This window comes from Cyanistes caeruleus, chromosome 1, assembly GCF_971803275.1.
Source record: "Cyanistes caeruleus chromosome 1, bCyaCae1.hap1.1, whole genome shotgun sequence".
Classification (NCBI taxonomy): Eukaryota; Metazoa; Chordata; class Aves; order Passeriformes; family Paridae; genus Cyanistes; species Cyanistes caeruleus.
This window is the reverse complement of record NC_141701.1, coordinates 67,908,709-67,980,797: the sequence shown is the minus strand read 5'-3', so window position 1 is coordinate 67,980,797 and position 72,089 is coordinate 67,908,709. Positions and strand designations below refer to the sequence as shown.

General features: G+C 35.2%; 1 long non-coding RNA gene across 8 annotated transcripts; it reads left to right on the top strand.

Moving 5' to 3' along the window:
* Nucleotides 1-26,403: 26,403 nt before the first annotated feature.
* On the top strand, nt 26,404-70,035 carry LOC147655562 (uncharacterized). 8 transcript variants are annotated; one of them, XR_015289103.1, is made up of 11 exons: nt 26,404-27,375; nt 29,123-29,243; nt 33,615-33,699; nt 38,794-38,908; nt 54,686-54,781; nt 55,393-55,462; nt 64,385-64,464; nt 65,164-65,292; nt 67,162-67,217; nt 69,018-69,056; nt 69,855-70,035. It is a non-coding gene; the product is annotated as an uncharacterized LOC147655562 (long non-coding RNA). The 8 variants fall into 8 exon arrangements; XR_015289105.1 differs by having other exon boundaries at nt 26,404-27,521; XR_015289104.1 differs by lacking the exon at nt 38,794-38,908.
* Nucleotides 70,036-72,089: the final 2,054 nt, after the last annotated feature.

Genomic DNA, 72,089 nt, shown 5'->3' with positions numbered 1-72,089 from the left:
TTCAGTTCCAGCTCTTCTTTAGATATCCTAGTAGAGAATAAAATTATAGAAAACATCACACAGAAGAAGTAGCCAGCTCTTTCAAAAAGTAGAGGTATGAAAAAATCTGTAATGTCAAAATAGCCCACTTGTGTTTATCTAACATTTCTTGCTGGGATAACATTAACAGGGTATTTTTAATAGATTAAAGTATTTAAAAATATCAGTAATAAGAGATGGACTCTGCTCATAGACAGTGTTATTGTGGTATAGAACCCGAATTTCTGTGGATGGCATTCTTGATTTATCTGCAATACTGTGTTATACCTTAATTATTTTAAAACCTTTGCCTGTGACAGCTTAATCTCTTTGGAATGGGTTTTATGGAGTCACCTTTTCCATAGATCTCCCTGCTTTTACTTGAGAATGAGTTTATTACCAAGTAACATTTTTTGGGGTTCATACTTGCAATAATGATAAGTTTTTCCTGTTTAAACTTAGGCTTTAAAGCTTAGAAAAAAATATTTTATGATTTTGGGGGATGAGTGTAATAAAACATCACCTCTTCTAGGCCTAGTGTCTTTGATTTAATTGTGATAATGTTCTATAAATAGAAGAATTATTTCTAGTGAATAACACCTAAACTACTGGTAAAGTGCCAATGAAGTTTCAGGGTTCCAACTTTGACAAATGGAGAGTAAACCTGCTGATAAATAAATTATATCATATATAAAACATGGACTTTACTTTAGCCATGAGTAATACCACTGAAGTAACTGGGGATTACTTCTTGAAAATCATTACCTGATATGCACTTCCAAGATTAATTTGGAAATAGCATTGCAGTAACAGTCAGTTCTGTTGTCCAGCAGCCTGTCATATTTCCAAAGTGTCTCATCTTTAGCATCTCTTTTCTGAGTGACAATCCAATCCTTATTTAATTAAATGGGTTTAATTCACATAACACAAATGTACAGGTACTTTAAAGAGTTTTACAGTTTGACTGTTTGAAAGCTTATTTTGAAAGCTTCTAGCATTTATCTGGTTCAAACTCTCAGCACTCCCAATAGCAAAAGGCTGAAAAAACCATATGGCATAACCATATCTTCTGCTTGGTATCTTCAGTTTTTCTACACACTTCCCAGCTGGTTTGAGTTGAAATTGTGGCCATCAAGACAGTTGTAAGATCAAAGTCAAAGCCTTGGGAACACAGCCTAGAGATAAAAAAGCAAGAGGTAATAAAATTTACTTGTATGACTCTCAGTAAGGCAACCTCTTTACCAAGGTACTAAGCTAGCCCCGCAGCTCACTGGCTTGTGGAAATGCTCCAAGGTAGCTGTAGGTTTGCTAAAGCCTCATGGTTGTTCTGCAACCAGTTCAGATTAACATGAATGCCTTAACATTGATCAGGTTCCCTGGTTTTCCTGACTTACTCCTACTAGCCAGTCCATTAGCCAATGGACTGTAAACTCAGATAGCCTCTGACACGGTCTCCCCTGGAAATAAGGGTTAGTTCTTTCTATCTGTTCTCCCACTGACATCTACTGTACTGAAAAACAGCTTTAGCTTGAGTCCATATTCTTTCTGTCTGCGATCTGAACTCCTATGGAAAGCTTGATTGTTTGTCTGTATTTTTTTCCTATTCCTGATGATTTCAGAATACCTAGCAGAGCAAGCAGGTGTTTCAGAAAGAAACGTCATGTGAAAACAGGTGTTCATAAAGGAAAGAAAACAGTGCAGAGTTCCTAATGATTTGTGATTAATGACTTGAATTTTTCATCTTCATAAACAACTCCTACATTTAAGACTAAGAGCTAAAATACCCTGTGGTTATGCTTGTCATTACAAATCCTAAAATAATAACATTCAGGAGGATTTTTATTTTATTTTATTTTAATTTTATTTTTTAACTTTTTATTTTACTTGAGTAGATTTACTAAAACCCCAGGTTTTGTACATGGTCTGGATTCAGATGCCCAGTGAGGAGACTTTGGCAGTGAGGAGCTACAGCTCAAGGCTCTGTGAGGAGAAGCTAGGACTGCCCTGTGCTGAGCACAGCTAATTCCAGACACCTCTGTAATAGACCCAGTGCACAGCATTACTGAGACATCAGCTCCAGGTGTGGTACCTTGGGGAAAACATAAGTAAGAAAGGGAAGAAAATGCCACATGGTGAGAGTAGGAGAGAATGTGGGGAGAGGGAAAACAGGGAGATAACACCCTGCAAAGCCCAAGGTCAGAGAAGGAGGGACTCCAGGAGACAAAGCAAAAATTGCTTTCCAGTGTTTGGAAAGGACCCCATGATGGGTCCAGTGAACATTTCCAGTTCCCTGAGGAAGGACGGGCACCAGAACAGGAAAAATGAGTGAGTAGGTGTGCCACAGAGAAACTGTTATGAAATGACTGCAGTTCCCTGTGCTTTTCCAGGGCCAGAATGGGCAGCAGGGGTAGGAAGAGAAGGTTGAGAGTGAAGGCATCACCAAAAATCTGGAAGATAGGGAAGAAAGACATTTTGTTTGTTATCTTTGATTCTTACCATTCCCTAACTCTTTTATTTGGCATTAAATTTATTTTCCCCAAGTCAAATCGGCTTTGCCTCTGACAGTAACTAATAAGCCATCACTCTGATTTTATTTTAACCCACAAGATTTTCATCATACTTTCTCCTCCTTTCCTGTTGAGGAGGGAAGATGGGTGGCCAGATGGGAGTTTGATATTTAATCAAGGTTAACCCAGAAAGAACTTGGACTAAATTCCATTTTAGGAAACAGGAAACTAAATATTTTTTTCTAATTGAAGTTTTCAACCACAAGATATGTTCTAGACTCATCTTGCTAAAAAACTGTCCAAACAAATTTTTCTTGCTTTTTGTCAAGAAACAAATTAACAAAGATTATCAGTTCTGTCCCATAAGTACAAGAAATCTGATAGCATTTTTTGTCTGTTTCTGAATCTAAGATAAATGGATTATTTTAGTTTCATTGAATCTAAAATGTATAACCAAAGTTTCTTTGAACTGTATGTGGGGTGTTTTTCTCAATATTGCCTAAAGTTACTTTAGAAAAAAAAGTGTTTGAAGTTCTATATGATTGGATCCAGAGGGTGCTGTCTTTTAATGAGAGAACATTCTTTACCAGCATATATTACCTTACTGAATACTTATTTCTGACATTTTGCAGGAGTTATGATAATGTTTTCTAGCAATTCAAAAATAAAAATTGTCTTGTTCTCTAGATTTATAGAGCTTAAAACATATATCATTAAAGAAAGTATAACTGTAAATATGCAATACTGATTTCTGTTACAAATCATCTGTCACATTTTGTCAAGACCTGAGACCTGCTATCTGAAGTATTCTATTTGACAGACTATGTCCCTGATTAGTAGTTAAATAAGCTTTTCTTTTAAAGGTCTCCAGTTTCATTTGATTATTCACACAACATAGTTTTCACTTCCCTTGATAAGTCTATTAAATCTTAAAATGAAAATCTCAGTTAATGCTTATATTCACTGAACAAGTTTACCATGGATTACACTATGTCATTTTTACAATGTAATTTAACAATGAAAATGATAAAATGAGTTTTTATATACGTAGCTCCCTCTATTTTATTCCTTAAAGGTTTTTTTCATCTTAGGAGCTGGCTTATTTTGTCAGACACTTGTATTTTCTTGGTTCTAGTTAAGAGGTGAATACACAAGAATCTTTTCTGACAATTCAGATATCTAGCCACTAGGATAATATAAACATGTATTTAAGGAAAAGAAAAAGTACTGCAGTAAAAGTTACCATTTTAACAGTGGGAGATGTACAAAAAGTGTTTTAAATCCTTAGTAATAACTATGTGCCTTCCAGCTACAGAAAATAATGATGCTGTTAAGTCTAGAATATAGATACAATTTTTTTGTCAAGTGGAATTCCTTTCAAGACCACCTGGAGCCCTAATAGAGACTAGAAGAGTTCCAGTCCTTAGACTGTTCTGGCCATTACCGTAGAAGAACTTAATGAGTAACGTACATATTTGTCAACATTTGAAAGGTAAACATGCATGCCTGTTTTGGAAATATAACCTGGTTCAGAAGGAAAACACAAGTTTGACAGCTTCTACATCTTAATTCCAGCTTCAATTTTATTAAATGAGATTTAGATTCTACATTACTTACACATTTCAGTTGCCTAAATCTTCCTTCATGCAATTGCTTTATATCATATTTTTATTTGGTTATTTTTCAATAACTATGATGAAAAAGGATATCAGTACATATAGTACTGTATCTTTATTTTTCTAATGGATAAAGCTTTAAAAAAAACAGTTAAAGTGAATCATTCAGTCTTGTGAAGTTACTTAGGATAGGTCTCATTTTTAACTCCATAAGCTTCAATCAAGTTCATTGAAGCTGTCTAGAAATGATTGATGATGAAAGAAATTAAGATTTTGGAAATCCATACCTGAGAGAATAATCTATAAGGCACATTTCCAGGGGCTTAACTAGCAGGAGATCTAAACAAATGGTGAGGCTAGAAAAGTGGTGAAAGGATATCTAGACTTATCTATGGCAATGTCAGCAAAAGCTGCATCACACAGCTATTTAATGTTCAGGCTACAGAGGCCCAAATATTTAGTGTTCCATCATCTTGTGGATACTCAAATCAAGCTAAAGAACAAATACTACACACAACATGAAAAAGCTTAATAACAGAGAAGATGTAATGGGTCCAATCTTATGTATGGTCTTATACAATCTTATGTATTGGGTCCAATCTTATAGTATCATCACATCATTGAATTCTTTTGTTATCTGTATTTAAGTTGAATTTTCTTACATAAATGACTCGCTGTCATTCAGTGTTTCAAAACCTCCGTTCTTTCTCATAATACCTCCAGCCCAATAACTGGTAATTTATACCATTTTGTTCCAACAGCTTTTTTGTTTAAATAGGTATTTTGGATCTTCAGTATTAGACTCTTTCAGCACAGGTTTACAGAAATCACTCAACTTTTCTTTTAGTCAGTGTTTCGATAGCTCTTCAGTCTTTAAATCCACCATTGCTTAAATCTTCATGAGCAGCCTGTCTCTCTGCCTTTTTGTAGCTACTGCCTCCCCACTCCAGAAAAGATGGTCTGACTTGTTCAAGTGGAGTCTGATCACTGCCTTGCACAGTATTTTTCCTTATAAAAAAACCCCAAAACAATAAAAAAGGTGTTATTTCTAGAAACACGAAGATCTTCTTTCCACATGTTTGCAGCTGTCTCTTTATAACAGGAAATTTACTCATCCCTCTGTATTTCAAATACTGTTGTGTTTCATGTCATTCAGTTCTTCCAATATCATATTCTGAAGGTCTCAGTAATGACAGTACTACCAAGCTATTTTCTATGGACCAACATCTGCTTCTCTTGCTCTGGAATGAGACCAATCTATGTAAACTAACTGCTTGCATTTCTTCTTTACAATGCTTTTTAAAAGACTGACACACATAGAAGAATGTCCAGCTTCTGGAGGATTAAAACAACGCAGCACAGTATGAGTTCTGAATATAAGCTCTTGCTCCAAGCCTTTTGAAGGAGGACTCAAAACATATCTTGAAATGGTATCAAGCCTTTATCTCATATCTTAGGAAGGTAAGACTTTTTGATCACTTTTCTTTAATTAGCTAGAATGTCAATACTGCTTTCTCCTCCATACTAAAAATACTTTGTCAGTGGTAGTCTAGATCCTTGGTTTTTTTGTAACAAAAAGGAAATATTACATTGGATAAGTCTCTGTGAAAATACTTATTCTGGTTTGATGGTTTAATTTCCAGATTTAATCAGTATCTTTGCCTAGTGCTCACTGAATCATGTACATTAACCAGCTTGGGCCAGTAATAACTTAATTATCTCTATAGTGTATTCCATCATGAAGTAAAGACACATCCAAACAGTTTCTAGAATTAAACCCATATTCCATTTAAATCAGTTCTCAATTGGAGAAACTACATGTTTAGTACAACTGACAAATTTCAAAGGTTTCTTCAAAAATTGATATTTCAATTTTTTTTCAATATTCTGATATTTCAAAAATATCAGCGTCTTTTAATTTTGCATGATCTTTCTATTTTGATATCAGTCAACTTCTAAATTCTATGGGCTTTTAAACATTACAATGACAGAAAGTTGTGTGGTTTTACTCCTAATTCCTCATATTCCTTCTGTGATTTTGATTTATTATGTTTTTTGATTAGTTTCCTATATGCTTTCATAACACTTTCATACAGTACTTAAAAAAACCCAAACAAAACAGCAAAGCTCCCTCAAAACAAAGTTAAATAAATGCAGTCAACATGCAACAGCTATCTAATATTTTTATACTTTAATAAAAGAATTGAACATCCATCTGAGGGCATGCTCATCTAACTGCCCTTCTACTTATCCACCTTACTTTGTAAAAAGACAGCAGAAACTATACAGTCAGACTTTTAGTTATCAGGGTACACGAGTTTGCTTTTGTTTTGTTTCACCAGTCAAGTGAGATGAATTAGAAAAACAAAATCAAAGTGACTATCTCCAGCATGATGAAAAAACCCATATTCTGAAAATTCAGTTCTTCCCATCTGACTCTCACTGATAAGAAAACACCAAAAAAAAATTTAATTAAGACCAAGAATATATAGAGTTGATAATGCTATTACTAAATAAACAGACTCCAATTTTTACAGTCCCAGAGCAAAAAGCAAAAAATACAGTGGCACCTTCATTGCATTCTTATAATCAGCTTTCAAAATATGAAATTCAATGTCTGAGTTCTTTATAGTGATTAACGCATTCACACTGATTTTCTGCTTCTTCCCTGCAGATACACTGCAGCAATGAGTCTATTATTGTTCATGTGACTAACTACACATCCAGCTATTACAGATCACTTTGAAGCTTTCATAAAGTGTGAGAGAGAACATTCTTCTAAAGTACTTTCAGTACCTGCCAATTTGATAAATACATGCATTTACTGTCATAAATACAGGCAAGACTTAGAAAATGAGGGATATTATAAAATGTGTTGCTACTTTTTCACAATCTTTTTGACAGTTTTACTCAAGGTATATGTGTCAGTGTGACTGAGGTGTTTTACACAGATAATGAGTGTTCCTAGAAAAACAGGCTTCCTTTATTAACCTCAAATATTCTCAAAAAAATACAAGTCCATGCTTTTAAGAAAGAGATGGAATGTTTGTTTGTTTTCTGTAGAATAAAAGTTGATTATACTACTTGGATTTTCTCTAGTTTAAAAGCAGATGGTATCCTCATTTGCATCTACTTTATCTCAACTTCGAACTGTCCATTATATTAATGTGCTTGCTAATTTTTTTCCCAAATCACCTTTAGTCCTTTTTCATTCCTTAGTCATACTTGCATCTTGATATTCAATATGCAGTACAAGGCCAATTTCAACTCCTTAGTTCTAAAGGGAGAAAATTACTTGTGTTACACTCGTATTTTCTCAATAAGACTGTTTGCTTTTACCTTTACACTACTTGAACCGTTGAGGTTTTTTGTCAGTTTATTTTTTTCTTTTTCATTTTTCTGGCTTTCTATTTTGCACAAAGGGAAAACTAGTTTCTACCAATTGGCATCTGTGTCTAGAATATATTTTCTATCGATTTGAATTTTTTTTTCCTGCTATGAGAGGCACACTGATGAAGTGTAAAGCAAAAAGTTTAAAACAAATTTGTTATAATATTATTCCACTTAAAAGATAAACAAACTTTTTTAAAAGTAAGCAATTATTATTTCTACAATTGAGGAGCAGACCTCATTTTTTAAAACTCAGTGACATATTTTCATTACCTTTTGCTGGAAAGATATTTTTTTTCTCTCTTGCAGATTAGACTGGTCTGAGGACAGTAATTTCAAAATGTCCTAGTGCTCCAGTTGAAAGACTCAAGACCTTTTGTTGCATTTCTCATCTGAAAATTCTGCATGAAAAGTAAATTCCTTATGGGTGGTACAAATCCTCTCTTATTGGCAAGAATTTGACATCTCCTTGGCTCCTAGTACTCTACTGAGAAAATAGTTTCTAGCTTTTTTCCTTTTATTTTCATATTTCCATAAAAAAATTACAGAGACAAATTTTCTTCCTTTGCTTCCTTAACTGTATTTACATGACAAAAAGTCCTTTATGTTCTACTGGGTAAACTGTGAAATTTCATGACTATTCAAATGTATAGTTAATTACAGAAAACAATGGTTTAAAAGTTTCCTTAATTCACAGCTCGAACAATTCCTTCATGCATATTTTATTTACATATACTACATGCAAATAAGAAATAAACATATTTTTTAAATAGATAAATAAGATCAGGTCTATACCTAAAATTTACAAAAGCCTAGTAATTGTAGTGTCATGTTATCAGCCTGGTCCATAGCCCACATGTGGTGTTTTGATGTTAAAGTGCATGAAGTGAACATATTAGGAGAAAGATTTCTGTTTAGAGAGTCCTGAAAATATCTTTTACTGGTAGAAAAGTGAGGAACAAAGTGTTCCTCTTCAGAACAACTTGTCTTGATTTAGTATTTTAAAGTGTGAGATTTAATTAAAAGAAAAGAATCTTCAATGACTAATTGCTATTGACATCTAAATATATTCTTACTTAGTAAATAACTGGCTAAAACCAACTTTTAAAAAACACCTATTTCTTGCAACATTCCAAGGCATTGAATATATCTCCCAGCAGGAGTTGATGTTTTAATGATATAATACTGTACTTCCTATAGAAAAGAATAATGTCAGGAAACATTGTAGGAAAAAATAATTTATCAAGACTTGAAAAACACTGTACCAATAGATTCAGATAAATCTGACTTCCACTTAGGTTTTAAAGGCAAGATTTACTTTCTTTCAGATCAATTGAGCCTCTCTTAATCACTTTTTTGAGCAAGACAAAATTAGAAGCAACCTTTTAAAGATACTGTGATGTTAGTTCCATTACTGTGTTCAGGTAATACAGAATACACCCCCATCAAGATTTGTAAATAAAGTGAAAGTGCCTTTAGTTATTTATTTTACATTTATATATAAATATATAAGTGTGTGTATATATATATATATGTGTTATAAGTTTATATATAAGTATATAAGTATATTTATGACTGTCCAGATACAATGGAATCTTCTTTGATAATTCTTTCAATTTCACTTCATCTCACAGCAGCCAGTGGACATCTTTCTTTATTAAGAAGTTCAAATACTTTTAAAAAACAGTATGCCTATATTTACAATGAACATGCTCCTGGGCAATAATAATGTGGAGGCTGCACGCTGTTCTTCTATTCTGCTCTGTATATTTGCTATCCAATACTGTATGTTAACATCATAGTTGTAATCAATAAACCCCACAATTATTAGTTATCCCACTTTTTGAACATAACAGTATTCGAGTGACCCTTGCCTTTAACTAACAATATTTTTTAGTCATCTTTACAAATCTTTTAATGTGCAAAATTAAAATTCCATGCAGTCTGAGGATGAAAACAGGTAAGTAGTTTTCTCTCAGGAAGAAACTATTTTGGTAGATTAAAAGCAGCACAGATATGTGTGTATATATGAAACAGCAAATCTACACAAGCTAATAGCCCTTTTTAATAGGCATATATACAGAGAGAGCAAGAATCAGGGGAAGAAGATGGAGAGACAGTCAACATTGTTTAAAAATTGCAATCCATTTGCAGTGCATTTCCTGTGCAGACTCAACAACACAAAGCAAAGGAGGGCTCCTCATCAGCATGTGTTGCTTCTTCTGCTTTAGGGTAACGTTCAATTTGCCTTACTCACAAGTATTAAACAAGCTTGGTGTGCTGGTTGTGGCTGGGATAGAGTTAATTTTCTTCACAGTGACTGCTAAGGGGCTGTGTTTTGGATTTGTTCTGAACACAGTTCTGATAATATAAAGATGTTTTTGTTCTTTGTGTTAGCTGGCAAGACTTATGCAGAGCCAAGGCCTCTGCTCTTCATATCGCCATGCTGGCAAGGAAGTTGGGTGTGGGAGGAAACACAGCCTGGACAACTGACCCTAGATGATCAAAAGGATACTCCATTCCATTTGACAGCATTCTCAATACATAAATGGGGGAAAAAGAAAGAAGTGAGGGAATGTTTGGAGTGATGGCATTTGTCTTCCCTAGTAACCATTACATGTGATGGGGCCCTGTTCTCCTGGAGATGACTGAACATCTGCCTACCTGGGAAGCTGCAAATTTATTCCTTGTTTTACCTTGCCTGTGTGCACAGCTTTCACTTTCTCTATTAAACTGTTTTTATCTGAATCCATGAGTTTTCCATCTTTTACCCTCCCAATTTTCTCCCCAGACCTACTGGCGGGGGAGTGAACAAGCAATTGTGTGGAGCTTGGTTGCTGGCTGGGGTGAAACCACAACACTTGGGTATCTGTCAGCCAGCAACCCTGCTGTCATTTCCATCAGTCCATGACAGCCTGTGAAGGCTCAGCCAGTTTAGACTAGCAGATGATAGTAGAGCTCTTATGAAGGCTTCCCACTAGTAATACATCAGTTTTTCCCCTGCTTCAGTGTGGGGTCCCTTGTTGATGGCTGGTCCGGAGTTCTGTCCGACCCCCGGCAATGCCACTGACTCTCACAGATAGGGGTCCCGTGAGGAACGGCTGTCCAGGGCTCTCAGGCAGTTTCCAGCCAGGGGTAACCCTTGTGAGCACAGTCTGAGGCTTCAAGTGATCAGCTCTTTTAGATGTGATTTCAGCTCTGTGATCAGCTCAGCTCAGCTCACTCATGGGTTACCCCAGCCAACACACAGACAAGAGACAGGAGGCCATGTAGCATTCCACAGAGTCCTTTATTGGCAGGCTTCAGCACAGGGGGCCAGTGACAGTCAAATGCCCTGAACTGGGAAAAAGCTGGGGTTTTTATAGGGAAGGGGAGAGTTGGGAAAAGGACCAATGGTTTAAGACTGGGGTAAAATGACCAATAGCTTACAAGGAGATAACATGGGGTTCCGAAGCAGGAAGGAGTCCACAGCTTAGTCACCATGACTAAGTAGTTTTGTCTTACCTTAGGGGACAGATCTCCAAGGAGATCTTCTGTTGGAGGACTGGGCTTCCTCCACAGTTCATCCCATGGGACATGGTCCCACAGGAACTTCTCCAATGCGAGTCCCACCCACAAGAAACAATTCTCCACAAGATGCTGCAATGTGGGTCACTCTTCTATGGAGTCCAGTCCTTCACGAACAGTCTGCTCCAGCATGGGAGCCCCACATGGTCACAAGTCCTACCAGGAAACCTGCTACAATGTGGGATCCTTTCTAAATGGGTCTGCAGGTCCCTGCCAGGACCCTTCCCAGCTCTGGTCTCCCACAGGGTCACAGCCTCCTCTCAGGCATCTGCCTGCTCTGGTGTGGTATCCTCCCCAGGCTGCAGGTGCATCTCTGTATCCCCATGGACCTCCGTGGGCTGCAGGGGCACAGCTGCCACACCATGGTCTGCACCACGGGCTGCAGGGGAATCTCAGCTCTGGTGCCTGAATCACTCCCTCCCCTTCCTTCTTCGTTGACATGAGCTGTTCCTCTCACATATTCTCATTTCACTCTTCCCTGACTACAATTACATCTGCACAGTAACTTTTATATTTTCTTTCTTAAATATGTTATCACAGAGGCGTTACCACCATATCTGGTTGGCCCAGACTTGGCCAGCAGCATGATTGTCTAGGAATCACCTGGCCTTGGCTATACCAGACAAGGAGGAGGCTTCTGGCAGCTTCTCACAGAAGCCACTCCTGTATCCCCTCCAAAACTGGGCCTTGCAAACCCAACAAAGAGGTGCATAAGAAGGGACATGGTATGCTGAAAAGATAAAACCTTCTTTTTTCACTTACCAGAAGAGGATTAAGACACACCACTTTTTTCCCATTGTCCATAGCATTTAGCTGACAGTTACCTGGCAGAATTAATATAGACAGCATTCAAATATTCTTGTATTTCTTAAAAGAATCTTAAAATAAACATGTACACAGAATCATTTTAATAATGAGCTCTTCTGTTAAGCAGACTCCACTGCTCTAAACTGTGACCTAGGGAAATGGCCTAAAACTGATTATTTTATACACAGACACTGATATAGCTCATTTCTGAAATACAGTGTAATATAAATAACAATTACATTACCTAGCAAGCTTCTCTAATTGTACCAGCAATCTTTTTTCCACATTCTCTTTCCAAGCTTTTCTAGTGTTTGCTTGATCATGACACTGTTGTCAGCATAACAGCAAACAAAGTTGAGCTCTTTTCAGAATGCAAATTGTTGTGTTCTTTGGGTTTTTTTTTTCTGTGAAAGCCTTTGTTTGCTGGCACAAAAAAAATCAAGTTTTCATAAGCAAAATTTCCCTAGTTAGCTATGTTTTGATTTAAGAAACACCACTATGCGCCTTCTTTCTCATAAATTTTGTACAGACATGTATTTCTAAAAATACCCACAAAAATGTAAAGAAAATTCTAAATACATATGAAAGCATGCAAAATTTCACAGTGAAAAGCTATGATTTTAAGGAATATCCATAATTTTATGTTCAATTTAAAACTACAATGAATCCATTATTAAGATAATCCATGCAATTATAACAAGAGCTTGGTTAATATAAAAAATTTTGGAGATTGCATCTTATCAGACAGTACAAGTTAAACCATTTAGAATGCCTGTTTCCTACAAAAATACAGGTTGAAATGGGACTTCTTTTAAAAAAATAAATGTATATAAACAGGTTAACTTTAAATATTTGTCATATAGTTTTTAAAAATTAATTTGCATTTTGAACACACTGAACTTTCTTGCTACTCAAAGAAAATTTTCCTCATGTTTACATTTTTGAAGCTCTCACAACTTATCAGAAGACAAATTTAGAGTAAAATAACCTAAAGCTTTAGACATCTTGGCAGTTTATAGAGACAGCACAGATGACAGAGTAATGAGCTTTTAAGAATTTAATCTGAAGCAGGGGGAAGATTCATCATTTATCTTAGGCTTTTGAGAGTGATTCTTCACTGATATCTCTTCTGATTAAAAAAATTCCACTGCTAAAGAGTAAGAAAAAGTTATGTGTCCTTTTTTCTCTTTTTATTTTTTTGTTGGTTTTGTGGGTTTTGGTTTTTTGTTTGTTTGTTTTTCTTTTTGCTTTAAGACATTGATTCATTGATTACATTGGAAAAAAACTTGCTCAAGGCACCCAGCAGCTTTTACATTTCCCACTCTGACACATAAATTACATTAAAGCTGTTCTCACAGCTACTTAAGTTTGGCCCCATTTCCTATACAGTATCTCAGAATTGCTTTATTGAGAAGAAACAGGAGATGAAGCTCAAGAGATTTGTTTACAAGGCAAACTGATGAGTTTTCCTCCAGAAGCAAGGAAGAATTGGGCTCACTAAGAAGTCAAGGCAAGCAGCAGCAGTGGTCCTCTGCTATAAGAAAGCCCAGTGACACTAGAATTACAACAGTGCTCCAAGACTCCCATCCTGTTTGATGCCATATAACATTGCAAAGGTCATTACCCTGCTCTACAATAATTTAAAAACAGAATAACAATGTCTGTTTTGATGATTCAGATGTCACTGACTCACAAGAAACTGAGGAAGAACTGAGAAAGATCAGAGGGAAGTTTCTCAGGAAGTAAGAGATTTAGATTATGAAATACTGCAGAAACTGTCAAAAATTGAATAAAAGAGGAAAAATATCTTTTTTTATATCTTAGATTTTATTTCTTCAATATTTTCTTTAAAAAGAAACTGTAGTGGAGATTAGGGAACTAAATGGGAAATTTGACTGATATGAGAGACAAATAAGATCTAGACAAGGCAGTTTGGAAAGCATGGCAATTACCAGGAAAAAAGTTATGCTGGCTATAACTGTGTTTGAGTTATATTGTTTTATTTCTCCACTAGAAAGACCACCTACCTTGAGGGCACACCTGATGCTATATTTCACTTTAACTAGGCAAGTTTTAATCACATGTATTAGTTTCTTATTTTTGTGGTTGACAAGAAAGTTATTTACAATACTATTATACACTGAAACTTCTCAGGCCATACAGAAGCAGCAAGGGAATACACCCCGTACACTAACAGCTAAATAACTAACCATGACCCAAAAGGATGCAGACACAGAGCTTTGACTTCTTGCTGCAAGAAACTTATAAATTCAATAGAATTTTTTCAAAATAAGATAGCTGTAGGTAAAAGACAGGAAAAACAACACAAAAAAAAAAAGACATTATTTGCATCTTATTAAAATTAAGGGGTAGATTCAGTATGCAATATAGCTTGCTTTTCTGCTACACCTTTATTTCAAGGTATGGCATGAAAAGAAAGACAAACCCTCTTCTTTAAATAGTAAAGGTATACAATGTGTTCTACCATTATTTTTGTTTCTTTCTTTTCCATAATTCTATGAAAATTTGAGTTCAAATACTGGTAAAAAAGTTGTCCTCTGAAACAAAACAAATAAAAGGAAAGAGAAATTGTTGTAGGTTTAATATACATTATATAAAACATGAATTACTTTAGAAGTTAGTTGTTGAATTTACAATATTTGTGTTTTTATTTTGAATAAACAGATGTCTCTGTTAACTGTCACTATTCTGACAAAAGCAGACAGAAATACTGAAAGTTAAAGACTTGGTGTACATGAGAGAAAATTAAAATACATATATAATATGTATAATATAATAGGAACAGAGATTTGCACCATGTAGCTCTTGCAATGCACTGGCAGAGTTACAAGGAATAAAGTGAATCTGTATTTTTGCCTAATTGTCTTCAACAAAAGTTTATAGTATTTGAAAAAAGAGGATGACTCCAATCTGCTTGTAGAATAAAGCTCACAATATAACAATCTGTTAATTTTGTATTCATCAGCTCCCTTTCACTACACGTTAATCAATTGTGCAATATCTTTCTGGCTTCTGTAGTATGGATTTTGGACGTATAAGTATTATTTGCTACATTGTGATACATTTTGAAAAACTGCCTGAGCAGGTGTATGGTTGCTTGGGTCCCTGTGTGACCACAGCAGAGAGGAGCAGTAAATAGCACAGAACTTTCTGAAATACTCTGCCTGAAATCTTCTTTAGAGAGCCAATAGCGAAAATAAAGGAGAACAGAAAAGCCATAATAATGATGGCATGTGAGGCATCTATGTTTCTTGAAGACACAAATAAAAGGACTGAAAATTAATGTTAGCAACCTCAGTTTGGAGACTAAAATAATGCAATAAGCTGAGCCATGGCCTGGCATCTCAAATTAAGACTCCATACCACAGCTTGGAAAACATATACAAGGAGATCTTATAGTTCTTTATCTATCCTAGAAATCCAATTTCTTGTTAAAAACAGAATTCTTTTTAATCTTCTTTAAATGCAAATCTGTATCAAATGTATTTTATGTTCTCAAACTCTCATGTGGATTAAATCTTACTTCTTTTCCTCATAACTATAAGCTTATCTAATTTTTTGTAATATTTACCATTTTTGTGTCATTCAACTCCATCTGTTGCTATCTTGCCTCTCACAATTTACCAGGTACCTGTTTCAGAAGACAATACATATATTTAATGACTAGCCACTAACATGTCCAGTCCAAGATAAAATTTTCTCTCAGTGGTTTAAGTTGCCAATAGAATTCTCATTTAAACAAATGAAAGACGGTAATACAGAATAATATAGAATAAAATTATATAGAATAATAAATACTTCACAGTTCATCAGAATTACAAATTGCTTTACCAAGGCATATAATAAGTTTCAGCAAACTGTCCATAAAATTAAGTTGTGCTTCACTTAAAAATACTCTGCAACCTGACAGGAACAAAATTCATATTGTCTATTGTCTACCTGTTCCTGCCTGTCAGCTTAGGGCATAAAGCACAAATCCAAGTAGCATGAGATAGTCAACACCAGGAAGAAGCATCTGGCAGCCGTGAATATCTGGCATATAAAAGAATTTTTCAGATCAAAAGATAGTCGTTTTCTAAAGTCTTAGTTAAGGCTAGAAAAATTTCTCATGGATTATACATCTTGAAGTTGGATTTCTCCCTTTTCAAATATATGAAAATGTAGCTTTTTGTTCTTGATAGTCCATTTCCAGGCTTGGGATACTTCTTCTTTGTTGACCTTCAAGAAGACAGAAATAACTCACACTTTCAGGGCACCTTAGTTCTGAACTACATTCCTGGGCCAAATGATCTATGCAACTCTCTTACTTAAGGAAACATTATATTAACTGCACATTGACAGTGCAGTATTCCAAGTTCTCTCTCCATGTATACGATTTTGGGTATACACGGGCTTGCAGAAATACACACTGATAATAATTATCTGTTTCTGTATTCGTTAGGATAGAATTATTATAGAAGTTAGTTGGATAGAATAGTCACAACTGCTGACAGATTGAAGTCAGCTATTTATCTCTACTGATCTCAATCTGATATCTATCAATGCCCTCTACTTTCCACATATCTCCTGGAGAAATAGTTGTGATGAGCTACTTTATTTTAGCTCTCGAATTTTGCTACTATTCTCATCAATTAATAAACATCCTTAATTTTCCACAGAAACTTAGGCTTTTAGGTTTCTTGATTTCACTTGATGAAATTACTCTGCAAATCAGATAAATGTTCTGTCTGAATACTGCGGTTAATCATGTTTACACATTGTGACACAAAAAAAGCACTATGGTTAAAGGGAGCTTGAAAAAAACTTCAGTACCTTTATTTCAGTGCAATGAAACTGGCCATCCTTTAAACCTACACATACCTGAAGGATATGTCATGAGGCAGTAACCGCTATATCTTGACATTGTTCTCTGACTAAATAAAATAGCAATAAACAGAGGGACATCAGAACTGGTACTCATTAAAATTCTAGTTAAGGCAAAGACTAGTGAAAGCTTAAACATCACACAGTATTAACAGTCATATTTTCTGTATTATATTACAAAACCAATATCAATGGAAAGCTCAGGCAAATTAATTAAGACTTGTTACTGACTTATGGCCAAGTACGAGATCAGCCATATAACGTGCACAACCCAAACATGTCTTTCATAATGAGTGGTCTATATAAAATAGAAATTCAGAGAGTTCAGGGTGATAGTTTAGTTTAGGAGGAAATTCCATTCATAATACAAAGACAAAAATCTATTGTTGCAAATGTACTATTTCGATAAAGAATGTGCATATTAGTGTCTGAAGTGAGAATTAGTGAGATTTTTCGCTATTAAAAATAATTCTGAAGAAGGTCCATGACTGCACAGTAAACACACAAATAGTTCAAGAGATGTGATGAATGCAATTATATTATGACTTTGATTTATCATAAAATAGTATCACAGCATACATGATAATACTGATGTCCTCTCAACAGACAAGAAGTCAGCTGTAAGATCACATGATGGACTCTATTTGCTTTGGCATTGTAGTAATTGACAATACAAACTTCTGTATCTACTCAACTCACACTCTTGCCCTCCACGGCAATCTGATGCTGTCTTAATCCAGTAAAACATCCTGTAGTCTTCTCCAAAATATCCTGCAGTTTTTTCCTACATCACACATTCTCTACTCTGTCTCCAGCCATCAGCCTTCATACATAAACAGCACAGCACATCCGTTCACATTTCCAGTACCATTCGCTCACTGTCAGATAACTGAACAGTCAAAATTTTACTGTTAATTTTGTACTTGTCCAGTCTTAGAGTAGCCCTCAGAAACTGGACCCAAGAGAATCATTCTTCATTTAAGGCAAGTGAAGCATAATCATTTCATGCTGCTTTTAAGTACACATTTGGATGTTTCTAGATACCATTGAAACAATGCCACTGTCCTGGAGACTAAGATGACCACTGGTTCAGGGATGAATTCTGTTTGGTTTCTATCTTATAAAGTCAATTCTAGGGTGAAACCTGCAATTGTTGAAAGACAGAAGATTTATCATCTAACTGTGTAGGAGCCATAATTCATAATCATGAACAATTATTGTTAAATAGTCATGTTTTAGGCAGCTTTAAAATAAAACTTAGAAGAAAAAAAACAACAGCAAAATTACCAAAAACACATTCACCCGTTTTTTGTTTGTTTTTGTTTTGTTTTTTCTGTTTGTATTTTTGTTTGTTTGTTTGTCTCTATTTTTCAGTAGCCATTTCAGATTTGCATATCTCCAGAAGAAGACTAATAGGTGACGGTATTTCCCTGGCCTGGGTCATTCACTATGTAGCATATTTAGCAGAGCTGGAATAACAGAATAGGGTTGTTATTATTAAATTGACTTCCTAGCCAATCCTCAAACCCTTTCTCTTGTCCAGGTCACAAGATTTTGTAAATGGCAGGTTTGAATCCAGTGTGGCCCTTGTTTTAAATAGAAATTACTAGTTTCTACGTAAATCCTAACATCACAGATTCTTTGTGCCATTTGTATAACAGTTGTGAATCCCATGACACAGCTGTATAATAAACTTGTGTGTATTTTAATTCTCATTATAACAGATTTTTGCAGCATCATCTGCCCTTTTCTCCCCTCTGCTTCTCAGTGTTTTGCTACCACTCTCTAGCACAGAATCCAAATGAAGTAACATCTCTCGATTCTGAATCTCACCCTACAACACATACACTACCATCAATATTCAGCCAATAAAATAGTTTTGCATAGAAAATTATGCACCATTTAATCTAATTCTGTCATTGTTTATATTGCTTAAAAGCTATTCTTTATGCATTCAGGAGAAGAAACACCATCTTTAGGAACTAATTTAGTTTGCCAATAATGTAGCAACACAGCAGTATAGAAACTCTTATGGGTAAGGTTGCAAAACAGAAGTAAAATAACTAATTTCCAGAAGGCTTTACAACAGACTTATTTCTGTAGGGACATTTGTTTGTTCTGACTGAGTATGAATTAACCTTTGATTTGTGATAGCATATAAGGAAAAAATTAAACTATTAATCCCATAGCCCAAACTAATTAGAGGTAATATTCAGTCAGGGAAGCATCCTATCACTAATTAACATAAAAATAAATATTTTAGCTTATTTTTGGTTCTCTAGGCACATCTCAATTCTAGTATATTTCAGTGAAACTCTTTTCCTTCACCCTTCAGACCTATATTGTGAGCTAATTTCTTTGGCATTTTCAATGCTAGACAAGAAATCACCGCAGTTAGTTTTAAGAAAGATGGAATAAAAGAAAAGATAAATGGTTCTAGACAGCCATACTGCTTTGTGAAGTACTGAACTGTGCTATAGGTTGACATATCCTTAAAACTGCTGCTAAATCATGAAGGCTCAAAAGTCAGAACAGATTATTGAAATGTTCTTAAGTGGATTTTTGACATCATTTTTACTTGAGCTATGAGGATATACTACAGCATAAGATGACATTCAGAAGTGTTTTTTGACATGACATACATTACCACTTGTCAGAGTTTGCAATGGAGATCATAGTAGGTATAGACTTTGCATATATTGCATGATAGATAATGGATTCTTTGAAAGCTTTTTATGATGTAGTACATTAACATATAAAGTAAAATATGACAGTGCATTTTTTAAGTTATTACATGCTTCATTTATATTTTATTAAATGCTTTGAACTATTGAGATGATACATGTAGATTTCTATCTAATTTTCTAATAATATGGCTCATAATTTCTTTGTTTTACTGATTAAATGACCTCCAAGTAGCTGAAAAATATTGTTTTCTTTCTTTCCATTCCTCTCTTCCTGAATTTTCAGTAAATACTCTATATTCTACTTTGTGGCCTGTGCATATGTGTTTCAAAGTTTACTTAAATAATTATCATATAAGCCAGCCCTGGTCCTTATCCTAACATGCAATGCCCTGAGACACTGCAACACTTCAAAAAAAGATCACATTTTCCTTCCAGTTAGAAGGAAGATGATGTTAGACTAAGCACTCCATTCTCATTTCTCCAGAGTGGGTTGTAGATAGTTTTCTAACCTGGTGGGAGGAGACAGGCCACTGCACATCCCTGATCTTCTTCCCTTTGATTCTATATATCATCAATAGCAGAAGTCTACAGAGATTAAAATCCAAACTAAACTTCTGTTTAATCATTTAAGCTACATTAACAAATGTCCACAATCACACAATCAACAGGCATAAAATCTAAATGTAGGAGAAAGCTTTCTTGAGCAGCCAAACTGAATCTTTAGAGGCTTCAGAGACTTTTGAAAAGTAATTTGCTACTAGCTAAATCTTTTCAAGGCACTTCTTACTAGCACTAATTGAAATCTGAGCCACTAAAATGATTACTTTTAAGAGATGTGGATATTCTTTTCTTCTTAACTACAGTTTTTTTAAATAGAGGAAATTAATTTCCTTGAGATTGCTGATCAGCAAACATGACTTTTTTATTAAAAAATATATATACACATTACTTTAAAAAGTTGTTGCATTAACATACCAAAAACTTCTGTTTCTGCTGAAGTCATATTGCAATTCCTTTTGATTTACACAATACATGTCAAATTTCTTTTCAATAAAGTTTAACTTCATATCACAGCTTCATTTATTTAGTTCGTGCTGGTGTGATCTCTACTAAGTAATATTTTCCTCTGGGAAAATGTGCTTCCATATAATATATGTAACATACTAGAATTTATAAACACATTATAATTAACAAAAGAAGGACACAACTGTAACAAGAGAGGGACAAAGCCCATTTTATATGTGAACATAAATATAGGCAACAATCTTGTTTTGGTATTTATTGTCCATATACTCCCAGTTGAGGATACTTAACAACAAAAGATAATGGAACTCATTACCTTTAATCCCAGAAGAAATTTATTTTATGATGATGAAATGCTAATAACAACTGAATGACTTCAAACGCATGATAGAACCAAGCGAGTCTACTTAAATCCTACTTGGACAGAGATTTTTTTTTGATGCTAAACATCCATTAAACACCAATAAGATTAGAGCATTTTACACTTTGCAAATCTTCTGAAAATCCCTACTGCTCTCACAGTACATAACTTGTGATGTACTACAGGCAGTGTAAATTTAAGGTTTTATTCTTACAAATGGTGAGTTAATGGGAATTGAATGGGCAAATATACTTCAAAGGACAATTTTAGTTTACTTCACTCCTCAGAAGAAAACAGAGTTATCTCACAGAGAGGATGAATTAATACTGAGCACAATGTTTGAAGGATCTTCACTGAAGAATTTTTAAGAGGAATTTCCAGAGGAGAAGCAGGATTTATTGAGTCACTACCCAAGTATTTCCTCTGAATTCAAGTATTCCAGATACTCTCTAGACAAATAGCATGACCCTTAGCATGTATTCCAGAAGGATACACATTTGCTGCCTTTCTGACCTTTCAAATCATCTGTTGTGAGAGTACACAGGAGAAAGAGCTGCTTCCATTGACTGCCATCTTTGATGAAACGTGACTGGGAAAGAGCCTGAGCCAGGAAAATTGAGAAATGAAGAGCTGGAGGTTGTGGTCACACTAGGGGTGGAGGGCTTCAACAAATGTTCTTGCTTCTTTTACAGATCTGCAATTTTAGAATAGTTTCATTTCCCTGGGTGCTGGTGAGGACAAACAAGACCTGTAAGGGGGTTTATCAGAGCTGACTGCCCCTAAAGGTTTTGTCTACATGAAACAGAAGAGTTATAGTTACTGAAAACTCCCACCTGTGTTCAAGGCACCAGTCTGGTGGCTTGACCCAAGCTAGCATCTCAGGTTCATTGCTTTGCCAGAGCTAAGTTCCAGGATGCTACAGAGGGACTATTGAGGCTTGTCTGCCTCTATGTTGTATTGCTTTTCCATTTGAGCACTGTTGGTACTGCTGGGAGTAATGTAAAACATATTGAGAACAACCACAAATCTCTGAGGACAAGGATAACACAGGCATGTGGGGGCCCATGTTGTGTCTGGTCAAGCCTGTCAGTCACTAAGGCAAAAGACTAGAGCAGAAGTGGTCTCATCCAGCAGGTCAACAACTGTCTGCATGCGCCTGGTGTCACAGTCAGAGCTTTGGCTGTGGGATCCTTTCTGTACCTTGCAGCAAACACCAACTGCTAGGGTCAACATAATGGCTCACAGACGCAGGATGAGAGCCAAAGAACACAAGTTCAAACATCAGAAATTCTGATTAGGTATTAGAAAAATATTATTTTAAGGTTGTGGAATACAGGAACACATTGCTTAGAGCAGTGGTGGAATCTCAGTCCTTAGAGACTGATCTGTGCACAGCCTTGAGCAACCTTATCTAATTAAAACTGTTCTGAGAAGTGTGTTCAACTTCTGAAGGGTATTTCTGATCTCCATGATTCTAAATGAAGAATGATGGGCACCAGCTCTGCATACCAAAAATTACTAGCTTTCCATACTGGTTATTTAAAAGTATCTCAGAAGACTTTCTCAGATGCTTTTATTATGGATACCTAGGACAAGGCTAGATGAATCTCAGCCCCAGCTTCTATTTTGCTGCTGTTTGAAACCCATAGGAATTTAGGCACCTGAAAGCCTTAGCACCTTTGATATTTTATAAGTTCAAATCTTATTGAAAATAATTTGTGAGACCAAGGACTGCTTTTATAGTTCTGACAGTATTCCTAAAGTATAACTTTTTTTTTTTTTTTTTTTTTTTTTTTTTTTTTTTTTTACCATATCACTATACAAATTATTCACCATTTCATTGATGAATGAGAAAGGCAGGTTTTTTTCACCTGAGTCTTAGGAAGAGTAATGTCTACCTGAACTCTAATATCTGTAAGGTTTTGTCACTTTCTCACTAGAAACAGTTACAGAACAAATTCCTCTTGAAGCAAAACATCTCTGTGTTAAAGCCCTCTTTGGAATACTTAAATTCTTATTCTGTACACCTGTCTCTCAATGCTTACTCATATGAATAAAACCATTGATTCGCCTAACTTTTTTTATATTAGTGACTTATTACCCTGCTGGAATTCTTGAGTAGTATAATGGTTACTTTGTATAGTAACCTTTGTAATATCCTTTTGAGATTTTTGATGTTGGTTTAATTCTTCTAAGTTGTTTTAAGTACAGAATAAGAGAGAAAAATGTGAGCAGAAAAATATAAGACAGGCAGAGGTGACTGTCTTCTTTCTAATAAAAGGTTCTTAATAATTGAACTGACATTTACAGAAACATACATTTTGGCAGTATTACCTGACCAAAATTGTTCATTCTTATATTACAAAAATCATCTTTCAATTGCATGTTACATCCCTTTTTCAACTATATAATTGCCTGAATTATGATGCATTTCTATTAAAATAAAAGTATACATCCTAAACTGAGAGAGTGGTAATGTTGATGACTAAATAAAGTAGAATAGCATCTCTAATTCCTGTTTTCTTGCTGAAACTAATAAGAATTTAGGCATCTATTCCTCACAGGAATGTAGGATCTGTTTCTGTCTGATGTAAAAACTAAAGGCCCAGTGAAAGTCCCTAAAGTAGCCACTTCCAAAAATGAAACCAGGTAAAAAACATTTGTTAGCAAAAGATGTGTTGTTACAGCTTGTCAGCATGAGCATAAATCTGGATTTGTTAAAAGTTCTTTGTATAAGATGTGAAGAGAAGTCTGTTTGGCAGAGAAATCAATGCTAATGTTTTCACCTCAGCAATTCTTATCACCCTAGTAGCCAGGCTTTACATGATCTATCAGTCCACAAGTGGAGTACACTTGTGAGCCCACAGCTCACAAGTGTACTCCAAGATTAAGGAAAGAAGTTCCTTGCAAAATTCATTCATAGCAGAGGCCTGGTTGAATGTGGGCACTGCAAGGCAGTGTCCATGTCACCAGACTTTATGCCAATAGCTGAAACAAGGCAAGAGAGCAGATATTATACACTGATAAAAAAGAGTAGGAGAACTGAAAATTGAAGTGAATCCGAGATGGAATCAGAAGGCTTGATCTAGAAAATCAAGAAGCTGAACTAAGATAGATGAACACGAAAGACTGAAGAAGAGGGCTCATCAAGAATGCTGAAACACAGACTGAGAAAGGTGATAAGCATTCTCCATGGAAACTACAGGCAAAAAACCTCTGGGACTGGTAGAGATCAGGCCCAGACCAACTGCAAAAGGAGCCCAAAGTTAAGGCTGTTTATGGAGAATATGAAGTACTACAGATCATGAGAGTGGGTCTGTAGGCAGGTGAGAACAAGAACCAGTCTAGGAAAATGCTGTGGAAAAGGAACATGAGCAGGTATAAATGTATCTGACAAAAGATGGTGGAGTTTTTTGTCAAGAAATCCCATTTGAAAGATGTCTACTAATGAGGCACTCTTCTTTTAGTGGGTGCCTGGCTCTTATATATGGAAGATTGCCTACTATGTGTTCTCAGGGATATGATCATCACCTCGGATTTGTCCCTCATAATCCTGGAATGTCTCACTAAATATTTGTAGATTTTTTTTCATTAGGAAATCTGGTCTTCATATTCTCTAGGAACTGGTTTAAAAATCAGCACACTTCAGAATAGCAGGAGTATAAATTCTTTAGTGAAAAAAGTAAATAAAATCAAATAAATTTTAAAAAAATAAAAAAGAGAAAAAACAAAGAAAGAAAAAAGAGAAGAGAGGAAATAGGAGGGAAATAGGAGGGAAAAGGAAAAGCAAAATGAAAAGGAAAAATGACTGATGAAAATACTACTCTGAGGCATAAGACTGACACACAATTACAGATTCTTTATTCAAAGTGGTGTTTGAAGAGCAGGGGAACTGAAGAAAAACAGTGTTGAACAGCTACTCTAGAAAATGAACCTATTGCATCCTATGTCTGGTATCAGATAGATTTTCTGTACAGAAATATATTCTACAGCCATATAATTAAAACTTACTTATTACTGTACAATGAAACTTAATCCTCACGTGTTCTAGAGCACAGAATGTAGCTTTAACAATTTTCTTTATATATTTTATGTGTGCAGAAGACAAAAAAAATGTTTCATTTTATTTCATTTAAACTTGAGTCACTCCAATTAGGATTTTATGCATGCATCTTCCTGTTATACTACTTAAAATAGAAGGCTTTCATGAAATATTTGCTTTGAATCTCAGTGAAATAAATTTTTAAATTACATAGTATTCTCCAGGCAAAAAAAAAATTTACAAGCAAACAAAACTGAGATCCTTCTTGAAAATGTTCAGCATTGGTTATTTACCTCTTGGAAGACAGTCCTAAACCTTTATTATTTAGATTACAGAAGGTATCTCTAATTTTTCAGAATGTGTTTCTTCTCACCCATCTGTTGTGATGCTGACCATCTTTTTGTTCAATTAGTTTTCTCTCTTTCTCAGGCTGAATTACACTGTATATGTATGGGTAGCAACATATATCTTCTGTATCTTCATTTAGATACTTTCAATATGCCAAGTTCCTTAAGACCTGTCATAAAACCAAGCCTCTCAGCACAGAACAAAAGACTTAACTTACTGCAGAAGACCCTCACCACAAATCCCCTTCTCTCTGCTCTGGCCACAGACAGTTTTTTTCCATAAAAACCTAGAAAAAAGAAAAGAGTGTTTTAAAAGAAGGTGACTATCACTGTGCTTCATCTGAGTCCCAGGTCCTATACGATTTGTATGAGATAGATTTGCTCTAAGATCATGGCCCAGATCAAGCCCATTAATAGTCTGAGACAAAAAAAAAAAAATAAATATATATATATATATATATATATATATATATATATATATGTACTAAATAGTAAACAAAACTTACAAGAGGTCTTCTTCTTCATGTTCCCAGGAGCAGGATTGTGAGCATCCAGAGAGCATTACCATCAAACAGAGGGGTGCTCAATGAGCAGAGATTGAGCAATCATTTCTGAAGCATAGTTTCAGCAGTTCAGTTCTGCCTGATCTGAGTGACTGAGTTCCATGTTAATTAAAGCTGAGTTCTGTATGTTTTCATTATGTATTTTAAAGAACTGGATGTAGAATTTGGGCCCCTAAAAGACAGTATATTACATGCATTTAAGCCTTGGGTAATTACTTAACTCTCATTGTTTACACGATGTTATAAACTAGATTTTGCAGTATTGTCAGGGGAATTCACTACCTGCCAAGTCACAATCTTTTATAAGCATCTGAACTGGATGGGGTGTATTGTAGGCTTTTTTGTTTGTTGGTTTGATTGGTTTGTTTGAGTTTTTTTTTTTTGTTGTTGTTTTTTTTTGGGGGGGTTTTTGTTTGTTCAGGTTTGTTGTGGTTTTAAAGCAGCAACTAAAAAATTACTAGAAAACTTACTTAATTCTTGCTGTGAGATATGGATTAGAACAAGAGAAAAACAGGCTTAAAACTTAAAAGGAATAAAGAAAGTTTATTAACAAAAACTACAAGAATAAGAAAACCAGAATAAAACCTCCAGAAAACCTTTTTCTCCCCCACTACCCAACCATTCCCTTGTTCACATGACAACAGAAAGACAAAAAATCTTTGGTGTTTACAACAGTCCCAATTCTTGTTATAGTCTTTTCATCAGTCATTTTAGAGAAACAGAAGTCTTCTTCTGCTAATCTACGGAGTTTCTCACAAGAAAACTATTTCTGTTATAGCTTTCTACTTCTCTGATGCCAGCTGCCCAGAAATCTGCCATCAGTTGTCTCCTACCATTTCACATCACTCTGAGGTGTGTTATGGGCCAAATGAGTCTGGGGATGTAATTTTTAAGGATGAGTTATTCAAACGCAGAAGTTCTCTTCATCTGTCTTTGTGAGCCTCTCTGGAAACAGAAGTTTTCTCTTTACCTCCTGACGGCCCCAAATCTTCAACTATTACTTCTCCCCCTCTGTTCCAGCACCTCACTGGATCACAATTACTCCACCTTTTGCTCAAAATCCACCCTTTGAACACTCCATTCCTCCCAATATACTCTGTCATGAATTGAAGGAACTTTTTTTCAGAACACTATTGTCCATCTCCATAGCTTTAACAGAAAAATATTTCAGCTTATTAAAACATCTCCTTATTCTCTCTTCCCCATCTAAAACTTAATTCTTTCCTTCACTGTCTTTGATGGTTTTATGGTATCTTCTTCATGTTGATTATCCCTCTCTCTCTCTTCCCCTCTCTCTGGGAAAAAAGGAGTAATCTGTAAGTCTCATCCAGGTAGTAAAAGAGTTAAAGTCTTGGAAAAGCTGCAGATGTTCATGGTGCCAGGTTTCAGTCCAGCAGCAGAAACTACAAACCAAGCCAGGCCGGCCGGCTCCGTTTCTCCCCCCCCCCGCCCTCTGCGGCCTTGTCCGGCCTGGAGTGGGGGAGGAGGCCGAGACAGAGCCTGTTACCTCCTCAGAAGCTGGAAACCAAATAGAGAGAGAAATTCCTGGTCTTTAGTCCTAGGGTAGGTATTCACAAGTTGATCGCATTTTTCAATGGTCAGAATCACTGTCAGTTCTCAGAAATGATCAATAATTGGTCAGGAGAAAAAACTCCCATCAGCCTCCCTACCTCCCATCAACTTCCCCAGCTCCCAAAGCTATCTTAAAGGTAAAGTCACCCCAGGACAGGGTTTTTGGTTTATTTTTCTTTTTGTGTGTTTTTTGGTTTGTTTGTGGTTGTTTGTTTGTTTGCTTTTGATTGGACAAACATAGATATTAATCTGTTGTCAAACAAGTCTGTTATGAGAAAGGTTCTAAAACTTGATTTTGTTTTTACAAACCTGTGGTTGAAAAACCAAATGACAGTGTCAGAACCAGGAGTGCTATCAGGTGAAAAAAAATTATCAGAGTCTATCTTCCATAGGTTATTAACTAAAAAGTATTTAAACTATCTGGTCTGACTTCACTGATAAAGAGAAAAAACACATAGCAACAGCGAAAGCATTACATATAAGCTTTAGGGCCATTATAAGCTGTATGCGGACAGAGACACCCTTAGCTTTGTAACATCCCACCCAAACACTCAAAGATGAGCTTGAATCACCACATTCTCAAGCTCACAAAGGAGAGTAACAATAATTCTTAAGAGCTCTACCCAAATACTCTGCATAAAGGCATGAGGGCCTGATTACCTACTGCTTTCATTCTGACTAACTGGTTAGCCATGTTCACCACTCTCCTGTGACACTGGGATGCTGTAAAGCAGCTTGAATTTACTGAAAGTAAATGGGGCTTTCTATTTCCAGGAGTCACATCCAAGTTAATCAGTAACAGGTGATCTCTTTATTTAAAAAAAGACAGAAAAAAAGCAAACCCATCATGCAAATTGATGCTGACATTCTAAGTAGTTGTAACAAGATCCCTTGTTTGCAAAGTTGTGTTTTAAACTAATTTTTAAAAACTACCAATCATCAAAAACAACAAAATCAAATAAACAAATGGAAGAAAAACGAGGGATAGCAAAATAGTTTTATATAATTCTGATACTTCTAGTGTTTCAAAGTAATCTAAAACATGTCCATCCATGACAATGATCAGGTTTAACAAATAGACAACTATGAGAAAAAAATGCAGTATTCCATGCTCATTTGAAAAAAAATAAGTAATGTGCAGAAATGTGTGAGCTTAGAAAAATATAATTATATGAATCCTTGATTAGGATTCCTTGGTATGAAAGACTTGATAACAAATGATATTTATTCTCCTTTTGGCTGTTATTCTCCTTTTATTTCAGTTATGTACAGATAGTGCTTATAGAAACTGAGGATTTAAAACCTTGCACTATCCCAGCCACAGACAATTTTTTTCTGATGATATCATTTGGTTACTCAATCTCTTTTCATGTGTATGCATTTCTTCTGGTGCATGTACAAGAAATCAAATAGATAATGAATTCATTAGCAGAATTTGACCCAGACCTAAAAATCACAATTTAATGTGTATTTTGTACTCTAACAACTAAAGATCCTGCTATGGGATATGGATTCCTGCATACTAGACACTACAGAAGTATGCAGAAAAAGGAAACGGTACCTGTATATCAGCTCTATATCGGTGAGATAAAATTTTATGTCAGCAAGGCAGAGAAGAAGCCACTAAACAGTGAAGCATTTGTACAGATATATACAAAACAATGCACAAGATAAACAGCCTATGTATTTTGTGTCACTTATTGCCATAAACTTCCATGTCCTTTATTGATTCACACAGGAAATCTTACTGTCTGATAGTCTGAAAAAGAAGTTTGATTCATCTGGATCTCCCCAAGCCTCTTCATATCATCAAGTTATTAGAAAAAATGTTTGAATGATGAAGGACCTTCACCTTCCAGGTAGACCTCATTGAATATTCATGCTGAAAAATGGTGCAAAGTAGATTCCTTAAATATCCTCAAGATGTAAGAAAACTAAAGGACAGAATTATATATTTTCTTGGTATCAACTCTATCAGAGTAGATAATTTTAACTAGACTAGTAAGGTTTTCGTCTATTAGTCCCTTAGTAAATTATAGTCAGACAGAGATGCCAACTGGTAAGAACATCCCTGCAGTACATCCCAGATGTTTATATATAAGCTGTCTGCAGCAAGAAGTAATCATTGCACAGTGATTAGAAAACAGAATAATGACCCTGTTCATGATGGTGCCTCAGTCATAAGGGATGACAACCATTAGTTTCTGTGGTGCTACAGGACATTTGGCAGTAATGACTGAACAGAACATCAGTAAGAGATCAGCTGCATGACTGAGTGGTTGTGTCACTGCTTGATTTACTCTTTTTTAAACACTTGTGTAGCAGCACAGGAATGCTTGAAGAAATAAGTGTCAGGAGGAAGTGGTGATAGGTAAGGAACCCAGAAACAATAGAAGCAGAGTCTTTAAGAGATTCATCAAGCTAGATATGCAAGCATCCCAAAAATGCAGAGGTTACTGAAGTGCAGAAGCCTAGGAAGAAGTATACTAACAGATTAAGAGGAAATCACTGTGTTTTTTGAAGCCAATCAAAATCATCGCCAAACATCTGGCAGCTGATGGCAACTTAAACTTCACCCAGTAGACATGTCCATGAAATTAGGTCAAAAAATAATAACCTGGAAAAAAGAGAAAATAAAAAAATAAACAGATATACTAAGTCAGCAAGGCTCACGACTCAGAAGCATACTGTTTGTGCCTGGATGAAACATTTTCTTAAAGAGGGTATATACTGGGTATTTAAAGTGTGACCGTGGCCTGGAGATATAGTTTGTTTCCCAGACCCCACTGGGCTGCAGGGACATGACATTTTCACCCCTGAGGCAAGTAAAGCAGCTGAGCTGGTTTCCTGCTTGTTTTATTTTGTTTTGCAGTTACATTTCCCATAATAAAAAAATACAAACTGCTCCCTTTCCAGAAATACTATGGATTTTATTAAGCTCAGCCTGTCTGGGTTTTTGTTGATATTGTGACTGACTGCTTTTAAAATTCTGTATCTGCATGGTAGCTTTCTCCTTTGTTAGAACTAATTTTTCTTCTTTTATTTTACATTTTTATTTCCAAAGCACCCCCTCATTATGATCCAACAAAGTCTAGTATTTCTGGTTAAAAGTAGTTTATGACCAGACCCATTTCTCACTGGTAATATACTTTAAGTGTCTCTTCTGTAAATAAGTGGGGCAGTTGAAAAGATTAGCAAAAAAAATTTGATAGACATTTGTTAAAATTTGAGCAGTATTCTGAAGAGCGCAAACAAGTCTGCTGACTTCAGAGTAAAAATTTCAGTATATCACACTGAAAAGAAAACAAAAACCTCCAATCTAATAAATATAATTATTGGGTCCTCCAAGAAGTCTAAATGGACAAGTCAGGTTTTCAATAATTTTGTGACTGAAGATTATTTTCTTGTAATTACATGAAGACTGTATTTGAAGTTGTTTTTTTTTTGTTTTGTTTTGTTTTGTTTTGGTTTGGTTTTTTTTGGTTTTTTTTGAGTAATTGCACTGGGGGGGAAAAAATATCATTGTTAGAATAGGGAGAAATTTCTTTCATAGCTTTTACACTGGTCCTGTCATTTATCATTAATACAATACCTATATTCACTTAATTCATAACCTTTGCTACTTAAGCTGTACATGAGGCTGTGGAGATTCACTGAGCTGGAGGAACCTCATCAGTATTAAATGTACTTGTTCACAGAGGTTTAAATAAGACGTGATGTTCATCTAGCAAGGATACTGGGGGTTAGACAAATCTAAAACATACAAATTCTACCTAATTTTTAACTACTGACTCCTAAGCTTCATTTATGACTGGGTGGCCATCGAATTAATTGCAATATTATAAAGACAAAAATGGTCCTTGTTCAGAAAAGGCACAGGGATATGCCCTGAAGAATGTGTTGCTAAACATAAGATTAGCCAGCCTGTGAAGCCACAGCAGAAAATCCATTAATTTGTGAAAATGAGGCTCAGATTGAAATAATTTTCTGTCTTTCTTGATAAAGGTGACTTCCCTGAGACTCCTCTATCTTCATAATGTGCCTCAATACAGCCATTATAAGAATGCATTTTCAAATTGAAAGGATGTTGAATTCTCAACTAAGGTCCCGCATTTGGAATCAGATATATTAGGATCCACTGAGTTAAAAGCATTTTGCTAGGATTATGTGTAGCTGAACGATCAGAAGGGAAATTATGTGAGTGTGTTATAAGTTCAGGAAAATAAAGTCTATTTTTTTGTGTTTGTGATACAATGTAGTGTGTTTGTGTAGACATATGAAGCTGAAATTCTTCTGCTTCATATTCATCTCCTTTGATGGAAAAGGGTAACTCTTGTAAAGTACATCATAATGCTGTAATAATAATACAATTACAAACAATAATCAAGCTGTTTTCCTGATGAAATATATGAATTTAAAATAGTGTGAATTATATTGTTAAATATACATTTGAAGATTACTTGAAGATACTGTTTTGGCTGCAGCAAACTTGATAATCTGGTTTTAAAAACTATAGAACCATATTTCTAGCTTCAGAAGATAGTTCACACTGCTCAGGAAAAATAAATTCAGCTACAAACAGATTGTCAACAGTCTTCTTTCATCTTAGTTTAAGAGCATTGAAAACATACTAAGCGTAGTTCACACTGGAAAAAAAGCAGGAATGAGTTTTCTATCTTCAACATAAAAAGAAAAATTTTTGAGGCACATATACAGAGAAATGGTGTCAGGCCATTTCAGTATTGCGTAAATAGGATTGCACTTAAGAAAGAGACAGCATGGGGAGCACATGTCTGGCATGTGTGCACCACAGAGTCATTTTGTCTTCAAGTGTAAGTCAAAACCAAGACTGTGCTTTGCAACACATTATCAAACTGATTTCATGTCAACTAAAAAGTTGAAAAAGCTGAAATTTCATTTTAGTCCCTGAAAAATTCAATTCTGTTTTTGCAAGCATTATGCCATTATTGTGTTTTTCTCTTTTGCATTCTACCCAAGAAAACTTGAAAAATAACTAAGTATTGTTTCAAACTCATGGCTGATGAAACTAAAGACCAACATAACAGGGCAGAGCTTGGAAGAAAATCCTACTAGAGTATAATTACAAACAACAAATATAATTGTTAAATTACAAAGTCAGGGCCCCAAACATAATTTAAGAATTCCATGACAAACCTTAGGTGTTCCTTTTTCTTGTTATATTTATGATGGATACATGAAACAAATGGCAGATATATTTTCTCTTACTGAATTTTAGCATGTCAAAGAGAATATTTAAAGTACCCTTTAAAGTGCACAAAAACAAGTCTGTATCTACTTGGCTATGCGACAAGTCTCCTCTGGACACCCACAAAGGAGCCAAGAGACACAACAGAGGGAGGAGCAGGCCCAAATCACTCCCGGGTGGGAGACTCCCTTGGGCCGTCTAGGGACCTTCAGCCCAGCCAAGGCCCATCTGCCATGGCCCAGAGAAGCACTGCAGTGCTTCTCTTCATGGCAGGTGGCAACACAAAGGAAGGACTCCTGAGGAACATCAGGACTTCCAGGCCCCTCCCTGAACTGTTGAGCAGGGCTACAGGCCATGGAGCCCATCCTGTGAGTTGTGGGGAGCAGCTGTCCGTCACCTCTTGGACTAAGGGGTGCTGCTGTCCAGAGGTGCGACATAGGGGTGCAGGGCAAAAGCAGTTTGGGGTCGAACCGGACATAAGGGATATTAAGAAAGCAGGCTTGTGTGAGAGCACCTGCATATTTCTAGGCGTGAGAATTCAATGGGATAAACTACTGGGACCAGGGGAATCCTGGGCAGCTGGAGTGGGTGTGTACCGCCAGCTGGAGTAAGTCTCTGCCCTCAAAGGCTTGTATGTCTGTGTGCCAGCACCTGGGAAGCAGGGATCATATCGTTTCACTGAAGCTCAACCAGCATCTCAAAGTACAACAGTGCAGCATGTGACTGTCCTTCAAACTCTTTTTCTTGCATATTTTTATCCCCACTAATGTGCCCCACACATTTCTTACTCCTGAGGAGAAATGCCAACTTTGCTCTCCATTGCTATCTGTAGCCTTGAAATGAAACTAGAGGAGGTAGTATGGTAGCAATTCTGGTTGGTTAGTTCAGAATCTCCAATACATGAGATTTTTGTGTCAGACACTAAGTTAATTCTTGCAATATCACCTTCCTTATCTATGTCTACTTTTCTGTTTTTATAATGCTCTCCAAATTTCCTCACCAGCATCACAAAAGGGAATATATTGAAGTGAGAGAATATATTGAATATAGAGAAGCGAAACTGCAGCTCCGAGGTTTGCTAAGAAATGGTAAGAAACTAGTTAACAGAATGAACAGCTGCTGAAACAAAACTTGCTTCATATGACACAAAGCTATGTGTCTTCTGTTACTGAAAGAGTAAGGTACATATTGGGCTTTTTCATGGTAGATAAAAATAAAATTGCAGCACCTATGATAAAAAGAGAAAGAAATTCTACAACAAATATTTAAGTTAATCCATAAAAGGCACTTATTGATTACACCAGATTGTCAAATAATGATAAGTGGGGTTAGGCGTCTTGTTTCAAAACAACCTCCATTGAAACAAAGAAGCAAGATAGGGTAGAGGAAAGATGCCTAGGAAAAATAGCAGACATTTAAACATGAAAACATTAGGGAAGAAAAGTACAGCAGTGTCTTGGCAACACTCCAAGTTAAAAGCCCAAATGAACATTCATTCAAAATGTCATGGTTATTAAAACAATAATAATCAGTTTAACTGATGCCAATAAGTGGGAAACGAGATCCTTGCCTCTAAGTCTTTTTCTTTGCACCTCTATATGTCCCATTATTTCAAAAGGATTATATGCAAAACTAACAATTGCCTTTCTTTCTAAAATATTCCATCCTACTGCAATTAATAAACAGAGTACTCCTCATAATAACTTCTTAACACTGGTGTGTGTATGTGGTGAACGTAACATTGGGCAACAGCTCCCTCCTGCCTAAATACAGGGTTAGGTCCTTCTAGGAACTCATCATCTCAGGTTCTTGTTACAGTTGAAATTAGACCCCCTCTCATAATTCTGTACTACAAGAATCAAAAATAAGAGATGCAAATGAAACATCCTTAGAATTATTCTAAGAATCCCAGTTCCGCTGCCATCTACTAAATAGCAATGGACAAACACTTCAGTAAAACAGCTGTCATTTTAGGCTGGAAGGTACTGCTTGCAGAATAACCAGTGGTGCTGATGTGTCCATATAGAGTGAAAACCAACCCAGAGCAAACAGACCTAGGTGTGCTTCCCAACTGAAAGTCCAGTAGTCCAGAGATGTGTCCACAGCACCTGCATCAGTTGAAGCACAGCCAAAATTAATTGCATCACAATTGCATACCACCCAGTGTTTCTGATCCCAGAATCACAGGGATAGCGGAAAAGGTCTTTGCTAAAAGTTGAAGGGGGGAAATGTAAGCATTGTTTAAAGGCCTTATGAGGCTCATTTAGTGTTAAGGACAGGTTTAAAGAACTCAGCCCCAGATTTATGTTCATAACCAAGAAAATTAATCTGAATTTCAATGAAAGAAAGCAAATGAGAAGAATAGTTGTAAGATTGAAAACCCAAATGCTCAGAATAATTCTTGCTCTGTATTTGAAAATATGTGAAACAATATGTATATACTGTTATATATATATAATTGAACATTTATTCAAGAATCAAGAAAACATGTTCATTGACTGAGTTTCTGAAAAAATGTACTTTTCTGAGAGATTCATTTTGACTCGTTGATAATAAATTCTCAAGTTTCACACATTACTGTGAATAAAACAAACCCTCCAACCTCTAGAGATTATGGTCCAAATATGGTCTTCTAAAATTCATCTTTCTTCCTCTTCTTTTTCTCCTTCTTCTTCTTCTTCTCCTTTATTTGCTATTTCTCCTCCTTTACCACAACTGTCATTATGATCATTGAACAATTAATAATATCTGTATGTGAGGATGGATTATAAAAACTAAAAACTAAGAGAAATTATTGTGTACTTGTTTATGGTGGCATAATTTCTTGGCTTTGTTCCTCAAATTTTAATGTAGAAAAAAAGTAGACAATCATTTAAGATTCCATATTCACTGAGACTGTTTTTTCTCTTAATTGTGCTATTCAATAATGGATTGAGTAGCACAAAAATAGAGAACAGGCAATGGATAGGACTTTGAAGCTGATGTTCTAGGCCTCTAGATTTGCAGACCCAAATTTTTGTACATTTTCTTCCACCACTACAGAAAAACAGATCTGGATTAGGACTGAGCACTGTTACAAAGAAACCTCCTAGATGTGCTGCTAGGAAGTGACTCACTTCCTAAAATGCTGGGTGACTAGAAAGCAAGGTAAAAAATCAATGAAAGCTTCTGAGAGCTCTCACTGAAAACAATAAAATTCAAAAAAACATGTCATTTTCTGTGGACACTAAATATAGAAAAAAAACAAACAACCTTATTTTACACTGTATTTCAAAAAGGTAAACATTGACATGATTTTTTTTTTTTCCTTCTATCCTGATACTTTGTATATTTCTGGCTAAACTCCTTTGCATGACTTTTGCTCCTATCAAGACAGATGTCTTCACTAGAGCAGACAGAATTGTGATGATAGCACTTTGCAATGCTGCAGGCAGCCAATCTGTATAATCTCTGTTTTAATATGGTTTCACTCAGGCAGCTTTTCCTTGTACATGTTCTGAGTCTGGCTGAATATTAGAACAAGAGAAATGTTATATTGTTTGAGGTTGGAAAGACAGATGGAGCTTTTGTATTTGCTGCATATTGAAATCTAGCACAGAACTATTTCTTCTGGTAGCTGTAAAGTAACTGCTGAATAAGTTGAAGGGGAAAAAACAAGTGTGGAGAAGACATTTTAAATCACTTCAGTTTTGTACTTCCTGTAATTGCTAAAACCCCTCATTTACTAGAGCAAAAGCATTAAGACAGTCTAGTCAAGAAGACACTTTGTTTTTGAAATAACATGGAAAATACTTTTCATGTCAGATTGTGAAAAAGCTAATATATCAGCATAGCCTGAAAAAAATAAAAGAATGCCTTCACCTTTGTTGTTTCTTATTTAGGGCTTGTTTGATAGAGGCAATCTGGATTTTTTTCAGTGTTTCAAATGTATTTCCTCACAGTCTTGAACTGCTACAGTCAGCAAGGATATAACTACATCTATGTTTGATTCTACTCCTTACAGCTTGTGTGTTACACCTTTTCATGTTGAATCTTGTGAAATTAGTGATTCATATATTGGAAGAAATGTACAACAGGGAATCAATTCCACAGGCAAAGATGATACTTATCCTACGGATATTTAACCTAATGTTTCTGGTAGTATCTCCATTTCCTATTTCCCCATCACCTTGCCTGTCTCATTGAAAATCTGATTGAACAGTACACCAAAGATTCTATTATATCACCCATACCCTAGGGCAAGATTAGTCATACCAAGGTCATTTCTGATAAATCTGGATGTAGTGTGGTCTTTGAATTTTCTCATAAAGACACTGTAATGGTTAAATAGTCTTTTTGAATATTTAGTAATCTCTGACATTTTCCTGTATATCTAACATAATATCCAACATTCTATTGTTGCAATTACTTTTGTCCCAAAGATTTGGGACACTGATTACTGCCCTTGGCTTAAAAAAAACCTAACAGATGACTACCATTATATCACTTCTGGATTACTTCCTCCAGTTCTTTTCCCTGTTCTTTAAATTTTCTCTGCCGGCCCCACACTCTAGACTTCTGACAACACAATTATACTGACATCCACCAAGATATATCCATTTAATTATTTTCCAAAATGTGATGACCAAAATGGGATCCAGCACTCCTTGCACATTACAATGTTTGATAAAGCAGAAGTCCTTCTTCAACTGACAAACAATAATCTTATTAATTCATCCTAGTATAATCTATTTTTTGATGACATAATTTGACAGCAGCTTGTGACTCATCAAAGCACTGGATGCAGCTGATTATTCTAAGTTTAGAATTGAATTTAACACTGAAAGCATTTTAATTTTTCGGTGTGTTAAGTATCAGCCTGCTTCTGTAGAAGTGAATTTTTCCTAAGATCATGCTCCAGGTAAGTATGAGCTCACAGGTCCCTAAATAGTTATTTAATTCACTGATCATCATGAAACAAATTTCACACAAGGATAAAAATTTTAAAGATGTTTATCTTCTTGCAAGTGTGACTCAAGGGAAAGAAGGTAGAAATATTATAATTGCTGAAAATGTTTTGTTAGGATGTTTCATTAGACATCAGTGAATCTGCACACACCAGGCATCATCGGTTACCCATTCAAAATGTTTCAATGTTTTAAATAGACAGAAAAAGTACAGGAAAATGAAATCAGATCCAATTAGTTCTAATGCTCACTAAACTAATATTTACTTGAAGGTTATGATTTTTATAGTTGTGGTTTACTTATGTTGGGCTTTGTTGACACTGACATGCTGTTGTTCAAGATATGATTTCTAAGTTTGGCTGGGGTGCAGATAATTTTTTTCATCAGTTTTCTTTCTTTTGCTCTTATCTTGAGCCCCGCCCGACACCTCCCACCCACTGAAAATCTGAGTGCCAGACAGACTTCTTCCACAGCACTACTATATTTGTGAATCTTAAATGCTGTTTGAACAACTTGATTTTTTGATATCTAAGGAAAAATTAATTGATTTTTGATACCTGTAAAAGTGAAAACATTTCTGTCACCAAGGAAATTCTTCTAATTTACATGAATTTGAATTTTATTCATGTGTTATCTTTTGCTTTTACTCCAAGGGCTATTTAAGGTCTCCTTTCCAGTCCTATTTTATGAAGTTTATTCTGCTTTGGAAAGTTCCGTGGAATTCTATGCCATGTATAAGGAAAACTATAAAAATTTAATCCACAGGGAATGGGAAATCAATGTTGCTATCATTAAGCTGAACTTGTAAACACAGAACTTTCATATGAATGTGAAATATATTGAAAACATACAGGTGAATAAGGACATAAGTACTTAGAGCTGGCTGCTGTATACATGGTATTTTGTTAAGAAAGAAGGAATATAAATGCTAAACTCTGAAACATTAGTTCTTTCCTTCCATTAAACAAACAAAATCTTCAGCAAGCTGAAGAACAGAATAATCCAGAATGATAAAAATTAATAAATAGGAACTAAATATCTCACAAGGATTCAACTCTCATTAATCAGTTTCCCACTCTATATGATGTTTGTTTGTTTGTTTTTTTATGATCTTACTCTTTAAAATATAGAACCCAAATCCAAAAGAAGTACTGACACCTAGTTCATTCCTGATATGAGTTAACAAAAGATAGAGGACTTCTTCTGAGTCATTCTTGGAAATATTTTTTTCTAAAGCTAAAACTGCATTACACAGGAAGTAACAAAATATTGCAAGTATGCTGTAGAAATACCAACTGCTGGAAGGCAAGATCTTTCTGGATCAGGAATAACATCCTCGTAAAGACAGAAGGTAAAACAATGGTACTGAAATTATTTGTTGTTAACTTTTCCTTACATTATTAAGAAAAAAAAATCTATGTGGCACAATGCTACTGATATCAAATGAAATAAAAGTGTGAGGTCAAAAAATATTGGGGGATATTTATTATTTAGCAATTGTATTTTCCTTTCCATATTATTAAAATCAACATACTGATTGTGAAAGAACAGCGAGTACCAACAACTAAGGTTTGTCTACATTAAAGTATTCTTTGTACAAGGACCAACTGAAAAGGAAATTTTATAAAAACTGCTTCACTGTACATCTGAATGTAGAAATAGTTTCTTCTCTGTTCACTCATATACCTTTAATAGCTTTTTTTTTCCCCCTAAATTCCTTATTAAAATACAGCTGTTCAGGTTTTGTAAAAAAGTCAACATGTCTCTCAACAATGAATTTGAAATATGCCACTAGTAGTTAACTCAGAGTGCTGGTGTGTCAGCTAACATCAAATTTAGTGCCATGCACAATAAGACTTTTATAGGCCTGTAGCAACACTATTTTTTCCCCCATTTAAGTACATTTTGAATTAAACTCTGATGCATTTTCTTTATGCTTTTCACTCACTGAAATACTTTGAAAATCTGTTTTTCAAACTTCTGTCCTTACTCTTGTAAAGCACTTTTATTTCCCTGGTTTCCTCCAGAATACTGTGTAGAGAAATAACTCTGACACATGGCACTCTGTAATACAAAGTCTATTCTGCTACAGGAAGTCTGTTCCATTTGGCAGGTATTCCTCAAAAGCTACATCTGAGTAAGAATTTATCTATAAGAAAACAAGCATTGTGTAATTTTTAGATACCTACATTCTTCCTTCAACTACTCTGAAGCCTAATGTGCATGGAATCCTAGACAGTTAATAGAGACACCCAACACTTTCCCATTTACTCAGGAGTCAGGGCCTCTTCAAAAGTCATATTTAAAAGTATTCCTTGTCACATGACAGCATCCAGTCCCATAAAAAGCAGTAAATTTGGTCCAGTCTTCCTCATTCATGTTAAATTCCTAGTGCTTTCTGTTAAGAAGACATGTATGCAGTCGAAACACCAGTATTATGCATTTAAACAGAGAGAGGCATTCTGAATCTAGTCCTTTACACAATGTTACAAAGCTTCAGAAAGGGAGTGTCCTTTGCCCAGCTTAATAACCACACTATTTGCCTCTTTTCTAGCATAACTTTAAAATCTTGTTGCTGAAGCATAAAAAGAAATAAAAAAATCTGTAAGTAATTAGGCTTAATTGTAAAGGCATGATTTCTATCTTAACAAGTGTGCTTTAGTGAATTTGGGAATCCATGCATGTATTTGGGAAAGCTTCCACACTAGTAAGCAGCATCAGGACTATCAGCTTAAACTAATGCACAGTGTAGTACAGTGTAGTAGAAAACTCTAGTCTAGCCTGCTTTAGCCACAGAATCAAATGTTCATTCTCTAGTAAAATATTAAACTTAAAAAACCAAAAAAGCATATACTGGCAATTCTGCATTGTTGGTACAGGCAGCAGATGATATTTTTTCTGAATGCCCAAAGCAAATTAAGCATACAGAGATGGGCTCTCACCTATTTAGCTACAGGGGTCTGACAGCTGTAGTCACTGATCTAGGTAATGAAGGAAATGAGGAGGAAGAAAAATTATGGTCTCAGCTATATCTGGATTGCTCACTAAAATATGCAGGTAAATATTGTTGAAATAATTTTGATCACTGCAGTTAAATAATTTTGAGACATACTGGATTATTTATGATTTATTTTTAAAATATTTTTATAGAAGATTTGGTCTGGATTTCAGAATTTTACCATGTGAAGCAAACTCAGCAGAACCACGTTACTATAGGGCAAGACTATATTACATCTTCAGGAGAGCTTTGAATTGCACTAAAATTAGGATGATGCAGAAAGATAAATGCACACAGAAAATAAGTGCAAACACAAATGCTCCAGAAATGGCCAAAGATGGTTCCTCATCCCAAAAGAAGTTAATATCTTCTGTTTCTCTGCCAGTGCTCACTACAAGATTTAAATTATAATTTAATACTAATCTTTATAACACCTGACAGGGATCAGGTAAATAAAATGTTGTTTCAGGAACAAATTAAATAAATTTTAGGTTACATTAGAGGCTTATATGGAAGTAGCTGGAAAAAAATGTTAAATATCACAAAAATTAAAAAGATGAGAAAATAGATGCCCAGTGTAAGAAAGTTGTTTAAAATCTGTCTGTAGCTAACTGAAAAGAATATTTTCATTTAAATCATGTAAATTATCCCATCCTAAGACATCAAGAGGTGCTACCTCTTCCATGGCAACTCATACCTGACACTTACCAGGGCGCTTGAACTGATTGGTTAAAGTACATTTCCAACTTTAAGGTATTTGCAGGTGGGCAAAGTATATCTCACTCTGAAGTTCTGTGGGAGAAGTTTTCTTTAGCAATCTGGAGAGTAACTAGCTGCTGACAAAATTTCTAGCTCAGGCTTTCTATCAAGCACTTCTGATAAGCAATCCATATTTAGGCGCATGAGCGATCCTTTAGAGGCACTAATATTTTTTCTGTCAACTAATGGGAGTGTCTTGACAATAAGCTTAAAGTAAATGCCACCTTTTGGTGACTAGATGGAAGTGAAAGGAACTAAATTTTAAGTTATATTAGGACATAAATCCTTTAAAATGTATGGCTGTATATTTATCAGAGGGGCTAAATTTCATAATATTCTCTTTACTTTTTTTTTTAGTATCATCAGCACTCTTTGCATTGTTTCTGTCTTGTTGAACATAATGGGAGGCAGATACTATCTGAAGGCATCACAATTTTTTGTTTTCTTCAAAAAATAAAGTACCTTCTTGGTACTGGCCAGTGCATGCAGAGAAGGCAGACCTGACAGAGTACTAAACAAACCATATTACCCTCTACTGAAAAATGCTGTGGCAATATTTGCCTTATTACAAAATAAAAGCCTACTGCCTATTAGAAATATACAATGATAATATACTATGATGATAAATGTGTGCTGAAGATAAAAGTTAAAATACATTAGATAAGAGTGCATTTACTTGAGGAATATGACATCTTTTCTACATGGAAGTGAATTTTGAAAATTTGACTTTGAAGTTTAAAGGTGATAACAACAGAAAAGATGTAAGGGGAACAAAGGGTAAGACATATTCAATAAAGCAGGAAAAAAAAATATATGTTCTTATATCAACTCTCAAAATGCACATTTTTCCAATTACATCAATGGCAATTGCACGTGTTTTGTATATACTGAAAAGTTTAAGGTAAGCAATCCCATAAAAACAAAGCAATTTAAAGTTTTACTTGAAATAAAAATTCCATCTTTGGCACACTGCATTGTGTATAGGTTTAACAGCACAGATGGTATATTATTTTATGTCCTTCTTTTTTGCTGTTATCTACAATAGTTAATTGAAATATGTTCTTTGATTTAATAGAGGGGAGGGAAGAATTCATGTATCTTTAATGAAATAAACTATTATCAGTACAAGATTCATAGAAAATGATTTTGGTAATTGTAAAAGACAGCTGTCATGATCATGCTGAAACTATGATTCAGAGACACTAGGTAAGACATTTATGTCAATTAGATTGTATATATTGTCTTGGCACATTATATTCATGGTGTTGTTTAAAGTCTGTTATTTCACAGCTCATTGGTTTGCCAAAAGAAAAAACCCCACAAAATATTTTCCACTTTAGAGAAGAACTTAAACTCCAAATGTATTTGTTATCTAACTAATAACTATTAACAGTTGAAGCAAGGGCAGATTTTATCTTTGAAATATCTCTATCAGGTCTTTTTGGGTCTCATATTGATGGAATTTGGTATGTGTTATGCTATAGCTTCACACCTGTGAAACAGTGAGAAACTCCTACATGTTATCAAATCTTGCTTACTCATGGGTCTTGCTCTTGTCCTGGGTCAAAGAGGTCAGAATCTTGCTATATTTTTATGTAGTAACAGAATTGATGCCTTATAAGTATATAAGACCTCTCAAAACATTTGAAGACAGTTTTAACCTCCCGTTAAATAATAAAAATTCTTATTAACCATAAATTATTAATATAGACAGATTTTCATAATATTCCTTTCCCTCTCAAACTGAATTTTTAAGCCTATCACAAAAATTTTGCTTCAGGGATTTTAAGGGAGGTCATTCAAGGAATATAATACATTTGTGCATATATATATATGATGTGAGCATAACTAAATACATCCTAAAGCAGGGAAAAAATACTCCAAAAATTCTCCAATGTAATTTCTATTTTTTTACTTCTAACTTTCTTTTTTTTCCATTTCTTTTGACTTGATCCTAAAAAGTATTGATTATTTCTCAGAAAGGTATGTTTTTTCTGTATTTTAGGAGAATTTCTTAATGCATGCAAGGTTTATAGATATTTACTATTACTAAATCTGCAAATGTTTGGTATTTCTTCAATGCTAAAAGAGAAATCTTTCTCTTCTTCTGAACCTCTGAACTTCAGGTCTTGCTAGAAAATACTACTGGCAATCTTTTTCAGACAACAAACATAGGTCAAACTTACACAGGTTGTTAAATCACCACATGATATCACAAATAAATGAAACTTTTCTGGTTTGATGAACTTCAGGGACAAGTTTTCTTGGATTTTTTTAGGTTTGTTTGAAGGCTTTTATACCTGCATTTTTATCCAAAACTATGGCTTTGGAAAAAAAAAAACAAACAATCAACCCTACAATATTGATAAAAATTTGAAAGTAGTTTTCTACCGTCTTATACTTTTGGAAAGCTGTAAACATAACAAAACTGTATATTCACGTCATATCTTAATTTTTTTGTTCCAGTTTCCATTAACTGTAAAATGTAAAAAGCCATTATATTTATTGTAATTTTTTCTTTCTATTTGTATTCCTCTAAGATGTTTAACTTTGGCCCTGAATCTGAAACATTTTCTTCTTATGGTTAACCTCTACATTTAACAAAATTACCCTTACAGCATACTCTTATTTGAGCAACACCAAATTATCTTGGCCAACCAGTGGTCCTCTTTTCATACCAGTCATTCTTCAGGAATTCTGCTTAGTTGAGTGCACAATAATTTCTAACACCAAAAACCCCAAACAAAACAAAACAACCCAAAAAAACCCCAACAACAACTAAAACCCAAAAAACAAACAAAAAAATTTAAAAAAACAACTGATAGTATGCACAATACAGCACATGGGGACAAAATAAGAAGAAATTACAGAGAAATAGAACCTGAGTCAAAGGCTCAGTATTTGCTAATAAGCATGCTCCAAGTATCAGCAGAAACTCAGAGAAATTTCTTGTACACTTCACACAGGGAATTATGGCTCTAATTCCAACACTATGAAAGTATTTTTTTCCTATTTAAGTGTTCTCCTGCAGTGTTTCCATGAGTCAATTGTTAAAAATCAATGCTTATTTCCGTGTGGTGGCCTATTATATTTTTAATTGAATCCAGATTTAAAAATAAATAACAAATACTATCTCAACTCATGTTCATGAAATAAACAATCCCAACCGTGGCATTCTTACTAGAACACTAATATTGCATTTGGAATATGAAGCCATTTATTCTTGGTTCTCTGCTGAAAATATTGGGAAAACAGACATGGTTGATTTTTATTTTGCGCAAGATTTATCTCTAATTTAAGACTGCATAACTGCCTGGAGGCTGGAAATGGATAACTTCAGTATAGTAAATAAACTTTGTATCATTCAAAGCCTCTTTCCCTTTCTGGAAATCCCTTGCTTTTTATCTCCTAGATATTTTAAGCAGTGTGTGTTTTTATAGGTTTTCATAACAGTTCCTTTAAGTTTTCTTTTAGAGTGGAGCTGTTTTATTTTCCCTTAGGACTGGTAAAGGTAGACATTTCATAAAAATGAACTTATCATAAAATTTCTGGTCTACCTTCCTATACCTAAGAGTTCCTTGTTTGCTTCTTTCTTCTAAATCCTGAAAAGTTTCTAGGTCAAGACACAAACTTGTTCATTCAATTCAGTCCTGACACAGCTTTTTATTAGTAGAATAGGGGTCATATTAACTGTAAACATCATCTTTAATTGCAAAAATAATATTAAAAATTTCAGTGATGCTACTACTTCAGTTTTTCTGAATGTAAAATATCTATAGATTTTCAGTTTCTAGTGAGGATTTTAATTGTTAGACCAACTGTTATGTCTTCCAAAATTAAAGCCAGCTGGCTTCTTAGGGTTTTTACTGATGAACACTATGTGCATCCAGAACTGAACTAGAACTCTGTAACTAGTTTAAGTATTTTAAAAAAATAAAAATTGTGGTGTTCAGAGTTTGCTACATGAGAGCTGAGATTTGAGTAGTAAGCTAATTCCAGTAGATAACAAATGCTGTGTGTGAAGAAGCTAGCCTTAGGGATTTTCTTTATTGTGCTATTGGCATTCAAAGTCATGTAAACAATTACCTCTTTCAGCTGAATATCATCTAACATATGGATCTAATAGCTTTATGCCCATTTTAAATCTAATCAGTCTTCAACTTGGCTGTCATTAGGTGTGAAAAAAACCAACAGATTTGAAGCAAAACAAAATAATTCAGGTCTGAAAGGACATTCAAGGAAAAACTTGTGATATTTGCTAGAGAAAGACAAGTATTATTGGCTCCATTAGCAGTGTTTCTGAAGGGGCCACTGCACATTCCACTAAAAAACAGTTTCATTGCTAAACCTGGTGTGTTTACACTGAAGGATTTCACTTCTATGGAAGCATACCCTGGTCTTCCTTCCTCATCAACATACAGTTAATATTCTGGTGCAAACAGGCCAGGTGGATGGTAGCAAAAGGGTTTGAGATGGAGTGACCAAGATAAAATGCACTGGGTTCACAAACATACTAAAGACTTTTAGACTGATAAAATCAAATTGTTTTAATTGATGAAGGCCTTTTTGTCTCTGCCTGGAAAATAGACAGGCAAATTACAAAATGTTTGTGCTGAATATTGTTCTCTTTTTTTTTTTTTTTTTAATCAGGAACAAATAACTTTCTCTTTGTGATAATTATTCTTTTTTTTTTTTAACTGTATGAATTTTCCAGTTTTTCACTACTCTGGTCATGATCAGAGAGGGTTCTGCAAAGTAGCAGAGAGAATTCAAAGTAGTACTTTCTAAACTAGGTGAATACTAACAACCAAGTATTTAACAAAGCCTGTGTAATGTCCTGGGAGAAGCACAGAAGGTGTATTTAGAAAATACAGGTGCTTTAGAAAATGAGAGGCTATATCTTGCTAAGTAAGTATTAGCTTTTGCAGCTGTAAGCAGTGAAGCTCAGTGAAGCTACTTAATTTTAAAGGAGGTTCTATTTATAAAGCTAAAGTATCAAACAGAACCATAGAGGGACTGAAAAGATCCCAAACTTATGTTGCATAAATTAAGTAAAAGTACATGCTGCCATATTTGTGAAATTAAAGCTTTGTCATAATCCTGATTTTTTTATAATTGTTGAAAAACTGCTCTTTCAGCTCTAAGTGTTCAGAGAATCTAATTCTGGTTCATCAGATTTGTGGCGGAATATTTGCTGGTTTTACCCTTTACTTAGTTTCTGAAGTACTTCAGTTCAGCAAACACAAGTTTTTTAAGTGGAGGGGTAAAAGGGAATGTTGAAGTGTGTTTCTTGTTAATGGTATGGTTTCTGTTATTACCTAAATTGATGATTTGGTCCAAATGAGACCCTCCCACCCCATGTTGTCAATCTACCCTGTTTCTCCTGTCAATCTGTCTTAGGCTCACCACATGTTTGGAATTCCACGTCGGAAATCCCCTAAACTTCTAAGCTTGATTAGTCCATGTGACCCAACTTTCCCCCCCTACCTCCCTCATTGGATGATGATTTTGTGAACCCTTCCTTTTACCCTCCCCAGGATATCTCTGATTAGCTGATGCTTTGTACCCTCCCTTTGAACCGCCTCCCTGTTTCAGCTGTTGCACGCTCGCATTTTCTGTCTTTTGCCCCCAAGATTCCCCAGAGCAACAAATCCTCTATTATCCCATGCAAAAGACCTCCCTCTTGTCCTTGTCTCCTCAGAGCGCAGACTGACAGCCAAAAAGGCTTAGAGCAAGTGCTCCAGTCACACCTCGGGTCATCCTGCTCCCGGGGTGTGACCCACTCCTGTTGCAGGCCAAAGTGATAGAGCCAGATAAGCTCTGGCCGGATACATTAAGGGAAGGAGATTTAGTTCTGTGAACTGGTTCCATATGTATACAATATGTCTTCTTGCAGACTTAATTATACTGTCTAAAGTCCTTATGTGTACTGTGGATATACCACCCATAATCATGAACACACAAACTAGCAAGATCCTGACTCATACATTTTCCTACATGGTAAGTTGTAATGATACCCACTCTAAAGTATCTCTAAATTTTCAGACAATAATTTCACTGAGATGCAGGTAGAAATATATTTTGTTATGCATTCAAATATATATAAATCGATTTTCTACTCCAGATAATGAGTATATGTTTATTTTTGGGAGACACATATGAAGAAACACCAGAATTTGAAAGAAATTTTGTCAGGATCAAAACATGGTCCTGCATATGACTGGAAAATTACTTGAATGCCTAAAAACCTTTAAATGTTGGGCTATCCACGTGTCCCTACAATTTCAGGGGAGTTAAAGGGTTATAGGAATATCAGTGTTGCTTTTGGTTGACAAAAAACCATCTTGATTCCACAGTTGTTTTGTGACAAGCCTCAAACCACTCATACTCCTTAAAGCTGTAATTTTGCAATTTTGACTAGCCTGACTCCAAGCTCAGTGATACATGGCCAGCTGAACTACAGAGGCCAACATTTGTACCTCTAAGAAACTGATTAGAAAAAATATGAAGAGGTTCTAACATAAGACTGTGAATGATGTCACATATGGTTTTAAACACCCTTTTGCGTACCATTTCTGAACTAAAATCCAACCACTTGCTTAAGACAGAGAAGAGGAAAAAAAAAGAATAAATTTTATAATCATTTTTATGTTCCATGCATAATGCTTATGTTTCCATTCTACACTTTTGTCTTGAAACAAAAAAAACCAGGTTTTTTTATTAGACCAAACAGTATGCAGCACTATGCAGAAAGAATTGCAAGTTAAATTTATAAAAAACATTTTTAAAGATATATTTTCAGTGGGATAAGGAATTTATCAAAATTTCCAGATATCTTGAATCTTCTCAGTGGTTAGGTCACCTTTCAAGGTTATGCTTTATCCTTATTTCTGAGTTATTAACATACCACTTCCACTCTGAAAGCAAATCAATGATACCTGTCTCGATCCATCCTCCTATCAACTGAAAAATAGCATAGTGGGAGAAGTATATAAAAACAAATGTTACCAAAAATGCTTATCTTTAAAAGAAGAAGAACTTTTCTGAATTAGGTCTGGTAAAATAAATGCTTAAAAAATATCTTGACTGCAACTAAAGCAAATAATGCTTCTAACGAATGAAGTAATGATTCTTAGTGCCATTTCAGGAAGGAAAGTCCACAGTGGTATCTTTTATCTGTCATTTCTAATTCAAATGTTTTAGTGTTCAGCTAAGCATGTAGTCAGGGTGCCATGAGATCCACTTTCTTCCTATGGGCTTTAGGATGGGAACACTTGAAACTCCCTGTGACCAGCCAGGGCCCATACCACCACCTCATCTAGGTGACAGGCAGCCAAGGAGCACCAGGACATCCCCAGCCCCAGGGATTGTTCAAGTCCCTGGGCTAGGGGCCAAGGATGGGTCAGAATGTTGGAAAGTGAAGATGCCTGCTACAGCGCTACTTATGGCCCCGGGGTCTGAAATAGACTCTTGGACCATAGGGGCAGAAGAAACAAAGACACCAGGACAGTGGGTCCTACAGTGCCCTCAGGGCTCTGACAGAGGGACAGTGCTGGTCAAAGGCACAAAGCCTTCTCAGACCAAAGGCAACATGTAGAAGAAGACAATGCTTGAACGAAAGTGTGTTATTTTCAAATGTTATAAAGCTTGTTTATTTTTCCTCCAAGGCTACTTTTACTATTTACTTCTTCAGAAATGACTTTGCTCCTCAAGCTATTGCATTTTTATTCCTTAAACAGCTTCATTTAAAATATATATAACACTATCTTTTGTACCATGCTGCTTAGATTATTTACTATCAGTGTAGATTATTGAAGTGCAAGAAGCTTATTCTCAGAGAAATGAAACAACTATTAACAGTAATTTGGACTTCATTACATTTTCATAAGTCTTGATTTAAGATGATTATAAAATTAAAAGTTCATTGCTATAAATGCGAATGTCTCCTTCCTAGCTTATTTTATTAGTTTACTTTTACAGCCCCCAGTCTTGTCAGTAAGGTGGTGGTTAGTAAATTATTTTCACAAAACACACTGTATGTTTCTTTTACGTGCAGTCAGTATACCTGCTGGTTCAATTATTTTATATAATTATGTATTTGTCAGAATTTCTTTGGCTGGATTCAGTTGCTATGCAACAATGTCAGAAACTTCATCAGAAACTTCATCAAACAATGTATGCATTGTGTGATTATCACAAGTGAACTGAAATACCCCAAATGCCTTAGAATTCCAAGAGCTCCATTTGGCAGCTTCTAGAGAGACATTTAAAGGGTAGAAAATCCCCCATTAATTTTTAATTTTTTACACATCTTCAAGAATATGACTAATAATTTCACAATTGCCAAATAAAATAGTGTCTCTCTAGTGTATTTTCCTTGTGTTTTGACAAGCTTTAAATAAAATCAAGTCCCATTCAGTGAATTTTTGTTATATTTTCTGGAATCAGCAGCCCTGTTAATATATCAATCTGGTGGCCTCTCGGTTATGTCCTTTTGCTAAGGAACAGCAGCAGATGCAGCATCTTTTCTGCAGACATGTTCACCATTCCACTTAGAATCTTTTAAACAAAATACAGTACAAATGCATTCTACCCATACTGAAACAGTCTTAACTCAGTTGTCAGTTCTCAGAAAACCTTCATAAACATAGTTTTTATTGGGTTTTCTTCAACTCAGTTGATGCAGTCAGACTTTTTTGAAAATAGGTGGAGTAAATCACAGAGTGAAGTGACAAAAGCTAAGGTGTTTGTGAAAATACTGTGATTTATGAACCTTGTTTTCTTAGAAATCTGTTAAAAAGCTCTTCATGTTTTTTTAAAGTAAACTTATCAGACAAAGTAACACTGCATTCATGACCATATAATGAAATAAAAGGTACATTAATTATGATACAGAAAATATGAATAGTATCGGTTTAGTAGAAATTTCCTTTTTTTTGCTTTCTGTTTTTCTTTCTTTCTCTGTAATATTTATGCTTTTGTACATCTGTATGTACATCTGTATGATTAGCTAGCAAGCTAAGTCACATTTCTGATGCCCAAGTGAATGGCATTTTATGTACACATATATATATCAATAAATACAAATCTATATACACAAATCTGTATATATACATACGTATATATATATGTGTATATATATATATGTGTATATATATATATGTATATATATATATATATATGTGTGTGTGTGTCTGTGTCTGTGTGTCTGTGTATGTGTGTGCTGTATATTTTAAATTCAGAGTTCCACATGCTTCAAACCCTGAGGTGCACTGCTCATCACTGGTCTCTCTCTGGACATTGAGCCACTGACCAATTCAAGTACAAACTTCCAGCCAATTCCTTACCCACCAAGAGGTCCTTTGTCTTAGGTTATAATGTAAGATGTAACCAAAAGTATGTATTCTATGACCATCTTCATAAACTGTTTAAAAACAGGTGGGGCAGTGTTCGCTATCTCTTCCCTGACTCATCCCTGATAACTCCCTCTGGGAGCTATCTCTGCTAATGGGCAATCAAGTCTCACTGCATGTCTCATAAAATTACATCATCACATTGTGGAATGCTCTACCCAGAGGTAGGTACAAAACATTCCTGCCTGAATACAATCTGAGTTTTGGAACACCACAAGCTGCACTACCCACTGGATTCCCAGAGGACAAGAGATACATAACCACCACTGGACCTTCATAGGAAGACCAGACCCTTCCACAGGATCACTGCTTCAACAGAACCACATCTATCACTTCAAGAGGACTGCAGCCACCATTTAAACAGACTGCTACTGTCACTAACCAACAGGATGTTGGGTTGTATCCTAACTGTCAGTTTAAGTCAGTGTTTCTGTATTATTGCCTTTATCTTAATTTTCCTTTTAAATTGTAGTTCTGACTTGGAATCTTTCACTGGTTTGTTTTGAAACCAGTACACCCATCCATCAAATCCATGTTTGTTCATTTTAGAGATTGATGTTGTTCAGAAAAATGTCAAATGCTTAGCACAAGTATGGGTAGATGATGGTAGTCACTCTTCTCCTAACCACCCAGTCTGAAATCTCACTGTCGAAAGCCACAAATTTTTTTCAGGCATTTTTTGCCTTTAGTGAAGCCGTGTTGGCAGTCACCAATCACCTTCTTGTTTTCCATATACCTTGACATCATGGAGTATCTGTGTCATCATTTTGCCAGGCACAGAACAATCTCTGGATGTTAATTTCTTTCCATATTAAAAATGGGACTTATGTTTCCTATGTATATGTATATGTATATGTATATGTATATGTATATGTATATGTATATGTATGTATTTTATACATCTTTATATGTCTTTAGTCATGCACACACATGAACATTACTGCAGTAAACTTGTATTTATTCAAATGTTGTCTGAGTGCTAGAAAAATACTTACTTGCCCTTGAAGGTGCTGTTACTTCAAAGCTTTGTAGTATACTAAGAACATCCTTTTATACTTATAATGGAAATTACTGATAATATACAAAAAAAATTTCAAGGGAGTTGGTTAGACTATGATTTTCTTTGATGTGTTTCGGGTGGGAGGTGTTGTGTTGGTTTTTTTTTTCTGCAGCCTGTGAAGAAACACTTCATGGGTTTTTTCAAGATCCCTTTAAGCACATTTTTTTAAGAAGGGAAAAAACCCTAAGATAATGCTAATCCAGAAAAAAAAAAAAAAAGGAACCAAAAAGAAAAGTGATATTTTCAATTGCTATATGAAATGTCATATAAACATACAAACTTTTGCCCCAAAAAACTATTACAAAATATTGATTGCACTGCACATGGATTAATTATGCAGGTTTTCTAATTATGATAAACTTAATGACAAAATGAAATGTCATAAAATGCTCAAGGGCATTCATTCCAATCTTTATGGTGTACCAAGAGCAATAACAGTTTATATCAAATTTTGTCAGTACAAAGACACTTAAATTTGACATATAAAATATGATGGGAGATTACAAATATGACATTTCTAGATTTCTTTTAGGCTAGAAATACACTGAAATGTCCAGACTCCCTGAGGCATATCAATAACAAAAAGAAAGATTGTCACACTTTACACTACTGTAGGAGTGGAAGAAAAAAGCAGAATTTCTCTGGTATGAATTACCCCTGGTTTTCCTAATTAGGTTCATCCAGTTCTAGAAATGACTCTTAGGAAGAGTTTTTAAGGTTTCTAATAAAGGTCATGTTCCCTACATATATTTATTTGTTCTGTGAATGGAATGTTTACCTACTTAATATAATCTAAATGTTTCTTAATAATGCCTTGTAATGGCTTCACTAAGCCTGTTCGCTGAAGCATTCCACAGCCAAAATTATTCTGTGTAGGGAAAATTTATCCTCTAATGCATTATTCTGCTCTCTGCAACTTTGATGTCTATTCTAATATGTCCTCATTGATCAACTTAACCTCTATAAAACTTCTATCTGTATATTTACACTTTGGGAGCTTATTTTACATTTTTCATGCATGATTACCAAAGGTATTTGCTTTCTTTCTCAAGAAGATAGTACTAGAAAATTATCCACATCTCTGACAATAATATGCATTATTTATCTGCTTACAGGATTCACTGACTGGATAATTTGAGGTGTATGTATGTGAAAGCTGTAATCATACAGGGGGTGTCTATACATTCATGTAAACATGGTCCTCTACTGAAATTTAAAGATCCATAGCTAAGTTTTGAAAAATAATTAGTATTATCTCCTTTTATTTATAAATTAGTTAATCAGTCTGATTTTCAAATTTTATTTAAACTAATTAACTCTCTGATTCACTGGATGTAATAGAAAGAGAGAAAAATGTTATGTACTGTAATAATGTCAATCTTCATTTGAGTTTAGGAAATAAAACTTGTGAAGTACATGTTTTGACTAGCTGTACCCTAAGATAACCATAAAAGACAAGTAACTTAAACAACTAAGATTCCCTGAAAACCTTTCACTGAGAAATTATCCAGACCTAGCAGAAATTCTTAGTCTAGGCTTTCGCCAGTTGTTCATTGCAGTAGAATCCTAGCTGGACACCTGGCTTTAGTAACTGAAGAATCTTTTTGGAGAAAGGGATATCTTAATGTAATTTTTTTAAAATTATTGAGGTTTTATTGAAGACCAACAGTTTCTATGACAGTTCAGAAATCTGAAGAGAAATAGAATAAATCATAAGATAGTTTTCTTTTTATTTTAAAAAAAAATCTAATTCAGAGTTTATAGATATGTCAAAAACAATGACAGTGCATGTACTTGAAAGCTGCATTGGAGGAAAAAAAGAGTTTTGCATATCTGCAATGATTTTTTCTAATTGCCCAAAATGAGAACACAACCTCGACCTGTGTTGACAAGATAGTACTTATTGACATCTAAAATTGAAAGAAACCAGTCATGAAGAGTTGAAAACCATAGTAGGAAGAACAGGCAAATCACACATTTAGAAGATAAAAAAAAAAAACACCAAACAACTTGTTTAAAATTAGATATAAAAATATAGATATAAATTATATAGATGAATATAGCTATAGATTATATATAAATATAGATATAGATAAATATAAATACATATATCCATTGTGACCTCAAAAATAGAAGTCTTTCCCACACCAAAGCTAATAAGTTACACACCTCAATTTCTCACTCCTTCTGTACCCTTCATGCATGTATCTAATTGGTATCTCTATGAAGAAAGACAACACTATATGATTGCTGTGTGTTTTATTCAGATGAATATCATGCTATTGTTAGTTCAAATACCGAGAGCTAAATAATCTAATAAATAAGCTAATAATAAATAAATAAATAAATAAAAATAATAAAATAAATAATAAATAATAAAAATAAATAATGTATAATAAATAATAAAAATAAATAATGTATAATAAATAGTAAAAACAGGTAATAATATAATCTGTCCAAAACTGAAATTTTACATTTGCAGTACATGACTTCTAATAATGATAATTTTTATCCTACAAGAAAGCTTACTCATTGATCTATTTTGTGCTTATATGCTTTCAAACTGTCTCTGCTTGTAGCAATTAGGAAATAATACAACAATTTTGTCAAAAGTTTACTCTTTTGATTTGATAAAACAAACTTTATATGGATCTACATAAGAACAGCTCTTCTAGCTCTTTTAGCTGTTCATGTGTGCATTACCACAACAGTGAAGCCCAAAGATCAAGAATACCAAACTGAAGTTGGAAAGTGAGATAAGAATCTGCAGCCCTGTAAAAGACATGCCATTGAGTAAATGGGGATATTAGTAAAATGAGATTTATGTGACTATTAGAGTATGTGATTAGACTATAATTGTTACTTGGGCACAACAACTGAATGACTTTCTGCTTTTAGGTGTTCTCTTGCTCAGCAAAATAAATAAGATACATACATAGTGCCTATGGGGTACTATAACATATCTCAAGTTTCAGCAGAACCACAGTATGTTGGGTGAGTACCAAAAATACTGCCTTGTAAGGTGTCTCAGTGCACATCAGCTAATCCTGACAGTTACCTGCTCATGGGCTCCTATCCCACAACAAAGAGGAAAAGGCCTCTTATCCAAAATCTCAAGATGATCTGTATTATTTGAGTGAAAGCTAATTGATTGGTATTACATTGACCAGAGGTTGAGAGGGACACTTACAAGCACTTCCTGTGAATCATCTGAAATCTGTAATACTTTATGTCATCAATGATGTCATGTACTTTTAGGTGTTTGCTGTGAAAATTATGCATATATTATTTCTGTATGTAGCAATATATATGTATGAATTATTCTAGGACAAGGTCTACAGTACTCTTTGATCATTTATGATTCTCAGTTATGTTTATATAATACTTAAATATGATTGTAGTAACTACCCTTTCTGTACAGTTAAAATAGTGGTTTTTACCATTTTTAATTACATATTTCTATAATTTTATATATGTGGTGAACTTTATTATACAAGTATATTGATATTTATTTAGTCAAGTATATTAATCCTAAAAACAAGTGTGATGAAGAAATTAGAATGTGGTAGAATATTAACTTCAAGTGTTCCTGAATCTTCTTGTAGCCAGAAGTGGAGGATCTCAGCCTTTTCATTATTCCTGAAGAATATGTACACTGCCTGTATTTCTTTAAAGGTAAGGTGGCAGGTAGCAGGGTGACAAACATAATAGAAATCTGCTTGTATCACTATATAGATGGGTAGAAGTGAAACATAGCACCTCACACATTTACAAAAAAAAGTTTGCTACCTTCTTAAGGAGAAGTCATTGAAGTAACCAATTTCTAGAAATAAATTTTCTTTTTTTCTAGCTACTAAGAAAGGTGAAAAAAAATATCAGTTTGAAAGGAAACACAAGTCAAGCTTTACTTTCATCTGGTAGACAAAACAGAGAACACTGCCTATCTAAATTCAAAATTATTTGCCCTGCTAAGAAAGCATATATCATAATATCAATCACTGTCATAATCACAGAATTTACATTATGTTTGCTCTGACATGCTAATTTCTTGTAGAAAAAAAAAGAAAGCTGGAAAATGCTCTGGAATAGAAGCAAGCATATTCTAAACTGCATTTAAGTAAAGTTTAAAACGATTTCATCTTTTAAGAAGTGATATTAAAGTGAGCTTGACCATCTGTCTAAAAATCACATTTTAATTAGTGAAAAGGTCAGATCTGATATTATTTCATAGACGTCTGCATTGATAATGAAAATCAAAGCATTTATTTACACCAAATATGGTGTCTTTCTCTAATAACATTTTCTGCAGCACATTGCCAGCTCTTATGTTATATATCTCAAGTGTTTTTTCAGCCCTACACTGCTGGGTGAAGACTCTAGTACTCTGCAGCAACCTGTGTCCCTCTGGCAATTCTTTTTCTAGAATCATAGACCCATTCAGGCTGAAAAAGAACTCTAAGGTTGTCAAGTTCAACTGTTAACCCAGTGATATCAAGTCAATCCTAGAACATCTCTAAGGGCCACACTTACATCTCCATCAATTACCTCCAGGGATAGTGACTCAATCACTTCCCTGGGCAGCCTGTTCCAAAAAATGGTAATTCTTTTAGCGAAGAAATTTATCCTAATATTCAGTCGAAACCTACCCTGGCAAAGCTATCCTTGTCCTATCACTTTTTACATCAGAAAAAAAGACCAACACCCATCTCACTACAGCCTCATTTCAGGTAGTTTTAGGTTGAGTGAAGGTACCCACAAAAGTCACTCTGTCACTCCTCAGCTGACCAAGGGAGAAGAAAGATGTCAAAAGGCTTGTGTGTCAAGATAAGGACATTTATCAAGTACTGTCATGAGCAAAAAGAGTCAATGTGGGGAAATTAATTTAATTTATTGACAATCAATTCAGAGCAGGATAATGAGATGTATATTCAAAACTTGGCAACACCTTCTCTCCCACCCCTCTCTTCTTCCTGGGCTCAACTTCACCCTCAATTTTCTCTATCCTTACCTGCCTTTAGCAGTGGAGGGGGTGGGGAATGGGGGCTGTGATCTGTTCATCACATTGCGTCTCTGCTCTAGACCCTTCACCATCTGTGTTGTCCTTTTCTAGACACTCTCCAGCACCTCATTGTACTTCTTGTAGTGAGAGGCTCAAAAGTGATCACTGGACTTAAGATGTGGCCTCACCAGTGCCCAGTATAGAGGGACAATCTTGGTCCTGCCAGACACAGTGATTTTGATACCAGCCAGGAGGCCACTGGCCTTCTTGGCCCCCTGGGCATGCTCTGGCTCATATGTGAGTTTTTTTGGCTGGGCTGCTTTCCACCCCAAGCCAGAAGCATTATACAGGATTTTTGTGACCCAAGGACAAGACTGGGCACTCAGTAAAATCGAGCTGCAAACGATTAAAGAAAAATACAAAAAGAGCTTTCCTTAGAAGTTCTGGTTCGGTTGGCTGTATCATGAAAGATTTTGTCTTGTTACTATGCTACTATAGATGATAATGCAGTGAGGAGATAAAAAGGCAAATATCAGAAGCTCCACACAGTTTATTTAAGCAATTTGTATTTCCAGATATGGATTGTAATGGAAGATTTCAGATCTTAAGACAACAAATAAAAGTGACTAAAGATCTTCTTTTGTGTAGTACTGATACTACTGATGCAGTTCTAGCAGAGGAGAAAAATATCTTTATGCTGTATCTGGTATATTATGAATAAAACATTCATGGAAGCCCCAGGGCTATTTCAGTTCAGATGCTATTATAATATATGACAAACTGAGCACAGCAACAAGAATTGTCATAGAACATAAAAGCATGGTTTGATTTTTTAGGTCCACTCTTTATTGAACACTTCTTTCAGTATGTTTTGTACTCCTGTGTTTGTTACTGCATAGAGAAGCAGCTATTGCTAGAAAAATGGGTCAGAAAAAAATTGGTGAATTCCCCATGATGACATCCATTGTGCTGTTTTGAGGAGTTTTTTGAGAAGTTTCTCTACAGGACAAGAAGAGAGACAACAATAAAGGCAACTGAGACTTACAGAAGAATAAGTCAGTCAAGACTAAACCAGACCACATTTCTTAGAAATAAGCAGAGATGGAAGATCAAGCCAATGGCAACAGATAATTGGACCTTATTTCCCCGGAAGAAGATAGCCCTCAGAATATGATACAGTTATTCATAGGTTCCACCAAACTTAATCCTCTACTTCAGAATCTCATGTACTAACTGAGCCAGTGTATTTATGAAACTCCAAAAAGACAAGAGCTCTTAGAAACTGCAGTTGAGGTTCTGAACTCAGCTCAGACTTCGCTGCTACTTGGCAATGGCACAGGCAGAACACTGACTCCTAGGGCATCAGGCTGCTGATCAATTTGTCTTGGAAAGTGGCCAAGAGTATGGTGAGGAAACCAGTGCCATACTGGCAATACAAAAAAAAGTTAACAGCATTGCCTAACACTGAAGGAAATCCAAATGAAAACATGCATTTAAACAGAACTAAGCAAATTTAGAAAAAGGATTAGCTTTGGAGAAATAAAAGAGCAGGAAGAAAAAAAAAACAAAGCAAGTGACAGTGGATAGTTAGGATGGTTTACATATATTTTTGAAAAAAGTATCACACTGTAAGCATAAGTGTGACCTGGATACCAGGTTTTACTCTTTACAAATACTAAGCTGACTGTAAGTTTGTTCTTTCTTGTGTCTGAATTCTCATGTAAATCCCAGGCTTTTTGCTGAATTAAAAACATGTCATGGAACAGCAAATTTTCTATAAATTTCTTCTTTAAAGTCCAAGCTAACAAGTATTAATTATAATACAATTATTTTGCATGTAGAACAGGAGAAAAACAGGAGAACTGATATCTATTAATGCATAAATGCATTAATAAACAGCATTAATGCATAAAACACTTGTTTGCATGCATTTGAACCAAGATAAAAATACTGTGTTTTGATATTTCACATTCCTTCTAAAGTACAGAAACACTTAAAGCAGGATAAAAGCAACTGTGGGGATTTTCAAAGTTACTCCATATACAAATAACCCTCTTCCTATTGAAAAATTCCCACTGTTTTCAGACAATGCCAAATTACATCAATTCTCAGTACATTTTAGAAGAAAGAATTGAAGTTTTCTATGCTGTACTATCTTATTGACACAGTTTTACACTATCACAGTTTAACAAAAGCCACGAAAGATGTGTATTTCACTCTCCAGGACTGAGAAAAATTGAAGCTTATCAGAGTTTCTTGGCTCCATCTGAACTAGTAGTTTATGTTTGAAACAACACCATTAATCTCTGAAAATTTGTCATGTCTAATTTCAGCAGCAAAATCTCCTTTCAGCAAAAGCTCCAAACTGTACATGTAATGGTCTTCAGTGAATGTAACCCTTTTCCATTACTACCATTGCAAGTTGGAAAATAATTTTGCCTTCAACAAGCACAACAACAATCGATACAGACTCTTTTCTTTAAAATATAGAGTAAAAACAGGAAGCAGTTGTAAAACTATAAATGCATTACATATCAATTGCAGACTTTGCAATTATTAAAATTGCTCTATCGTTTATAATATTTGCACCAGTAAGAAGAGAGGAGAGAAAGAAATCAAATTATGTAACAGCATATTGGTTATTTCTTTGCTTGCTGGAGAATCTGAGGCTGCTTTATTTTAAATGTTTACTCCATTAAAATCTCATGGCTGTAAACATATTTGTACAAGAAAACAGAATCTTAGACTAAAACCACATAATTTCCCACAAGGAAATTCAGGAGAACAGTATGAAGCACAAACTCTCTTAACAGGCTGCCATCATTTAAATAGCAAAATTGTTGTCAAGTTCCACGAAAGTTCCCCCTTCCTCTCCCAAAACAGATACAGAACATTTTACAGATTTAAAACTAAGATGCAGCATATCTGAGAGAAGTAAAATGCAGAAGACATTACTTCTGTGACAACAATTAGATGATAAAGAGCAATAAAGAACAACATTAAAGGTAATATAACAAATTGAAATCAAACATTGACAGGGATAATGGGTAGAGAGGGTAGAGAGGCCCTCCGGAGAGGTCTGGACAGACTAGAGAGATGAGCAATCACCAACCATATGAAATTTAACAAGAGCGAGTTCTGTATTCTGCACCTGGGATGGTGCAACCCTGTATGTATGGGCAGACTGGGGAATGAGATACTAGAAAGAAGTACCATGGAAAGGGTCCTGGGTCAATGGAAAGCTGACCATGAGTCAGCAGTGCCCTGGCAGCCAGGAGGGCCAACCCCGTCCTGGGGGGCATCAGGTACAGCATGGCCAGCTGGGCAAGGGAGGTGCTGGGGAAGATGTGGGTTTATCTCAAGCCCTGTGTGCAGTTTTGGGTGTCAAAATAGAAAAAGTACGAAGCTGTTAGAGAGCATCCAAAAAAGGTTGACCAAAATGATGGAAAGCCTCAAGGGCAAAGCTTGTGGTGGGCAGGCGATGTCACTTGCTTTGTTCAACTTGGAAAAGAGGCTGTGTGGCATCCTCATGCAGTATACAACTTTCCCAATGATGGCAACAGAGAGCCAGGCACTAATCTATTCTCTCTGGTGACAAGCAATAGAACACAAGCAAATAAAATGAAACTGCATCAAAGGAACTTCAGATGGGACATTAGGAAAAGGTTCTTCACTGAGAAGAAAGTTGGTTACGGGAACAGTCTCCCTAGAGAAGTAGTCAGAGTACCAGTCCTGACAGATGTCGAGGAGCACCTGGACAATGCTTTTAGTCACATGGTTTAGTTTTAGAAAATCCTGTGAGGAGAAAGTTGGATCTTTACAGATCCTTTCCAACTTAAGATTCTAAGATTCTAATGGGCATTTATTTTCACCCTTCTCTGAGCTTTGACATGAATTTGCCATAAAAGACTTTAGGTTGTGTAATTAGAATTGTTTTTCATGTCCTATAAACTGTTTGGATGACTATGCAACTATATGGAGTCTTACTGAAGCAGCTGGGATATTTTGCTCATATAAACACAAATGAGAAAAAAAATTGTTCTTTACAACTAGCCCTTGCTAGAGTTTAAATCAAGCAGAGGAGCACTTGTGATAGGCAATCAAACCCACCACATTTTGATATAATATCCACATTTTGGATAACATAGCTAGGAAAATGAGATACAAAGTTGTAAATAAAACTTGTTAGAAGTAAGAAAACATGATTTTATATTACGATATAGAAAAATCCCCAACATTTTAAAATGTAATTGGCTTATTTGGAAGTTCACACTGTCTCCACAAGAGCAAGTCAGGCAAAAGATGATTTGGCAATAACTTCTAAATGTAGACATGAAACAAATCAGGAAGTAGTGTCACTCCCTGACTCTACAGGAGTAGCAAGGTTGCTATAAATTGATGGGCCCATTATTGATATTCCTCTTTTCCAAAGGGGTGTTGTAGTTTATCATAAGTTATAGTCACATTTCAGGCTAGGTTGCACTGTGACATATCAAATTTCTTGGCAGAAGCCCAGCTACAGGAGAGTAGTTTCCTTAATGCTTGCTTACTCCTTCCCCTTCAAGCACAAGTTCAATAAAATGGAACTATGCTGCTCCATCTCCCGTTAGATACCCAGTTCACAATTCATACTGAGATATTTAAGCTGTATGTTTTTAGACATACAGCATCTTAATAAACCAGAAGACAGAGGAATAGAAAAATCCTAAAAATATTAGAAGACAGTTGTACTTTTCTCTATTATCAGTTTTGCATTTGTGGATATGAAAGTGACTGCTGTCAAGAGTGCCATTAATGGCACTTAAGAGGTTTCAATTATTGCATCTTTGACCAGAGAGTTTGGTGAACTTTAATTTTTAAATCTTATTATGCCATAATGATTTATATGTATATAAATGATGATAATATAGAGCCAAACTCTATGTGGCTGTCTAAATCAATTTTTTGCAGAATAAATTACTGAATTTAAAGGAGTACTATACTGCTCAGTTAATTTGAAATTATAAATTATTTGTTTTAGAAAAAAATAGTTATTATCAACAGTATTATTATATGCAGCATACCTAGTGCGCAGTTTTCAGTCATCACTAACCTTTTCCCAATGCATGGTATTTAGGGTATTTCTATATAATATTTTTTTATGATTCTGAAATATATATCTTTGCATTAGAAAGAATAAAGTGTACTGAAAATATTAGTTCACTTCCATGATTCCTGTCAAAATACTGTTTTTAAAACAGAGAGAGGGAAAGTAGTCAAAATATATTTGCCAAAATTAACATATTTCTAGCTTTATAAAACATTGCAGATTTTGGCCAGCTATTTTGCACTCAGCATGGGAAACTTTGCACCATATGTCCAGCTCTAATTTAGAATGAATATTTATCTTATTTGGAATAACAATCAGGAGCACTATCAAGTTTCCAGTTACATGGTAACACAACAGCTCTCTTTGGATTGTTTGGGGTATTTTTTCCCCCTTTTTCTTCCAAATTAGTGCTTTGACTCTGCTTCAGTTAAAAAGATCTCCTTGCATTTTTATACTTGTTTACCCTGAAATTATGAAGGGTCAACTTTAAAAATGTCATAGTAAATTCCAAATATATCTTTTCCTTATATTAATATGCAACACATTTTAATCAATTTTTTTAGATACTCTACACAGACCCAAAATAGACAAACTTCCAAAGTTCAGATTGAATCCAAATCCTATTACACAATGGCAGTAGCCAGAATACCAGAGAAACTTCTGGAGAAGGAGTATTTGTAGTGTCCACATCTTTGCAGCTTATCTAAAGCAAATTCCTTCATGCTGCTGTCACTGAGCTGTTACAGTCAGAATCAGCAGATGGTTAATCAATCCCAAAATGCCCTTCAGGAGCTACAACAGCTGTGAATGGTCAGCACGAGTAAACTCATCCAGAGTAAATGGGAACTTGGATCTGTGCAGCATGGAAACACAATTGTTTCCTTTCCTCAGTACAATAAAATGAGTCTGCAAACATTTCTTGCAGTTTGAACTTTCCAGAATAAACTCAGTAAGATTTCTATAGCAGCCTTGTATAAACAGTCTATGTATAGCAAATCCAAAATCAATTTATTAGTGGGCACAGTGTTAATTAAATTGAAATACTCCAGGCTGAGCAAAAGGTAGCATCTGCAAATTACAGATAACAGGCCTGCAGTTGATAATCTCAGGAAATATTTGCAAGTTTCAAATAATTTATGGACCAGCATTTCTATGTACCCCCAAACACTGGTATACATATTTGTATTCAAAGGGTGGGAAAAAAAAAAGCCATTACTAGACAATCCACATCCCATTTTGCAAACCTCCCCCTTCCTCACCCCTGATACATAACTACTTCTAATACATAAAGCACAGAGTTCACAATATTTCATACTCTGACATCACAGACTAGGACAACAGAATACATCAGAAGAAGCAATATGTGCTTGGAAAACAAAATATTATGTAGAGTAAAATATTCAAAAGCATGTTAAAGTTGCTGTTCCAGTAGATATGATCAATTCACTTACTTTTGACTTTTAGGTACTCTTTCATGTCTAGGTATAAGACTGTGCTTTCACATATGAGTATTTTAAATGGACATGGTATACTGGTTTTGGCAGGGGTAGAGTTAATTTTTTTCACAGTGGCTGGTATGGGGCTGTGTTTTGGGTTTGTGCTGAATATAGGGTTGATAATACAGAGATGTTTTTGTTATTGCTGAGCCGGGCTTATACAGAGCCAAGGCCTTTTCTGCTTTTTGTATGGCTACACTGGTGAGAGGGCTGGAGGTTTCAAAGAGACACAGCGAGGACAGCTGACCCAAAGTGACCAAAGGAGCATCCACAGATTCACAGAACTTCTAGGATTGGAAAGAAGTTCTGGAGATCATCCAGTCCAAGCCCCCTGCCAAGGGAGGGTGACCTGGAGAGATTGCACAGGAACTGACTGAGCTGTGTTTAGAATGTTTCCAGGGAGGGACATTCCATGAGCTCCCTGGGCAGCCTGTTCCAGTGTTCTACAACCAACAATGCAAAAATGTTTTCCTCATATTGAGGTGGAACTTGCTGTATTTTAGCTGGTGGCCTTGGATTTGTTCTGCTGTTCTGTTTGAACCCTTATCACATATAGGATTATTTCCCCACAGCACTACTTGAATTTTTTTTTTTTTTTAATTCTACAATTTGTATATTGTATACAGTGAACTTCCTCTTTTTTTTGTGAGAGAGGTTATTTTTCAGTCTCTCACTGCTTACTCTGGAGGCCTTCTATGATACTCTCTCAATGTTATCACATTGCTCTCAGTTATGCTTTTGGGAAGGAAAAAGGTTCACTGTTTGTACTATGGAATTCCTCTCCACACACTGTGTTTATGTTGCTTAGATGTTTCTGGTCCTGACCTTCACTGGTAGAAATTCCTCAGCCAAGCCCTCACCCATTTGCTGAACATTTCTACTTCAGTGTTATCTATTAAGTCAATTTTCCCAGCCCCTTGATTTTTTTTATGCTATGTGAGAACAGTTATATTTGGCTTTTCTGGGGCTCCTCTACCTGAAGAGAATGGCTCATTCTTTTAATGTCCTTACAGGTGAATGTCTACTGTATAAAAATCCTTGGATGTATTTTTCAAGCAGAAGAAAATGTGTTCTTTTACTCTTATAAAACAAGGTATAAAGTTGCAATATTGAGGTTTTTTTTATTCCTGGATAGTTTATTTACAAAATAATAAAAAATAACTTAGTACCCTATATAAGAGTATTTCTGTGTTTCAAGGGTTTATCCCTCAGCCTGATTTAATATACATAGCCACCAAAAGAATTACAGAACTCTCTTTATATTTCTGTTTTCAATTAGTGTTAATTTTCAAAAAGTGGCAAATTTCATAGAGTGCTTAATGGATTCTCTTTAAACTAGCTTCTGAAAACAGAATCTGTGTCTCATTTTGAACTACTGACACATATATCAAAGTAAAAAAATAAAAGTCATGTAAAAGCAAAAACAAGAAACCAAACAAGCAACCAAAAAATACCCACAAAACCCCACATCTACAAGGAAAATTTGAATATCAAGATACTAAAATTTATACTATAAATTCCTGTTGCTGATACAATTTGTAAAAATGATTGGTTTGATTTTGGAACAAGAGAAGGTTGGTCTTCGTCCTGGTATTCCAAAAATTAATTGAAGAGAAGGAAGAGAACTGAGAACGAATAGTTTACAAAAGCAAACTGGATGTGTATACTAAAGCAGTATTGAGAACACTAGATGTACTTACGTTTCAATACAACTTTCTCACAGTGATTTCTTTGCAAAGAATGTATGGAAATATTCAAAGAACATCAAACACCATTTTCTTCTCCTTTCTAGTAAACACTATGAGTTACTGTTTATTATTGAGATTGCCTGCAGAAGAAAGACTACTCACAAAACAGAGAAATAAGGACTATACTGTCAACACTAAAGTTGGTCAGAAGTGGATAACTTTAAAAGGAGAAGGTAGGATGTCAAACACTAGGTTTTGTTATGACTGAATATTTGCCTTTGGCTTAACAGCACTGAAGCATGTAGTATGAAGTTCTATTATAGTATTCTATATACTATGAAGTATGTGTTCTATTAATCCATGTTAGGAAAAAATCCCTGAGCAAAGTATATTTCCTATCATAGAGAGTTTCATTTTGTAGGGTTTATAATACAGGGATTCAAGTCAAGTCCTTAGCTTTACAAAAAGAGAAGAATAAGTAAATGCCTGTGCTCTATCTTAAAATTAAAAAAAATGAAAAGTAATGCTGTTCTATGCTTTTATGGTTTTCACTCAGGGTTTTTTTGTTGGGAAATGGGGAAACAAAAACTCCTGCCACCAGATTCTTGTATTTCAGCCTGACATTTGTTCAAGTGAAAACCTTTCCTAAGGGAAGAGAAATCTTTTACGTACAAAACAAACAGACAGCATGCCAACTCCAAACATTTGGTGGGAAACCCAAAACTATTTTCAATTTTAGCTCAAAGTAAATATGCATAGGTATGCAATAAGAATGGGCTCCAAATATTTAATTAAGATGAGCTCAGGGAGAAAACAAGAACCCATAGATGATGCATGAAGTGCTAGAATCTGAGGTTTGCTAGCAAAAAAAAGTAATCAAAACCATGGTCCTTCAATTTTTTTTTTCTAGTTGTCTCATTTTCCCATTTTCTAAGTCTTCAAAAAGCCAGTTACAGCTGTCAAAACATGAACCAGAATTTTGTAGTTGGAAAGCACTACTTTACATAAACCCAAAGATCTCTTCTTGAAGGAACTAATATTCAACTGTTAATTTAAGCACAAATATATCATGCTAGGCAAAAAAACAATGCTAATACCTCATTGTACAGTCTGTTGGATTTCTTTTTGTTGTTTGGATTCACTTTCACTGGGAAGCATAGAACATATGGAAATGCAATTGTACCAAAACATTGGAAAAGCAATTGGATCAAAAACATCACAAAAGCAATGCTTTCAAGTTTTGAAGTAGAATAGAGCCAGAAAATAATTTTGTTACTTAGTTTTGTCTATTTGAGTTTTGTCTATCTTAGTTTTGAAAATTATGATTGTCTTTATCTATGTTGAGAAGAAAAAGACAATCTTTGGAGTTCTGTATACCCAAAACCTGCTCCAGATACACATGTAAAACAAGAATCAACAAACTCATTGTGACCACATCTGACAGGCTCCTGAAAATACGTAGTTTCTGTAAAAAAATATAATTCTTCCAACCACTAGTAGGAGGTATAATCAGTTACCATTGATTAATCAAATGTTTAATCAAAACCATGTTTCAGCAGAATGACTAAGGTTTTTGAGGAATGTGGGACAACAGTACTCAATGAAGTCTTCACAAAGAAGACTGATAGCTGCTGCAGTAGATGAACCTCCACAAGCTTCATTTTTTAACATCATTGCCTCTTTTGCGTATATTTCTCATAGCACAACTCTATTAAAAATATATCTTTGCTAACAGATAATCTTTCCCTTTTACTTTAGAACAAATTTCGAAATTGACATCTTCCCTAACAAAATACTATAATTAAATTTCATCCTCCATTTTTAATTTTTACACTTGCTTGAAAGTTATCATTAAAGATACTTCAGTGATTCCTTCCAGTTTTACCAGAGAACTCAAATTTGTGTAAAGTTTACAGGAAAACAGAACAAAGCCTACTCCCACAGATAGCCAAGATAAGCAGCCAAATCATCTGACTGCTATTTACCTCGTTTTTCACTTTATCATTCTATCAGAACTCATCTGTTTTATTTTGTAGTTACATTGTAACCTGTTAGATTTTAATTGGTTTTTCTTGTTTTCTTGAACTGAATTAACAATAAAGGTCCTGATTGGCACACAATGTTTCTGATGAAAGAAGCATCCACTGACACTCATACGGTAAATCAGAGGTCTCTGTTTTCCTTTCTCTTAAACATCAGGATAAACACACACCCAAGAAAAGTAAAAGGCTGGAAATTCAAGTACTGAATTAATAAAAGGGCTTTCTTGTTGTTTGTTTTTTAAAATGCAACATAAGGAAGAAGCAGGTATTTGAATACTTCCTGCTTTATCATGTTAGTCTCAGACTTTTTTCCGGGCAGAACTGCTGAATTGTTTTTGAGATATTTGCTAAGCATAAATTTGGGGGCAGACTATTTAATTCAATTTATAGTTATGAGTACTTAATCAAATTTTGAAAAGTTTACTTCAGATAATTGATTTTCATTGAAAACCTTAAGTATTTTATTTCAAGAGCCAAAATGCATCATCTTGATAAAATATTTTTTCCTTGATTATTTTTATCAAACTTATCTAGAGAAATAAGATAGATAAAGAGATAGGAGATACCTTCTAGAGAAGAATTATTTTGTTATAGTTTGTGGAGTGTCTCCACCCAAAGAGGCAGGGATTTGATTTTAGACAGGCAGTGTTAAAAGTGTGAGGTATGGCTTTAAGTCCCAGGAGGACCATAAAACCCACTACCCTGCCTTTGTTCTGGATTCTTTGTCTCTGGTTTATGCTCAGTGACACCCTAATAAATGGACTCCTGAGTTTAACCAAAAGGAGACCCGTCTTACTGATTTCCCATGTTGGTCACCAGTGGCTGCACCTTCCCTGGACATGATTTGCTTGCGGTGTCATACAACAATAGTTCACACACCAACTCTTCACTGAAGGTGCTGTATTCACATCAGCCTGGATTTTTTTTTCCCAAGGTTGGGAGCCCAGCAGCATTGGTTAAGACAGAGATGAAGAATGTGTTGAAAAACTGCTTTTTCAGTGTTGGGAACAAATTCCCCTCTCCCCTTTGTTAGCAGGCTGATATTTTCTTCTGCTTCTGATTGTGATTTACATCCTTGAAGAATCATCTTGTAGTTTTTGACATCTCTGACTAATTTTAATTCAAGCTGAATGCTAACTTCATGTTTGCATGCTCTGGAAATGCCATGTAGTTCTCAACAGGTATCTGTCTGCTCTCCCATCTCTGGTACACTTCTCTTTTGGGTTTTACCAGACCCAGAAGCTCACAGTTAAGTCAAAGGGATCTCTTGCTCCACTTCTTCTAAAGATGACCAACAGTTTTTGTGCTTCCAAGAGTGTTCTCCAAAAAACTGCCAGCACTCACTAGCTGCTTTATAGTCTATGGAAAATTCCTACAGAATCCCTCTCAGCTGAGCTCTGAGCAAGCTGAAGCTTGCTCTTCTAGAATCTATAAACTTTATCTTAGTTCTCACCCTCATCATGCTCAGCAGAAGCCCTAATTCCACAACACAGTGATAAGTGCAGCCAAGACCGTAATAAATTGAGATAGTACAAAGAAAGTTTTCTTGGTTTGTGAGTAGGAAGTCCAATGGCTACTCATTCCTTGTTGGCATATCTCACATGTTAGGAAAGCAGCGTTCTACTCATTCCAGGAACTTAGTGGGTGACCTGGGATTTTTCTGGGTTGTTGAAGTCACCATAAGAACCAGGTTCTTTTGACCTGAAACTTGCTTAAGTCACCCAATAATTCCTTTCTTGAGCTTATCATCTGGGTTTGGAAGCAGATGCCCCCTGTAAAATGCCCCTCTGGTCTTGACCCAGAGACATCCAATAGGGGTTTTACAGTGGCTGCAGTTTACTTCTAGACACCTAAGGTGTCTAGAACACAGAACATGACTTTGACTCCTCCTCTTCTTCTTCCCCATCTCTTTTTAGGAAGCAGCCTAGAGCCATCCATCATGATCCACCAGTCATGTGAGTTGTCCCACCATGCTTCAATTTTTCCTACAATATCATAACTTTCTGAGTGGACATGGAGCTCCAGTTCCTCCTGTTTGTTCCCCAGGTTGTGCGAAAGGCCACCACTTGAGGCAGCTGGTCTTCTGGTTCTCATCTTGAGAGTCAGCTAGGGACGGCTATTGCTGCTCTGGTTCACCTGGCTGATTTGCCAGTTGGAGATTTTCTACTTTGGACTTGTCCTGTCCCATGCAGTGTATTTAGGGGAAGATATTTGTACATACTGTTGGAGATGTGTGGGAGAAAAAACAAAGTTCTCTGGAGGTTCAATGAAAAACAACTTTTACTTGCAAATTTTAGAACATCTAGATAGAATAAAGCACTTGGCAACTTTGGATTATCCAAATGGAATATTGGCAAGGTTTTCACTGGATTTTTACATCAGGCTTACAATATATTTCAAGAAGAAGTAGGAGGAGAGAGAGAGAGAGAGAGAAAGAGAAAGAGAGGTTAATGAGAGTAATTATTCATGATACTGAGTGATTTATACAGAGCTGATATATAAGAAGTCCTGAACATGAATTATCATATAAACTTTAAATATATATAACTTTATTCCAGATATTGTAGTGGTTGACTAGTGCAGTAAAGTTATATTCTGCACTGCACCTAATGTGATGCTTTTGTACTTCCTAGGTGACAACAGATATAGTTGTTTCTTGTTTTGAAGTCAAAGATTAATAGCAGTCAGCTTCTTAGCTGTGAAGCACATCAGAAGATCTTATTTTAATGTCACTCCAACACTTTTCCCCACAGAAAACATGGCCTTGAAGATGGAAGCATGAACAAGAAAAGGTGCAAAAAGAAAAAATTCTGGTTCTTAAGAACACTTCTCAGATCTCTCATGCATCTAAGGATCATCTAAGGATTTCAGCTTCTGCTAAAAGAAAAAAAAAGATTGGTTCTCTTAAAAATAAATGTACAAATGTTATTAAAATTCCTCATGTCTGTTCTTTTTCCAGTTAAGATCTTTCTGTTTTGCAGTAAACAGGGTGCCTCGTCAAGTATCACTTACTAGTTTGTACACTGAACTTAAATGCCCATGCTTTTTTTTCCCTGTTACTGTACACTAGCATCACTGACCTTTAGCCTTCTTTTATCGTATTATATATAGAATTGAAGGGCAAATAAAAATTTAAATTAAATTTCTGTATTCACGTTATCAATATCATAGCTTAACTAAGTTTACAAAATATAAACATCACACACTAGTCACCTGTTTTTCTGGTGTACATGTACTTTCTCCTAGCTAATTTTCCTGAGAAAATTTAGTTCATACAAAGTTCACAGAGTCTTGTAAGATGAGATTCCATTCCTTGTAATATCCACTTATTTTAAACCTGGGTTACAAGCATCTGAATAATGCAGGGGTAAAGGTTTACAATAAAGCCACAATACATTAAAAAATACTTTTTGTACCAGGGCTATTAATCAGTAAGTGGTAGCAGCTCAGAAAAGTAACAGAGAAAATTAAACTGCCATAAATGAAAGATAATAGATGTCTGACAATGTCATGTTCCATTAAGTGATTTACCCAGCACACTCTCACTAGCCCTGCAACCTCTGGCACTGATTTCCATAGCAACAAATGGCAATGTTACCATCTGGAGCACATCCAGAAACAGGGAGAACAATCTCTAACAGTGGAGTTCAAGAAAAAAAATCCATTATAGAAGTCTAAGTGTATACTTTACAAGAAATAATCACATGCTGGACAAGCCTGTTATGTGAAAAAGTTGTTTTCCTCATGCCTAATAGTTCATGTTTTTTTCCAGCTCCTCTTTCTAGCTTGGAAGGAGCATATATTGAGAAAAGACCTATTAGATTAGGACAGAGGCAAGCTGCAAAGTTAATCGTGGAGGAAGATGCATTATGTCACATCATTATTTCTGAACCTGGTACCTATGGTAATTCCTCTTTTACATCAAGGACCACCCTCCATGGTAAAATTATTTGATGACACACAACATCTCCTGGAAACTCATATGTGGAATTTTCTACCATCAGCCAGACTTGCACTCTCAGGTCATAGGCAGTCTGGTATTAACTCTGCTCAAGGTAAGGAATGTAATATCTTTTATTTCTGATTTATACAAAATATTTCTCTACAGCTCTGAAGTATAGGAGTTTGTCTTTTAGAGTGAAGACTGTTATTTATCCTGGTGGTCCCAAGCTCAATCCCAATTACAATAAATTGTTAGCTTTCTGCACATAGGTAGTATGTAAGCAATTACATTGGATACTTTTATCATTTATTATAATAGTTTCCAAAGACATAAAGCATTCTATCATCCAGGAACACCTACAAAATAAACAAAACAAAATATTTCTATTCTTTGTGAAGTTGCAGGCTGTTTTGAGATTTCTGAAGAACATTTGTTGATTCATTATTATGAGATAGTGTGTTTTGTTTGTAATTCATCAGATACTGCTACGAGCATTATCTTGGATCTTTCTGCTTCTCTGCACAGACTTTATAAACCACTGGTATTCTGCTAGCTGCACTCTGATGTGGCAAGAAGTGATGAAGACTAGTGTATCTAAATAGAATAGATATTTTTCAAACACACACAAAAAGTTCTTTCAAAAACAACAATGATCTTCTTTGTCAGATGCTGCTACATAGAATAAAGCCTCTGACATTTGCTTCCTGACCTTACTTCAGTGATCATGAATGTGGCATCCAGAGATTAACAGTTTTCAATAAAAAATGGGCAGAGCTTCTGTGGCTAATGCACACGAAACAGACACAGCAGGCTGACAACAGATTCCCCAGGCTAACACTGAGTTCTCTTCAAAAGAGAAAAGAATTGTAAATATTTCTGGAGAAATGTTTTAGCAGGTGTCTGCCCTGTTGCTTTAACTTGGCCTTTTTGGGGATTTAAAACTAAAAAAGAGAACAAAGCAGTGAATTGGGCAGTTAAAGCATTAAGGATTACAGAAATCACTGAGGAAGATCAAGTTTTCAAGACACACGAGATAAAACATATG